Consider the following 72,089-nt stretch of genomic DNA (forward strand, 5'->3'; position numbering starts at 1 on the left):
TTTTTTTTTTCCCCCTTTCCCCTCTCACACTCACTCATGACTTTGTATCTATCTGGAGCTCATTGCTTTTCCCATCTCTCTGGCTCTGAGCTCGCCCCCACTTTTACTCCACCACTACCACTACACACACAATTCTCTTATCCTCTGTGATAGTGCTGAGCTCTGGCTTATGTAGTGGAACTTGCAGCAGGATTTTGGATGTAATGGAGAGGATAGTCCAGATGAAAGGTGGGGAAATGTAGCACTATATAGGCCTTTGCAATTTCTCATTAACCAGACGTTTATATGAAAAGCTGTTTTCATGGTATTCCAAACACTCAAAGGTTTGACGTGGGCAATGCACCCACAAGTCCAAAAATGGTATAATGGATAATGTTTTGATAAACTGTTGTCTTTAATGATTTTTCAGCATAACAGCTGTCATCCTTTAAAAAAACATTAAAATAACTTGTTAAACAAGTTATTTTTGTTAAACCTATCGCCGAATGGAAGCTTTAAACATCATTAAAGACTCCATTCACGTATAGGGATTTGATAAAATGGTGGGTTGATATTTTGTGGTTCAATAGAGAAGTTGAGAAGTTTCAGCAGATTACAGTGGAACAATCTAAAATCTTCAAAGAATAGAAGATTTATCAGGTAACTGCAGGGCTTAAAAGAAAGACATGCAGAAAAGCAATGTGGATATACTTGGATGTTGCAATAAAACAGAGGGGTATATCAGGCCAGTGACTGGCAGTGAAGCAGGGGTTGCGGCAATTTACATTTAGAATGCAGTAAGGACAAATGAACAGGAATGCGAATGAAGCACCCAGCTCAAGACAAATGATTGCCTCTGCTTGTAAATAGCAACAGCAGAGATGCAGATAGACATAAAATAGCACATAAACTTATAGCGTATTAGAGAGCAGTACACTACATGCAAAAGACGGAAATGAGGAAAAAGCATTGGGTTTTTGATGAGCATATACAGTAGAAATAAGGAAAAAGACAGTTTGTGTCTGTAACGCAAAGACAAATAAGGTGGAAGGAGATGAGCCAAGGTAGAGAGGTACGGCTACAATGACAATGGGGAGAAAAGATAAGACCGTGTGATTAATAGAGGTGTCTTGGTGGTCTGGCAGTTTTACCGTGTGACAATTAAATTCAGTCAAGAACTTATGTTGCACATCAACCTTATTTTTCTGTTGCTCTCAAACACCTCACCATCAAAGAGTGATCAATTAAATAAAACTAAATCATAATAGTATTTAGAAATGAGGTCAAATGCACATAATGGCAACGAAGGGGAAACAGTCCAGATTACAGCAAAGCCCTTTACCATATTATGGTAGAGGGAGAACACCAGCAAGCTGCAGTGTTCACCATCTTGACTAAGAAGACTTAAACCAAGAAATCATCTGTTTCAGGAGTCTTATCATTCAGGTCCCTTTTTGAGAAACAACCATTTTTTGGTGCTTGTAGAATTAGTAATGTGGCTCAAAATTTCATATTGCTGACCATGACTCCCTTCTTCAGCTGGCAAAAGAAAGTACATGCCTCAGTAAGAAGTTTTCTTTCTTTCTCCCAAAATTATCACTTTTTTTGGTCAAATTCATTAACACGACTTAAATAGATTTAAATGACCAAAGGATAATGAAACTAATCAAGAAAATTGTAGTTGTTCTTACTACAAGAGACTTTCATGTGGGCAACTAAGCCAGACATACTAGTGCTTCAATAAGCAATCAGATCAGGACAAACAAAACAGACCCCATGTCATATTTTGCTGAATTTTGGCAAACACAACTTTAATAGATTTGCTGAGTCGATCACTGATAATAATAAATAAAACAACATCTGGATTATCAAAATGAGCTTGGTTGGTAGAAGATATAACTATCTATGCAGGGAAGGAAATAATTCTATGGTTGCAAACTGCAGAGGGAAAAGAGCACAAGATTAAATATGATTGGGGCCAAAAAGGAGGAGGGGAAAAAAACAAAGGAAAAAAGAAAGAAGAAAACATAAATAGTCTTCAGAGAAGGATCAAAAATAGTAGAGAAAATAAAATTTGATGAAAAACATTCTTCCATCAGGGGTGAAACACAAAAAATATTGTGGGAAACAGTGGAAAAAAGAAAGCAGGAAATATAAAAGAAGAGAAGAAGGAGAAAAGCAAAACAAAATAAAACAACGACAGGCAAACAGATATGATGCACGTGGGAATAATGCATGACAAGATTTTTAAAAAAGAGATGAGGAGGTGGAAAGACGATAAAAGAGAGAAGACAGAATAAGAAAAGAAAGAATCAAGGGATGCTGGGGAAAGAGACAAGAAAAATCAGACCGAGATGAGAAGAGGAAGAGAAGATAAGAGGAGGGAAGAGAGGAGCATTTGTTGTTTTCGCTGTGCATGAGTCATCGTCAGATCCTATTATGACTGAAGCAGCATTACTGCTCTCACCCACTGCTAACCTACGGCTACATGCCTTCTACCCCCCACTCCCCCAACCCACCCTACACACACACACACAAACTCACACAAAGAGACACACACAGGTTGTCTCTGCTATTTATGTGAGGACATCGAAAAATGCCAAGGTAACAGCATATCTTCTGGGGTCCACAAAAATACATTAACAAGATTACAATTTACAGATACACTGACTGTAAATACGATTAGGACTCATAATACATTGTATTGTTTCACATTTGACACTAAAGTATTTCCCATTACTTGCAATTTGTTTTTGTCAGCCTTGAACCTTACAATTCTATCAGTGCCCTAACCTACACAGTAAAACAATAAAAAACACTATAATATCAAACAGAATTGAGTTGGTGAAAACTATTACCGGTGCAAAAATTTCAGCATTACAATGAATATAATGCCAGCTCAATGTCCTGTACAGTAGCATTAATTAGACTGTAATGTAATGTGCACAGAATTCCCAGAGAAGGAACCTATAGTCTGTATCTTTCTATAGCATTACTGTAAAGAAACAATGGAAAGCCAACGGAAGGTGACATGTTTTCAAAGCACGGTCCACACATGAAGGTGAGTGTACTCATCATAGGCAAACATTCTAAAGTATCTCAATGTAATCTGGCTGTTAGGGTTGCTTCAGCTTTGGCTTGGACACCACAATTTTAGAGAGACAAAGCCTGTCTTGGACCAGGAAGTGAAGTGCCTTTCCATAAAAGATGGAACAAAAGTAGCTTCTGTGGAAGCAAAGGATCCAAAGCTGCATCAAATCAAACTTTGTTTTTATTTTTTTGTTTTTTTTTTTGTTTGTTTTAGCTTCTGCAATATCTAACTTCAAATAACCTATGTTTATATTTTCCCAAAAAGAGTCGTCCTGTGGGTGTGAGTGGGGAAAAAAAGACAGTTTTTTTCTGATCATAAAAGAAGTAGGTAGTGTGACCTTGTTATAACTTAAAATTATTTTCTATCTTTTATAATTAACTAAATACTTTCTGTTTGTAAAACTTAACTGCATTATAACCATAATAGTGACAAATCAGATAACCATTTAAGAGTCACAATAGTCAAAAGAATATGTGCTACTCAAATATGTAAATAAATAAAAAGATGGACTTGGGTTAAAGGATTGATAATTTCAGTTTCAAATGACCATTTTGTCCTCAAAAAATTACAGAAGGTATATCAGCAAGACTTTCAAATTTTATATTTTATTCATCAAGATTTGATATGTGAGCCTTTTTCTGAAGGAGATTTTTTCCTGTTAAAAGAAAATTTTACCTTCGCACTATAGCCAGGTGCTTACTCATCGGGGGTCATCTTATTCTAGGGGGTTATGTAGTGTCTTTACCTTACAATATAAAGCACACTGAGGTAAATGTTGTTGTGACTTGGCACTATATGAATCAAACTGAACTGAAAAATTGCACTGAACTGATTTAAGTGTTCCTTTTTTATCAGTATAATTATTCCCATCTGCACACATTTAGAATTAGAAGCATGACTCCATTCAAGGACCTCCGCGGACCTTTGCATGCAAGACACGGGTTTGGAAAGCACCGTAAACCCCCCCAGAACAAAGCAGACATCAGTGTCAACACACATTATACTTGTTTGCTCTGACAATGCATGAAAAGCATGATCTGGAGCAGATGTGGGTTGCAAAGTGGCCTGCAGATGACCTGCAACTATTGACAGGCTAAATAGTTTAAATACTGTGTCATATATTAACAGTAGGTCATTTATTTCTGAGCCATTAGTTGATGTGGTTTGGCACTAACATCAGTTGTTTCATGCGGATTAAATGATTTAGTTTCACTTTGTGACATGACCAAACTAACACTAAGTTTGATTTCTAATTGTGCTTAAGCAGTCATTTTAAAGGGAGTTTAAAAAACAGCCTATTTAAAGATTATTTCAAGTGGTGGAACTTTGGCACTGAAAGGGTAAATTGATTTACCATCCATCCATCCATCCATCCCAAACTAACAAAACATTCTAACCTTCTGCTATTTTACCATGAATGAAATGTACCATCTTTCAAGGACTGATAGCTAACTAAACATATGAACACGACGCACCAGAAAATGCTGCCTCATCAAGGAAACACTACAGGGCAAGGATAAACATAATGAAATCGTGTTCCTGAGGCCACTGCCACAAGACAAACATTGTGTACTATACTCTCTCTACTCTCTGGGGCAGAGTCAGTGCAGAACTCAGCTCAGAGCCATTATATCATAGTATAACTTGATCAAAAAAACAAAAATTATATGCCTACTGATGAAAGCCAATAGTATAAATGGGGAAAAAAAAAATAAATAAATAAATATATATATATATATATATATATATATATATATATATATATATATATATATTTCATAGAATACATACTATCACTATCAGTCAAACATGGTTTGCACTTTTCTGTATACCCAACACACACTTCAAAGAATAACCAGCATATTTTTCAAAGAATTCTTTGTTTAAAAGGCATTCCTCTAACAAGAGCAACACTTGTCCCCACAGCAGTAGATCTTAATAGATTTTATTGTTGCAAGAGTGTGATTAGTATTGATTATTGGTGAAAGAGTTAATACAGTTTAATTCTATACATTCTTCAAATGTATAGAACAGGGGTGGGGAACTCCAGGCCTCAAGGGCCAGTGTCCTGCAGGTTTTAGATGTGTCCTTGATCCAACACAGCTGATTTAAATGGCTAAACGACCTCCTCAACATGTCTTGAAGTTCTGCAGAGGCTGGTAATGAACTAATCATTTGATTCAGGTGTGTTGACCCACGGTGATATCTAAAACCTGCAGGGCACCGGCCCTTGAGGCCTGGAGTTCCCCCATCCCTGGTATAGAAGAATGCCAGTCTGTAATCTTTAACAACCATGATAAACAAACAACTCCAACATATCTTCCTTTTTATTCTCAAATGCACTTTTCTGTTGTCTTGTGTTGTATTTTGTGTCAGTTATAGTACGTGATTTTAAAGAACAAGCACAATCATTTTTTGAAATTTTCATCTATATCTTTGACATAATGTACAGATGAAACAGGTTCCTTCCTTTGTCTGCATGCTATCCTGTCACTGAGCACTTGTTACAATGAGTGAATACTTATAAGGTCTTAATAAGGTTAAGGTTCAGTGATGGACATATAGCATGTATGTATGTCAATTACTGAAGGTACCACAGCTGCGCAAATGCAGAATTACGGTTTCTATTCAGTTCAAACCTACAAAGGTGAATTTATATAGGCCTGGATGAGAATCAATGTCTCCATTTAACACAATGGAAAACAGGCAAAATGAAAATGTGGAATAATAAAAGGTAAAAGAAAGAGTCAAATTGCATATCACAAGTAAAGATTCAGTAACAAGCATGTGACCAATAAAGCACCATGTTGACCATGACCTCAGGAACTCAGTAGCTGTTAGTGATTGCAAAAACACACCATGACTTATGACATACACTGTATCTCAGAACATGAAATTCAGTGTAGTATTTTGCCCATAGTGCTAGTAAGCGACACATAGGAACACTTTCCTATTTACTTTGGCTAGCAGTTCAGCAACAAGTAGCTACTGATGTTGATAATTAAATTTCTATCAGCAAACAGATGAATTCTCTTATGAAGCAAAACAGTCGAATCACAAATCATGTGACATTAGCCATCTACAATTTCCAGTTAGCAATTAAGTAGTTACCCTATTATCAAATGTTCAGCTGTTTGAAGCTTCATGCAGTATTAAGTGCCGTTACATCTGTCAAAACTAACTAACTAAATAAATAAAGGTTAAAATTAAATGCAAAAAATAAAGCAAAAAAACTTAAGCCTTACTCTGAACCATTAGATTTGTGGTGGGTACTACTTTTTTTCCAATCTATAGTTTCATTTGGTAATTTCTACCAATACCTATAAATAAACATGCATGTCCATAATGCTAAGTGTTACTAGCACTTTCAGTGTCCATGGTGTACCGTCTGACACATGCCAGTCTTTTTTTCCCTTATCTATCTCCTCCTCTTACATCCTGAGCTTCTTCTTTGCATGCCCCCTCAACTCCCCACCCATCAGTGATAACACAACTTAGCCTTATTAAAAGGCTTTTTTGGGGGTTGGAGCTCAATCACCAGCTCACAGTTTATTACACATTCACACACACAGTGGCAGGCTTGCTCTCCACTAACCAGCACATTATTTGATCTTTTAGTCTCCTGATGAATGGGATCTCTTCCTTCAAACGATAAGCACTAGAAACCAGCCCTCTATCTTTCTCCTTGATGCTCTCCTCTGTTTTTATCCATTTCTTTCTTACGACTTTCTCTGTCAGGTCTCTCTCTCTCTCTCTCTCTCCTTCTCTCTCTCTCTCTGACTCTCCTTTCATTTGGCTCTTTGTACCTTTCATTCTCTTTGAGTCCTTCCCTCCATCTTTCATGCAGATCACAATCGCCATTATTATTTGAACCCTTAAATTTCTCCCCATCTCTAGCATGATGGATGGGTGTTGCATGCACAAACACTGCCCCCCTCTTTTCTCTCTCCGGCACACACAAAAACTCATACATGCTGACAGGCTTGCTTATCCATAATCTGTCCTTCTGCAGGGGAATGAGATGTTTTGATCAAACAGTTGTTACATGGTGGTGGCGAAGCTACTTATAAATGCATTACACAGCGGTCATTTCCTTTTAACTGCACAAAACACATGCACTCACACTCTTAAACCCACACAATGCAACACAATGGTTTATCCGAAAAAAGAAGTTACTGACTCCTTTCTATTTTTCCAACAACGCTTCTTGAATGTGAGGGGACTTATTTTAGTATAAATAAGTATAAATGCCTGTGAGAGTTGTAATAGTTTTTATGCAGCCTGCTGATTTGAAATGATCATTAGTGAAACTGAAATATACATAAAACCATAAATGTGGCTGACAGCGGAAAATGACCTGACTGCTGAACCCTTTTGGATATGCCAGTTAATGTGAGCAAATGGTGATTTCTATGCATTCTAGCCCATGTTATTGATTCAGAAATTGCATACAGATTGTTCATGTACTGGAAAATACTACCATAGCAACATTTTCTGTCATCAGTCTCAGTAATGTTGCTACTTTGAGACTGTTTTTTATTTTAAAGAACACATACAAAAACAATTGTTTATGAATATTTTTTGCAGTATATTTGATACATGGGATATTAATGGGACAACACTGGTCACAACAGTGTTGTCCCATTAAGGACATTAAGAGTTTTTCCCTTCCAGTCACCTTTCTCACTCACTATGTGTTAATAGACCTCCCTGCATCGAATCATATCTGTTATTAATCTCTGTCTCTCTTCCACAGCATGTCTTTCATCCTGTTTTCCTTCTCTCACCCCAACCGGTCACAGCAGATGGCCCCGCCCCTCCCTGAGCCTGGTTCTGCCGGAGGTTTCTTCCTGTTAAAAGGGAGTTTTTCCTTCCCACTGTCGCCAAAGTGCTTGCTCATAGGGGTCATATGATTGTTGGGTTTTCTCTGTATTTATTATTGTGCTATCTACTGTACAATATAAAGCACCTTGAGGCGACTTTTGTTGTGATTTGGCGCTATATAAATAAAATTGAATTGAAAATTGAATTGAACAGTGTTTACTGCAGAAACAAAAACATTTTTTTTGTTGCTTTGGAACATGTGGAAAATATCAAATGACTTAGGTTATCATTTTCTGAATCACTAATATAAGCGTATTTGGTAAACCTTTCTAGTACTGGGTTGGACTCCTTATTTGTCCTTACTGAAGTAAAAGCATCACACATTTGATGATTTGTTAGCTCTAAGTCCACGATGCATATCTCCTATTTCACCACATCCCAATGATGCTCTATTGGACTGAGATTTGTAGACTATGGAGGCTATTTGAGCAAAGTAAACTCTCTCTCATGTTCAAAAACCAGCTTCAGATGATGTGAGCTTTGCACTATGGCACATTGTTCTTCTGGAAACATTCATCGGAAAATGGGTATACTGTAGTCATAAAAGGGTGGAGATGGTCATCAACAATGTTCAGGTAGGCTGTATGGGTTAAACAATGCTAAGGGGTCCAAAGTGTGCAAAAAAAAAAAAATCCCCTACACCATTAGACCACCTCCACCAGCCTGTACCATTGATACATGAAAAGGTGGATTCATACTTTTATGTTTATGTTTTATGTTTATGTCAAATTCTGACCCAACCAGTCACAATGTCACACCAGAAATTAAACCCATGCAAGTTGTAATCTCAGTTTCCTGTTCAGGAGTGGCACCTGGTGTGGTCTTCTACTATTGCAGCCCTTCTGCTTTAAGGTTCAACAAGTCATTCATTCAGAGATGCTCTTCTGCATACCTTGATCGTAACAAGGTGGGGATTTTTTTTTTTTCTTGGTTAGCGTTACCTTCTTTTCTTTGCTCAAAGTTGTCTGGCCATTCTCCTCTGACCTCTCTCATCAACAAAGCATTTTTGTCTAGAGAACCGCAGCTCAAAAATACTTTCTCTTTTTCAGATGATTCTCTGTAAACCCTAGAGATGGTTGTGTGGGAAAATCCCAACAGATCAGCAGTTTCTGAAATACTCAGACCAGCTCCGTCCGACACCCTCAATGTCACTTAAATTCCCTTTCTTCCCCCATTCTGTTTGAACTTCAGCACATCTTCTTGTCTGTTCAGGCCTACAGCTTTGTATGCACGTCTGCAAGACGACCTGATTGTGCCATATTTTACTTATGTCCTGTTTGGACTATATCTTTGAAAGTGTTAATGTTATTTTGACTTTTTGATACCTGCCCTTTATCAAGTAGATTTTTACCTGGCACATTTTGTCAACCCCCATATCTCATTCCCTCCCTTTAATATAACAAAATAAAATAAAACATTGGAGCCTGGTGCAATAAGGGGCCTCAAACAGCCATTCATAGATCCATAAGGCACTTATCAATGAACAACAGTGTCACCAGCATACTAATGTAAAAGCTGCATCCTGCCCACTAAACACTAAGAGCACACAGCATTCTTCCACTATCTCCCTCCATCCCTTGCACTTCTCTTTCACACACATCATAAACAAACACCGTCTTGCTCTGTGTTGCCCCATATTTCTCTTTCATCACACTCACACTGATCTTGAAAAATCCCCACCTTTTTTCACTTGGTCTCTGTCTCACACCCATACAGTAAATAAAACCTTACACCCAACACAAACATATGCACATACACACAAACTCTGGCATCTGTCCTGCCCATAAATTCTCACTTTGCTGTCCACTACCGCTCTTTCTAGCACTCACAAGCATGGATTAAGTAAACAAGTAGAGGAGTCTCAAAAAAGCAAAAACAAAAAACATGTGTGCGAGGTTAGATGATACATGGTCTGCCAGCACTGCAACGGTGATAGAATACATTAACTTCACTATTCCATTAAGGGGATCAGACACAAACATGTCTTCTGTGATCACTAAACATGTAATCCTGAAAAAACAAGAGCTAAGTACTGTAGACCACTACAAGAGCCTTAACTTTTTGTAAACTGGTTTTCAAAAAGACCCTATTAATGAAGTTGGCTTACAGTTTTTGAATTCACCCCAAAGGTGTTGGATGTTTTCCATTTGTTTATGAACCTGGCTTCAGGCAAGGGGGGATTTCTCATGATGACACAAGAAACAGCCTGTTGAAAGTTGGTAGCTCCCTGGTGCTTAAAATTGCATTTTATGGTGTAGATTACTTTTCACTGGGAAAGATAAGGTCACACACATACAACTGACCATCCTGTTATGCACACACACCAGCATACGTGCACACACACACACACACACACACACACACACACAGGGTAATATTGTGCCAATTAATTATTTTAAATAACACACATATTTGACTTGGATTTAAATTCAGTGTTACATACCATTATATTGTGTGTGTGTGTGTGTGTGTGTGTGTGTGTGTGTGTGTGTGTGTGTGTGTGTGTGTGTGTGTGTGTGTGTGTAAACACAAAAATGCCCAGAAAAGGGATCCAGAACATCTTTCTCTCTCATTCCACTGTCAGCACCATTCTGTCTCTATGTCACATGCAACATAGACTTTCTCATCTGCGCGCATTCACTTCTTAGCTACATCACGCACGCACGTGCACATTCTAGCTGACCAACATCATCACTGTCTGCCTTCTCCTGTGTTCATGCTGCAGGACCAGCACGCTGCCTCTGTGTGTGTGTGCGTGTCTGTGGGTCTCTCTCACTCGATTTCCCTCTATCTCTCTCTCACACACACACATAAATGCGCACTAACACGCGCCCTGACCTGCCAGCATCAGTAGCCTCGCGCAATGTCTGCTGAAACGGCGGAACAAACCCGTGGTGACACGTGTGCGCACAGCGCGCAGCTCCAGCAGCCCGAGCGTATCCATGCACACACACACGCGCACACACGCGCACACACAGTTAGTGAAGCTGCAGGTGCTTCTCAATCAACCCACAAAACGCAAACAACGCAACACACACAAACACACACACACACTTCCAGTGATCCAGAAAACTCAGAGCACATGAAGCAGAAATCATAAAGATTCAAAGTGTCTCCAGAACCCAACTGCTCATATTTCAGCCCCAATTTAAACAGCAGGAAATCGTGCTGCCTGTGCGCAAACACACACACACGCGCGCGCACTTGCTAGTGCAAACACACGCACACAGCAATTTGTTTTGTCTTCCTACCTTCCTCGTGCATCCGCTGCAGACAGAAAGTAAGGTTCCGCCGCCAACCCGGCATGGTGATGAGGAAGAGAGGTCTGGATAATGAAGAGGATGATGGTGATAATAATGAAGAGGAATGATGATGAGGGGCAGTAGATCCTGTCCGGTGGAGGTGAGGGCAAGCAGTTAAGAGCAGCCACTGGCAATATAGCGCTTTCCTCTTCCTTCTTGTTCTCTTCCCCCTTTCCTCTTCTCCTACTTTCTCCTCTTATGTTTTCCCTCTTGTCTGACTGCCTGTAAACGGCGAGCAGCTGCAGCTCTCCCCGCAACGACCCCTCTGACAGTCCGTGTGACAGTCGGTCCCGCTGCGGCACCAGTGGTCTTTCTCTCTCTCTTTCTCTCATTCACTCTCACTCGGTTAATAGACTCCATTCACTCCTCTGGCTTTAGTTCTTTCCTTATCTACTCCAAATGTGTCCTTGCTGTCTCTCCCTTTCTTTAATTTCACTGCCATCCTCTTTCTCTTTCTTGTTTCTTTCTTACTTGTTACTTTTCATATCAAAGGTTTGTTTTTTCCCTCTTTGTTCACAAAGGAAAGGAAAAAAAAACATTTCCCCCTAGCAATTTACATAAAATAAATAAATGAAATAACAAAATAGAAAAGTGGCTTTGATCACCATTTACCAAGTACTTTTTCAATTTACATATACCAAAGCTGTACACTTTTATCTATATTGAGACTTTATGTACGTAAATACACATCTAAGCTCACACTGACCCTTAAAAGGAGCAGATGCCTGTAGTTCAATCATTAACTCATTCTGTGACTCCAAATTTTAAACGTTATACCCATGTAAATGAAGAAATTCAGGAATAAGGAACATCATATAAGTGAATATAAAAGGCAGAGTTGAATTTCACACTGTATGCTGACGCAGTTGGTTTAAGTTGTTGTAAATAGACTTATAGCTGAAATGGGGTGGAGCTACAGTATGCTGATAATTATGTGGATCTTCTGAGTTATTGTAAGGTTTTTTGGCAACCATGGAGAGAAGTTGTGCTTCTCCTCTGCATCTGAATTTAAATCCCCTTCTCTACATGAAACAAGTATGTTCCATTTGCAAGACCATATGAATAAAACAAATCAGCAGCAGTCTGACTCAGCAACTGCATTAATGTGGAAAAACAGTAACAGAACACAAATGCCTTTTCCACATTACTGCACTTAATTCGCTTCTCCTTTTAGTGACAACGTCAAACTGCTGTTTACCGACTCCTGCCATTTATGAAGTTCAAAAACATATAAATTGTAGAGAAAAACATTTTTGAAAACAAAATGAATTTGGTAGTGATGAAATATGAAAACCATACATAGAAGAACAAATGCCTGATAAAAATCAAACTAAGACCAAACTGTATGAGTTACAAATTAGCATGACATTAATTCCAACATAACACATAACTACAGCTGATATTGTCTGCAAGTCATTGTGTAAAAGTGCCATCACGAGAAATAGCCAGGACAGTGGGTTATTATGTTAAATGGCTGTGAACTCTGGGGTGTGGATTACATAAAGGGAACACTAAGTAAAGAAAAAACTGTCATCTGCATTAAATGGGTTCAGTTTAAATGGGCTGTACTCATCATTCCCAAATGAGCTAAACAGCAAATGTTTGACAATACTGTTTCAAAAGTTTTGCACTTTCAAAGTTATAATACATTAGCTTAATAACCCAAGTTAACACCACCACGTTGGTAGGAAAGATAGTATAATTTCTAAAACCAGGAAAGCATCAGTTTTGTTTTTCTAATAAAACAAATTAGGACTATTTAGAGCTTTATTGGATTAGGTCATGTTTTCTAATTTTGCTTTTGTTTTTTTCGGTTTTCATGTTTTCTTCCTTTTGTTTTTATGTAATGTCGATGTGTTTATCACATATTCTACTTTAGGAGATGCTGGTAGCCTTTGAGCAATGTAGCACAGCTTCTAAAACTTCCACAAAATCCCAACTCAAAAGCACGAGAGTTGTACTTCAGAATTTTATGAAATCTACAAACTGGCAAGCATCACTACTCAGCTACATCCCATTGTGACTGACCAGGCATGATGAGGTCAAAAAGTAAGCTCCATTTGATCTTCTTACTCAAGCTCTGTCACACGTCTATGTCTGTCAACTTTCACATATACAAGCTAATGCGAATGCCTTTGATAGCTGTACTCTATTGGGAATTCTACGGTGGCCCTGAGAGGCCAAACGGACTGCAACTTAAGAAAACACCAGCAATAAGAAAACGTTGCAAAAGCACATGAAACACAACGGAAATAGGGAAAAACGACAACGGAAATAGGAAAAAAACGATCTCCAAAAGCACAAGGGAAGTGTTTCTGGGGAGGCAATAACCCGACGGACCAGTTGCAGGAAGCAAAAACATGGTAGGCGTGTTTTATCATGATTCATATAACACTTAAAAGAAGTGGAGGATCTATCGGTTTTGTGAGGAAAGAAAAGATGAGAGGTAAGTGTGTTAGCCTAACTATTAGCCTAAAAATCCGTATTATATGAATCATGATAAAACACGCCTACCATGTTTTGGGTTCCTGCAAGTGGTCCGTCGGGTTATTGTCTCCCCAGAAACACTTCCCTTGTGTTTTTTCCTGTTTCTGTTTTCGGTTTTCCTATTTCCATTGTCGTTTTCCTTATTTCCATTGTGTTTTGTGTGCTTTTGCAGCGTTTTTCTTATTGCGGGTGTTTTCTTAAGTTGCAGTCCATTTGGCCTCTCAGGGCCACCTTAGAATTCACGTATTTTGCATCTTATACTAAGTGATTCTGAGAGACAAAGATATTGGTCACAAATTCAGGCTGACTCTACAAAAGTGCACACCACGCTTTTAGAGCAGCATTTGAAGGAGCATTTAGCATCAGCTGTTTGTTAATTGTCTTGAGATATTACCACTTGGTGGCACTGTAACCACACAACGAGCCAACAAATACAGAAATCAATATAAGTAACACAACAAAGCAACATCTGGTGAACTCCATGCAAGCAGACATTCCTTTGAGGTTTCTATTTAACCTGCTGCAAAGTCAGTGACTTATTTTTCACAGTATTTGCTAAATTATGATGTTAGTCATGTTGTCCCAGTGGGACTTCAGTGTACATCAGTTTGACCATACACAAAAAGGGTAGAACATTCATTTCTCACTTTTTTTGATGAAGGTGTTCACCATTACAAACTGAACAACGAGCAAAACTGAATATGTGCTTTCCTTTCAGTAGTTAAAATTGTGGTTTTATGGAATTTATTCTAAAATGTTAAATGACACACATTGTCAAGCACAATATCAACCCCATACATTGCATTTGTCCTTGAATGTATCACAGTGTCTCAAAGAAAAAGACATCACAACTCACTTCTGATATGACATCATGTACTTAATAATTACAAAGAGCTGCAAGGTTGAGCTGGCAGTTTTGTTCCTGACTCTTTTTTTAATTTAATAAAAAAAACATTTACTTGCAAGAAGGACTTAGATATACAAACAGAATAACTTACCTTTCACCCTACGACACCTGGGATAGGCTCCATTGAAAATGATGTTACTTCTCTGCTTCTGTAAGGCAAGGATGAACAGGATTATCAATCCACAAAATCTGACAGATGAAAGATAAAAAGATCAAACTCAAATTGGCAAGAATTTACAAACCATGAGAGATTATGGGTCAAAAGTCAATTAATAGAGTTTTATTCACATTCAAGTTCATGTAAGTAAGTAAGTAAGAAAGACTGACCAGATTTGATGGACTTTTGCCAGCAATGTCTATAGATGCTGCCTCAGAACTTTGGTTTGGTTTTCCTATGGATCACTTACATGTAGGCCTATGTATGAAACTATTTTTAATTACCACTCTAGCAGAAGTAATGTTAAACAAATGTCATATTTCGACCTGTCACTCTTGCTAAACCTTCGTTATCTCTTTCTTCATCTTTTTTCACCTATTCTGACAGCAAGGCTTGCTTTCTTTCAGCAAGGAGAGTTTCCACAGTTTCACAGTCCAGCAGCGTGTAACTCAGACTACACTTGTTACGGCCTGAAGAGGCCACTACTTACTGACTGGGATAAATTGTTGTACAATCAATGTGTCTGAAGAATGAGGTGATTTTTGAGTGCGCCTGAAACACAACGCTCAAAGTGAAAAGGACACTGTGGATTAAGCTGAGGGTTGTTTGGTAGAAGAGTGCGACCTCTTGTGGTTAGTCAGTAGTGATGCAGTGCAATTTGTCTATCTGCAATACTGTGTAATGTAAGTGAAGTCACTGATCCATGTATTACCTGCTACACAAAGTGCTGACTTAATCAAATTAACAGAATGCACATGCGCACTCTCTAAAACAACTTCTCCTTGCCGCAGTGTTGACTCTTAACACATTTCCTATACATTCTCACCTACAGCTCAATCTCTCTCTGTTTCTCTAACTCTTAGATAACAATAGCCCAGCAGAGGATATGCCTTCACTTCCCTAATGACAGACTTTACAGAAAGGGCAGTTTTAAAGTGGGCACCTTTGCTGAGCAGTGCTTAAATGCCAACACACTCCCTGCTTTCACTAACATACATAGATGATGTTATCTATATTTAAAAGGAAAATTGAATAGGTAGGAATGTAAAACCAATAAGAACAGCAATTTGTCTAATAATCCAATGTGTACAAAGAAATAACCTGCTGACATAATATAGAAAATAAGGCATATAACAACAGTGAAGTTGATAATGTGCAGGTCAGCAGAACTTTTGACATTAACACAACTGCAGCAGATATGCAGTGTGGGCAAAATGTACAAAGCAGGATTAGGTTGGTTTGGTTGGTTTGTGCAAATCACAGCTGCCATACTGTGATAAGATGGAATAGTCCCGAAATGAAAACAATAAAAATATTCTTTATTTTGGCAAAGCCTATCTACATGGATTGCAGGTTCTGAAAGTACTTTAAATCAGATTCTCAAACTCTATCTATCATTATGGAAATCTAAAATAAATTGATTTACACATAAGCAGGTTTTCTTTCCAGGGTTTTAATTTGCCTTTGCAAAGGGATCAAACTACAATTTAGAGTGCCGCAGCAGTCTGCGTGGGTTTAGACAAAGAATAATAACATGCACAGAATAATTTATTGACACAAGTTATCTACCTGGCGTGGTCACAGAGCAGAGTCAGAACATTCTGTGCTAACGATAACTTGTACAGTTGAGCATATATTGTATTAAAAGATTATATGGAGACAAAACATGATACTATGGAAGTTTCTTTTCAGTTAGGTCACCTTGGCACAGAGAAGAGCATAATCTTACCATTTTCCATTACACTTTTTTGATCATTCATTGATCACACAAGTGCATTTACACATATGGCACAAACAACAGGCATAAAAATCTAGACAGGTTCATTCTAGTTCATTGCTGTGTGTCATACAGAAAGCATGTTGCTGTTTTTATGTGGAATAGGCACCGTAAGAATGTAACAATGGTTATGAGAAACAAAGTAGAGACAAAACATCATAGGAGTACTCTACTCCTTACTGGATTATAAGTAGGGACCCAGTCAGGAGTAGAGTACAATTCAGGCTATCACTCGGAATCAGGTGTGACTCACTGGAACCAACCGAGCTAAGAGAGAACCATCAATCAAGCTCAGATGAGATCCTCATTCTGCATCTTGTCTTTCATAGTTAGTGGTGTCTGCTTTTTGCCAGACTTAGGTATGCATATATAAGACATATCAGGACATTAATCATTTAGTTCATCCATAATGCACACAGGTAAATCAGTCTATCACACCTTGCTGCTCTGCCGCGATAAAGTCGTACCTAAACACAGGTCACTTCTCACACACAACGACCAGATTTTGATACATCAAAAATGTTAAAGTGTGTGTGTGTTAGCTGCACATTTATGTTCTCGTTCAAACAAACTTGTTATAGTAAAGCAAAGAGTTTGTAGTACTGTTTCTCAAAGGCCCCATCTTCTCCCATAGAGATATAAGAATAAGGGTACAATTGCTCTCAATGTGTGTGTGTGCATTTTGTAATTAGTTTGTCTAGCTATTTCTGCTTTAACTTTGTTTTCAGTTAGTCTGTAAATGCTTCGTTTTTGCGGTTTTTTTTAATGATTATGCTAGGGAGGGCACACACAGGCAAAATTTAAAGAAACTCAGTATAGGTATGTGGCACAGGTGTGGTCTCTGGCCCGCTGCAGAGGAGGGGTGGCACGGTGAGCTCCCGGGGCGGTGCGGAGGCGGGGTGACTGATTGTGACTCTTCTTATGTTTCAGTGTTGAGACAGTCGAGGAAGGAGAGCGGAGTGACCACTGAGCGGGAGTGTCTGTGTCCCGTGCGTTTAGGCTGAAAGCACAGCTATAATAAAATAAGTGTGTGTCACCATACCCACGGTGTGTGTGTGTGTGTGCGTGTGTTGGGGTCCGACGTCACAAGGTATTACAATTAAAATACAGAACCTTTGGAAAGCAGCTGTCTCATAGTCTTGTAGACATCCAAACTCTCAGTAAACATGTGCATCAAACTCTGATCATGTAAGCTGTGATAACAGATTTTTTTTTTTTTACCAAACAAACATATATTAAAACTATGAATATATCCTCTTTAAATTATTTAGTTTAGTTCTAGTAAAATCTAACTACCCTAGTGTGTGTGGTGGACCTTTTTTTTGCCTCCAAAATAGGTCACTTATCTTTTCAGCTGTGAGTCTACATTGATAAGGTAATAATAGCTGACTGAGAGAGAGAGAGAGGCTCAAACCCTTCAGGTTTAACTACATTGAGGTCCTCAGGGGTCAAAATAATCTGATACCCCAGCACAATAAATCATAGCTTATTAAAAATGCCTGACAGCAGGTAAAAGGCAAAGTGCATATTTAAATTTAGATTTCCTCTAATTCATTATTACATGCAAGAGATAAAGTAAAATTTTCTCATACTGTGTGTCCTGACGGCCGGACAGAGTGAAAACTGACCTGTGGAGGAGTTAGAGAGACCGAATTTGTCTTTCAGGTAGGGAATAGCTTATGTTGCAGGTGTGAACATAGGCTGTATGCTATCATCTGTGTGTGCCCTGGGTGTGGTGCTATCAACTTCTAGAGTCACCTGAGGCAGAGTAGGTTTGCGTTTGTCCTGTGCGTCCCCCCAGCTTTGCCATCCTTGTAATCAGCAGTGTTGTCTGTGTTGGAGCAGTCTTTAGCTCAGATGTTTGGGTCAAATCTTTCTGTTTTCTAGCCGCCTCTTCCCCAGTCAGGAGCTTGATGCTTGGTTAGGGCTGCCATGTGGAGTTCTTTTTTTGTTTTGTTTTCATTTTCTCCTTTTCCTTCTGCTAGACTTTGAGGTTAATCTTAACATGAACGACATGATGCCTGACCTCCTCTAGTTGGCCTCTTTCCAAGAAATACAACTAATCTTTGTGGCCATCTCCCCTCAGAGATTATGAAAAACTGTTTCTCACGTGGGTTTCTGAGGTAGTAATCTCATTGCTCAGGTCTACAGGGTGGTCAGTCATAATGTCTGTAGTGAACACTGCACTCAGTTGAGTATAACATTTTTGAAGAGACTCATCATCCATTTTTTGCATGGAGTCAATTGGAGTCCTCCACTTCAACCATATGAGGGACAGCTGAAGGGTCTCCACATCGCTGTTGGGTGTGGTGGGCTATGGTACAAAAGGCGAAGGTAGGTCAGGGAGGTTTCTGATAAATCAGCTTGTTGATGTAAAACTCCCTGCGGTGGATTATCAGTCAGTAGAAGAATCTACCAGTGTGGCCTTGCTATCTCTGCTGGTAGTGGTGGAGGTCAAGCAGGTGTAGCCACTGGAAGGGTTTGACACACTGAGGCTCTAAGGATAAAAACAAGAATTGTTGTGAGTGGATTTATCTGTTTTATCATTTTCCTTTTATTATTATTATTATTTATTTTTATTATCATGTTATTATTATTATTTTTCACCTCGTCAGGCCAGGACTCCACAGTATATTTAAACCTACAGGCCAGTGGACACTCTTTCAAGGATGAGGATGTACACATTCTGAACAGGAAGGAATGGTGGTTTGAGCGCAGAGTCAAGGAGGCCATTTACGCGAAAAGGGAAAGACTATCTTTGAATCGAGGAGGGGGCCTAAGGGTACATCTTTCGCCATCTTACAATGCTGTGATTGCAGCCATTCCCCAACTCTCTGTGAATGGTACTCATGAGCTTTGATCAGTGGTTGTTGATCAATGGTCATGCGAATTTGCATATTAATGATCAAGGAACTGACCTCACAGCCCATTGTTCCTTCTGTGGGCTGGTTTCAGTCATTATGCAAATGTACTGTTTATAAGATTGGGGAAACCTGCAGTCAGCTGAGACTGAAGAAGTCACTTGGATGAGTGACGAAACGTTTCTCCCACTGAAAACGCTACGTCCAGATTAACAGAATCGAACTTTGGGGATATTCATGGGTGACTTTGCATTTAATTATAATCATCTCTGTTATTCTGCAATCTATTTGGTCTTAGCTGACTCATGCATGCTCAGCGTTTCTCCTTGTTAAAACCCCCACGCCCAGTATTTAACTGTACCTGTGTAGAGGAGGAGTCTGACGGTACCGTCTGATCGCGCTATCTCTGTCTTTTTAATGGGAAGGCGTCAGAAAGGAGGAGGCTACTCGGGATGACGTTGCTCTTTGCAGGCGAGTGCCACACGTGACTGACTTGATAGTCGGAACACCTCAGAATACAGACCAAGGAAAGTGGGAGGACTGCGAGGACGACCTCCTGGAGCACAGCATCAGCACCCGGAGGAAAGCATCATTTCTGGGATTGCTTCTTTGTAATTTTGCTCATTTTAATGAACGCTTTAGCCTTTTTGTCAGCTGTTTGTTATTTTAACAGGCAAAACAGCAACAAACTTTTGTAATCTTTCATTTCCAGCTTGCAATCCAGCTGAGATCCATTGCCCCCTCCAGCGGTTTTGTGTTAGGAATTGTGCGCGGTGTTTTGAATGCCTCGAACAGCTGCAGCAGTGTTCGCGGTGCTGATCGCCTGCCTCTGGTGCTCACCCGCTCTGTGTGCTGTAGGAAGAACCCGCCAGCAGCTCAATTACCGACCAATTATCGGTAAGATTTGGTCACATGAACGGTAGTATTTAGTATGTACTGATCCCCGTAGAAGTCGGCTATACACGTGGATAGTTGAAGGCTCTTATGTAATTCTCGTCTGGAACGTTCGAGAAAAGGTGTGTTACACGGATTGGGGGGTGAGTGAGGAATGTCTTCCCTGTGGATTGGTTTACGCGCTGTTATATTGAGATATTATTATGTTTTCGATCATAGACTTTTGGTTGTCTTCTCAAGATGTCTGCTTTGTGTTTATTGCCATGGTACAATATTTGGGCAAAAATCAGTCCAAGTCACATTTTCATTATATGTTGCTCATTCTTAAGTTTAATGGTGTTGATGCTATCAATAACCATAAGAAAATTGATTATATTTAACCAATTGCTTTTAACCCCACTTGGGACGTATTTTTGACCTGTCCTTTAATTGAGGCTATGTTTCGGATCAACAAGTTTTAATATTGCACTTTGCCAGACAACCTAATTTTGTTGTAATGCACCCAACCTGTTTCATTGCTAAATTCAATTCAACTCAGATTTCAATTTGAGGAAGTAGCTGGTTAGACACAAGATTTTTAGTCTAACAATAACTTCAGCTTTGGCTACATTTGAAAGAATAAAATCATATCACGATTCACAGATAAATTTGAGCGATGTTCAGATAAAGAAGATAAACAACAACTGGCGTTCACAGGGGCATTTGAATATCTGTGCCCTTAGAAACAAAAATAAATGAATTTGAGGTCTCAACGAAATGTCGACTGCTGCTTCCACTGCTTTCACTTCCACCCCTTAGCTTCTCTCTTTTCTTCTTTTAATTTATAGTTTAATAGTATTGTTGTGCTTACTCATTAGATTATCTCACTTCATTAGTAATTGAAGTGAATGTTTTTGATGAAGGCCTTATTAATCTAATTTTACAATACTCGGTGTGTTCTTTTAAAAAGGATAGCCCAAAATAAAACATCATATTATACAAAATTTGTTACTTTGTTCACTTTCAACTATGTACACAGAAAAGAAATTAGGATAAGTGACTCCTTGGTGGGTTGTATTATTTTAATTTTTTAGGCATTTTTAGTATGACAGTCCTGTCTAAATCCATCCTTTTAGTGAACTTTTTAACTTTAACCATGGTTAAACAACATTTTCACTTTTGTTTCTGCTTAACTGTTTGTGTTCTGCTTCCTCATTATATCTGCTATATCATGTGTCTTATGTTCTTGCTAGGCGTGTTGGCACAGGAAAACCTTCCATGGGACCAGTTTGCTCGTGGGTCTTCTTACATAGCTGCCTCCTATGTCAAATACCTAGAGGCTGCTGGGGCCAGGGTTGTACCTATTCGGTAAGAAAGTTAGATGAGTTCAAGGAAATTATCCTTAATAATACTTGTTTGCACCAAGACCAACCTGTGGTCATCAGGTCCCTCCATGACCTCTCTGTGTTTGCTGTGTATTTCTTATATGCATTTACTGTGTCTCTTTCAGCACCCCTTGAAGCACTCTTACAATTCACATATGATTTGCATACAAAACGAAAATTCATTACTTGACCACACAGCTTCTTGTTTTACACAGTAGTCATTTAATTGTATATGTTTTCTAATAAGTGCTTTTTTTTGACTAATTGTCTGTACAAAACAAATGTTTTGGGTATTTAAGAAATTGGCTCTGACTCAATTCATTGCAATAATCTCAGTACTGTTTGAGCCACATGCCACCTAGTGCACATTATATGCTTAGTAATTCATCATACTTCTTTTCTTTTTACTGATTTACTGATAATGATATTCCACCTTGTTTGGATTATAACACATCATGAAAGTTCATGATTTAGCTGTTAATCAAAATTTAAATGGTGGTATCTTTGGAATGCAAATGACATTATGCCAAAAGACAAGATTCCTTTAAATGGCCTGGTAGAAGTAATACAAAATAGTAATTCTTGTGTCTATGGTATTAAGTCGCACGTGTGCTAGCAGGCAATGCAAAATACACACACACACACACACACACACACACACACACACACACACACACACACACACACACACACACACACACACATATATATATATATGATATAAATATTTTATTTATTTTTAACTAAATATTGGCAGTTACGCTTTCATTTCTTTCTCTTTGTAGCATTTAAGGTTTTAGGCACATTGTTATAATAAAACAATAGTATCAGTATGCTCCATCCTGACGTCATCTAATTGTAGCTGCTTTCAGTTGTTGCTTGTTTGTGGCTCTCTCTGCCTTGAGTTTGTCTGCAGTAACTTAAAGGTATGCTCTGTTGGGCTGACAGGTGACTGGCCAGGTCATTGAAGAGTATCCCAGTTTTTTTGCCTCATGATACATCTGGGTTGCTTTCGCAGTATCTTGCATATCTGTTTAAAGAATTGTATTGCAGAACATGGCCAAACTTCTTTAGATGTTTTCTCACCTGGCCTTTTTGTTCTTCAGTGTAACCAGTGGTTTGCACCATGTTTTAAACACTCTGTACTTACATTTATGAAAGCATCTCTTGGTTGTAGACTATACACCAATCAGACATAACATTATGACCACTAACATAAGTAAATAACACTGATTATCTCTTCATTATGGCACCTGCTAGGGCAGTGATTCCCGAAGTGGGGGGGGCGTGGTATGGATTAAAAAAAAAAGAAAAAAGAATGCTTGGACACTGCTAGCGTAATGCACAGGTGAAGCACCGCCAAATATGCTTCCAAACCAACAACAAGCCAAAGACTAGAAAATATGATGAAGCATATCTTGCCTTTGGCTTCACCTGCACAACGGTGGTGCCAAGGTAGGTATCCCCAACAGAATTTGTTTCACGGACAAACAGTATCCCACATTCTTGATTTTTAGTTCACAAACACATCTTATAATGACTAACTACTCCTGAAATATTGGAGATGTTAGCTCTTTATACAGTAAAGTTACAGTGGGATACAAATAATATCAGGCTGATCCTGCAACAAATTGTTCCCCATGTACAAATCACGGACAAACAGTCTCCCACAGTTGTTTATGTTTTTAAACCCATTTTGCACAGAGAGGCACGTTGAATATTCTTACACAGTTAAAAAAAAACAAAAAAAACAAATACATGTAAAATAATTACACCATAAAGACGGTTTTGTTTTCTGTTATTTAAGGGTGCGTCCACACGTACATGGGTATTTTTGAAGACAGAGATTTTCCATTTTAGTAAAAAAAAAATAAAAAAATCCCGTCCACACGTGCAGTTTCGAAAAAATATTTCCGTCCACATGTAAATGCAAAAAACGAAGTCAAATGCTGTCAAGAACATGCCAAATCCTAACCATGAAGAAATGTTGGCCAATCGGAAGTCTAGAAGCCTGGGAGAGAAAGCGTAAACAGGGTTTTGTACTTCTGAAAAGTTTTTGTGTTTTTTCTGGAAAGGCAGCTAATTTTGTGTTACTTTTCAAGTGCCTTTATCATTTCAAATGTCAATAACTAAAGACAGTATTTTGGATTTTGTCTCACTGGCTCTCTTGGCCAGAGTTTATTCAATAAAGAAATAAACTGAAAACTTTACATTAGTCTGATTCGTAATCATAACTCTCAGCGCTCTGAGATATGGCTTGTGTAGACTCACAACTTAGGAATAGAAAAAATGCATACATCATACATAAATTTATTTTTAAAATTTTTTATTCAAAACCGACGATGACATCGGGATTTGGGTTGTGAGAGCGTCTGTGTTGAATGTAGAAGCCATGTCCGAAGTTCACTCTGACAGCTCTGTCTTTCTGAATGGAGGGACAGTAACTGCGTGCGTATATGCAAGCGTGTAAAAACTACAGATAGTAACAGCAACAGTATTTTTGTCTTTATCTGCCATTGTAGAAATTCATCTCACGTAAACAATAATGTGGTGCGCAGCGTGACGTCAAAAAAAGGCGCACACCTTTGACGTTGCGTGACTAAATCTCTGTTTTCCTCGTCCACAGATAAATGCAAAAACTGACTTTTTGAAAACTGCACCCTGGCAGGAGTTTTTAAGAATCTCAGTTTTCAGTGATCCAAAATGCCGTTTACGTGTCGCTGAAAGGCCCAAAAGCATATAAAACAAGCTGGCAGAGGCAGTGTGATGCTTTGGGTGATATTCTTGGGTCCATGTGGATGCTACTTGGGCACATACCAACTACCTAAGCATTGTTAACATTGCATTGTTTAAGTTATTTACTGTACAGCACTTTGGTCCTGTGCTGGGTATTTTAAAGTGCTTTATAAATAAATTTGGATTGTTACAGACCATGTAGACCCTTTGATGGAAACTGTATTCCCTGGTAGCTAGTAACTTTTTCACCAAGACAATGCGCACTGTCACGAAACAAAAATGGTTCAGGAATGGTTTGAGGAGCACAACAATGACTTTGAGATACTGACCAGGTCTTCAAATTCCCCGCATCTAAATTCAATAAAGCAGCTGTGGGACAAACTAGACAAATCCAATCCAGGGAGCCCCAACCTCCAACTTACAGGACTTAACAGGACTTGTTACTAACATCTTGGTGCCAGATATCATAACACACCTTCAGGAGTTGAGTCCATGCTTTGTTGAGTCTTGGCTCTTTTGACAGCAAAAGGGGGGAAGGGGGGGGGCGTTAACACAACTACACAGGTGGTCTTAACTTTATGCCTGATCAGGATATATAAATATAGCTGTAATTCCTAAGCAATTAATGCCTTACTTTTTGTTAACATCTTAAATAAAAGCCAAAAGTCTGTGCTGTGTTTTTATCTTGAGTATTTAATTTAAAATCTATCATCATGGTATGTACAGGCAAAATTCTAGAAAACAAAATATGTAATTCTTCTAATGTTTATGGAGTGAATTGGGATTGGAGATTCTTCTGTAAGGTTTCTTTATTTTTCAGGTTTGCTTTTTATTTGTATTTATTTGTTTTGTTTTTTTTATCTATAATTTTAAACCTGACTAAATGAATTGTCTGATAAGAGTAGTGTTCCTCAAATGTGATTAATAACTAATTTGATTTTCCTTCATAGGCAAGGAGTTTACTTCTTACATTTGCTTGTTTTTTTTGTTTTTTAACAGAATCAATCGCACAGAAGAAGAGTACGCCAAGATATTTAACTCAATAAATGGGTAAGTTGACTGTTGTCTTTCATACTGAATGCATTTTGTTGTAGTTCGAATAAGGTGTAATCGTAGGTCTTAAACAGATATTATCTTTATTTACACTTAATTTGTACTGCAAGCTTTCTTTATGTTATATTGCAGCAACATAGGTTATTGGATTGGCTCATAAGCGTCAGAGGGTGGTCAAGGCTTAGGTTGTAGACTGGTTGATTACCTTGTAACCAAGGTTCTCTGAGTGGAGAGAATATCTTTCTGACTCCAGGCCATTTAGAAAGATATTCCACTCAAGGTTAACCAAAGAAGCTACAGGCACATAGTGCTTTAATAGCTACAGTGTCAATTCATGTTATTAGACCACTACCTGTGCTGTGCCTTAACAAGTAGCCACATCAGCTGCGCTGTGGGGATCATTCCCTTGTTACACACATCATATGTAGGGTGGAGAGTCTAAGCATGATAGAGAACAGGTTGTTGGCAAACCTGACAGTCACTGAACCTCATGTTAGTTTTCATGATAATGACTCATTTCCTATTGGCATGTGATTTGGTGAATGAAAGGTATATTCTAATGAAACAGACAGAAATATGAAGCTTAGCTGTATGTTCAAAAGGCATGATTTAACTGCACACAATTTAAGTGTTAAAAAATTTTCCTCACTGCTGCACATCAGTTGCATCCATCCAGTTTTGTTAGAAGTTATTCAGACCTTTGTTCTAGTATCTATGATGTCTGGCTTTAACATTTCTATATGCTCACTGGTATTTGGTTGTAATTTTACACATGAGATATTAAGAGTTACATTTGAAGGCATTGTACTTATTGCTTTTACACAAATTTGAAAAGGTAGTCACAATTCCATTGAAGGACCTCCTAGCTTATTTGTCTAAATTGTGGCTCCTCAGGTTGTTGTTGCCAGGTGGAGATGTAGATCTTCAGACGTCACAGTTCAGTCGAGCTGCCAAGATCTTTTACAACTTGGCTCTGAAGGTATGGGTTTTGATTTGTTTAACTGTCTATCGGGACTGACTACCCTGATATTTTTTTTATATGCCTAAATCTTTAGAGCTATCTAAAGATTTAGGCTTAAAAATAATGGCCATTGCCTTCATTTATTGGTACCTTGTCTTTATTCACACCTTGGTCCTGCAGGCCAATGATGCTGGAGACTACTTTCCTATTTGGGGAACCTGCCAGGGCTTCCAGCAGCTCACTGTCCTGACTGCCAACAAAAACCTCCTCACGCTTACTGATACCAAGGCTGTGGCTCTACCTCTGACACTCACATCAGGTTTTTCTGTTACTTTCTGTTATTCCATTTGGTTATTTTGTCAGATTAGATACAAGTTGGCTTACATTCTTTCAGAGTCATTCAAATTAGCACATTTTTATATATTTATTCCATGAAAATATACTCCATGTCATTCTCTGTGACACAAATCTGTATCCATCCGCTAGTGGCCCCATCTAGCCGATTATTCCGGAATTTTCCCAAAGATTTGCTGCGGTCTTTGGCTAATGAAAACATCACTGCAAACTTCCACAGTTGGAGTCTCTCCATGCAGGTATTTTCTGCTTCTTTTTTTTTTTTTTTTTTCTTCCCGTCATAGGTGAAGTTTTTTGTTTTATTGTTTTTTTTCTGAAACTTTTAAAATGTTTATTATATACTAATCTGTTAATGGAAGTAGAACAGGTTGCAAGGGATCTGTTTTTGTTTTTTTGTTTGTTTGTTTTTTAAATACAGTCTCATAAGTACCATCGTACTTAAACCAAGAAACACCTGAAACACCTTTGAAAACTGTTCAAACTGTCCAAAAGCATACCATCTTACATGAATTAACCGGGGAAATTGGATATTACTACAAGTTTCTGGTCAAGTACTTATGGGTGGAAAATAAACATAAGCATAAACTATGTTGAGTTTTCTACTTTAGCATACTAACATGACAGTGCACCTCAGCAACAAAGGAGCTGAAATTTAAGCTTTTTTTCCATGAATGTGTGGCGATAAGAAATCATCATCTTCCGCATAGTACATATAATTTATATAAATGGAGACTGAACATGTGCTCTAATTGCTCTTCTTTTGACCAAATAAATTATTGGCTTGAATCTCAAATTTTGGTGATGTTAGAAATAAATTGCAAACACGCACATGAAACGTCTGCAGAAGGTCCAGAATGAGGCTCCACATTTGTCTTTCAACAAGTCTAAAAGTGGACAGATATTGTTGCTCCCATCAGCCACCACACGGACAAGTTCTTGTTTACAGATGATTTATTCAGCGTTCAGTGACAGGATCACTCAGCGTCGTCATCATCGTGAGAACTAACCAAACAAAAGCAATTACATTCAGCAACATCACCGTTTCTTAAACATAAAAGATAATACTACTTAGATTTTAACACATATTTAGTGCTATTAAATAACTTAACTCTATTATTGTAAACATGTTGCATGATGGTTATCACAGTAAACCCAAACAAAACAAAGGTGCAGAAACAAATGCCTGTTTATGGCAGTTTCATCGAAAGACAAATTGACAAAGACACCCTGAACACACCTCATTGCCTGCTGTAGCCAAACTGGAGAAAGTAAGTTCCTCCTCTCAAAGGTAAGTAAACAAACTGGGTCTAACTTAACCCCATAACTTAGATGAGTTCCTTAAACCTTAAGTCCAGCTTGAAGGCAGTACGTGCTACAGCTGCAGAACCTGCTCTTGTGTCACCACAACTCAGTCCATGCTGTGCATTACTTCCGCTACTCTGAATTTCAAAACAAAATCCCACGATTAAAGGAAAATTACAAATATATCTAATAAACACAAGGAAGAACATTAAAATACTTCACTGTCAGTTACAGATATAAATGTAGACTTTAGTAAGACCACACTGGTGGAAATTCACATGTTACATCAGCACAAGGGTCAGGAAGAAAATTGATTTAGAGATTTATAAGAAAGATAAGTAAGAAAGAAGTGAGCCAATTTAAAATAAAAAAAAAAAAATACTATACAAGAGGAATTTGTACTACGGACAAATGGTTGCTGTATACAGTAAAATACACTAGAAGACAAATCAGTTTTTTTACATGTTCAAACAGTAGATTGCAAATAATAAAATACAAAAAAAAATATTTTATTTTATTATGAAATGCATCTATTATATCTAATTAAATATATAATTGGTGTTTTTGAACCACTTAGGGTGGCTGTACCTCAGGTGGTAGAGCAGGTCACCTACTACTAACCTCCACGTATGCTCCAGTTTGCATGCCAAATATCCTTGGGCAAGATACTAACCCCAAGTTGCTCTCTGATGCATTCACTTAAGTGTGAATGCATGTGAATGTTAGATAGAAAGCACTTGCATACAAAGAGTATTTTAAAAAAATGCTTGTGTGAATGGGTGAATGAGGCAAGTTGCGTACAGCGCCTTGAGTGCTCAGAGTAGAAAAGCACTATATAAGAACCAGTCCATTTATCATTTACCATTCCATTTACAGAATTACAGTCGAAATGCCAAACTCAGGAGGTTTTACAAGATCCTGTCCACTAACAGTGATGGAAAGAAAGAATTCATCTCTACCATGGAAGGTAACATTTATTAACTACCCTGTAGTTTCCATGCCATACATTACATAATGGATTCTATTCTGCTGTTTTAAACACACATACACACACAAAAAATTATCTGAGGTCAGCATGAAATTTGGCATAACTATCCACCAGATGGCAGCACCACTGTACAACTAGAGACCTTGGATCAGTCCAACAGGAAAAACTCTCTGATGACAGTCACTCATATTTTTCTTGTTTTTAATATAATTGATCACTCCATAATTCAGTGGTTTCCAAAGTGGGGGGCGCAGAGCTGCGGGGTGGGGGTGGGGGGGGGCAAGACATTCTTGTAAAACAAAGGGGGGCCTAGCTAGCAAAAAAAAGTTGGGGAACCACTGCCGTAATTGTTTTTAGGGAAGCAACACTGGAATTAGATTTGCTGTGACATATTTTTGTACTGATGAACCTATTTTTTAAAAGTTTGTGCTGATGACAATGATTTGAAATAACAATATTAATAATGTCTCTTGTTTTCAGCCAACCATTACCCATTTTATGCTGTGCAATGGCATCCAGAGAAAAGTCCTTTTGAGTGGGTCGATAAGCCAGGAATGGTTCATTCTGTCTCTGCTGTAAGGGCCAGCTTCTACACTGCCAGCTTCTTTGTTTCTGAAGGTAACACAAAGTCTGTCCAATCCAAGTCAAGTCTATAGATATTAAGACAATCACGTATTTTGTTTTTAATCATTTGGCCTCTACACATCACTATAGTAGAATTTAAATGAAATAATCAGGATTTGATTCAATTCAATTTTATTTAAAGTATACAGCACAAAATTACAACAAGAGTTTCCTCAAGGAACTTGCTGTAATATTGTAAGGTAAAGACAATAATGGAGAGAAACCCAACAATCAGACAACTCCCCTATGAGCAAGCACTTTGGCAACAGCGGGAAGGAAAAACTCCCCTTTTAACAGGAAGAAACCACTGGCAGAAATAGGCTCAGTCATCTGCCACAACAATGGGGGTGAGGGGAGGGAGACAAGACAAAAAAACATGCTTTGGAAGAAAGCCAGAGAATAATAATAATAACTAATAAATAAATGCAGAGTGGTGTATAAACACGTGGTGAATGAAAAGGGGGTGAGAGAAGGAGAAATGCTCAGTGCATCATGGGAAGCCTAGGTCTTATTGCAGCACAACTAAGGGTAGCTTCAGGGTCACCTCATCCAGCGCTAACTATAAGCTTTGTCAAAAAATAAAGTTTTAACCCTAATCTTAAAAGTAAAAATTCAAGCTGGGAGCTGGTTGAGACAGAAGAGGGGCCTGAAAGCTGAAGGCTGTACCTCCCATTCTGCTTTTAAATATCCTAGGAACCATAAGTAAACCTGCAGACTGAGAGGGACGTGCTTTACTGGGGGGATATTGTACTTTAAGGTCTTTACGATAAGAAGGGGCATGATTATACAAGACCTTGTATGTGAGAAGAAGGATTTTAAATGCAATTCTTGGTTTAACAGGGAGCCAGTGAAGAGAAGCCAATATAAGAGAAATATGTTCTCTTTCTAGTCCCTGTCAGTACTCTCGCTGCAGCATTTTGATTAACTGAAGGCTTTTCAGGGAGTTTCCAGGACATCCTGATAATAAAGAATTACAGTAGTATTGCGCAAATGGAAGAAAGCAGTCCTACATATTTTATAATGTTTGCATTGAAGGACGTATCCTGTTTAAAAATGACTCCAAAATTCCTCACAGTGTTACTGGAGGCCAAGGTAATCCCAAGATAACACTGAAGCACAGACGTTTGGCTTTAATTTGAGAGGATCCCCAAACATGTTTACGATTTACGGCCACTTTTATGCACTGCTCAAAAAAAATTAAAGAAACTTTGAAAACATGTCAGATCTCAATAGGGAAAAAAATATGTTTGATATCTATACTGATATGGATTGGGTAGTGTATTAGGAATTAAAGGATCTCACATTGTTTGATGGAAATTAAAATTATCAACTTATAAACTGCTGAATTCAAATACAGAAAATCAAAGTGAAAAATAAGGGTATGCTAGTCCGAAATTTCATTGCAGCAACTCAAAATGGTAGTCGGTAGTTTGATGCTGATTTTAAAAAGTGTTCCTTTAAAAAAATTTTGAGCAGTATATTTTGTTTTATACCTCTCAAAATTAGAACTTTTAATCATTTGTTTTTCTAGATTCCTTCACTGAAATTGGATTTGATCATATTGTATGTATAAAAATATATTTTTAAGAAAGTACATTCAACAAACACCGTTATTGCCTAGAAACAGAAGTAGTTCTGATGCAGAGCAAAACACTGAAATTTTAAACTTGGTGATTAAATTTGAGGTGTTTGTTGTGGTAAGACATTTTGGAATTGGTGAATTAATGCAGCAAATGGTTAATTTATGTTTAAGTCATTGCTGATGCATAACAGTCATTCAGCACTTCTTTTAAAGAGAGTAACCTTGTTGCTGTATTATTAAACTACTCCACTACTTTGTGTTGTCTTTTCTTTCCTCCTTTTTCTCCTCCAGCTATGAAAAACCACCATCATTACCCCAGTCCTGATGAGGAGGACAAAGCTCTCATTTACAACTTTTCTCCTGTTTACAGAGGCTTTGATGCTGTCTTTGTGCAGAATTATTACTTTGATTGATGACCAGTGCTGAAGATGACCCATACCTGGTCACAGCCTAGTCCAAGTTTGTCAAATCTTGGTTCATTTTCTGGTTTAAACTTGATAGAGTTTCAACGTACAGTGGCCTAAGAAATCAAGTCACAGATAAAACGCAGAAATAGTGATTAACATGTAGTGATAAATGTTAGCAGAAAATATGTCAGAATGCAAATAAAGTCCCAAATAATTAATTTAATATGGAAAATTGCTAAGAGAAAACAGAAAAACAGAAAAATAAAAAGGAAAGGCTCAACAAGTGTATTTTTTTTTTTTTCTCCTGCAGTATTTTCAAGACATGTTGTTAGCACTGGTTTTAATCCAAATAAACCTTGCAGTTTTTTGGCAGAGGGATGAGTTACTAGTCGGATCATTTTTATTCCAGAATGTGTTTAAGCCACCCGTAGGATCCTTAACGTATACTGTTAACCTTTTTTTTGTTTGATTTTCATTTATTTACTACTTTTACCTTATTTTTTGACAGCATTGCTTGGGGGTTAGGGTATATTAAAATTACTTCTGCAGTTTAAGAGACCATTTTTGGTATATAGGTAATTGTCTTATCTGAATCATTTGCATAAACCAAGTCTGGGACCAGTAAATTCCTAACGTCCAATGTATTTTTCTTTCTTTCCAATGTATTTCTTTGAGCTTAAAGCACTTAAAAACAAGTAGATACCTTAACAGAGCAAGTGATGCAAATTTCTTTACTCAAGAGATTTTGGACCAACTTTAAGTATATATTTAAGTATATATTTTATAACCAAAGACTAAAGAGATGAAATGGGCATGATCAATAAACACTGACTCACCAATTTGTCATGTTGATGTTTATTATTAGCACAGTATTATTGACAGTTATGAACAAACTGTTGTTACAATAATACTTTTGACTTTTTTTTTTGTAGAAATGAGAACATTTATTACCTGTACTCGCTTATATTTTAGCGGCTTTAATTTACAGCAACCCAATGTGTAGTTCATATTTTTATTCATGTCATCCAGCATTAAATATGTCATCAAAATTATATTTTAATTACCATCTCATTTTGAAGTACAGTGGTCCCTCGTTTATCGCGGGAGTTATGTTCTAAAAATAACCCGCAATAGGTGAAATCCACGAAGTAGCTAACTTTATTTTTTACAATTATTATAGATGTTTTAAGGCTGTGAAACCCCTGACTACACACTTTATACACTTTTCTCAGACAGGCATGAACATTTTCACACTTTTCTCAAAGTTCAAACCTTCGTAGAAAAATGAGTCCAGTATTATAGAATGAAACCAAAGGCACCCGCGGTTGACTTTGACGGTACCAAACGTTTCGTCAACAGTGTTGTGTTTGTTGGGGAGAAAACTTACAAACATACTGTACAGCACTTCAGAGTCACACTGCTAGCGATCGAAGATTTGTGTACATTTGACAAGCTGAACGCATTCTGTACTGTACAGGAAACACGGGACCAGATTGATTGACAATGGTCTACAGCCAGGATGCAGTACACAATGTGCTGTAAAAAAAAAAAAAGAAGCATGCACCGCGAAAGGTGAACCGCGTTATAGCGAGGGACCACTGTATTCAGTTTTTTTAAGAGCGTCTTTATTCTTAAAAAAAAAACAAAAAAACATGGTATCAGTATCTGTTGTACGTTCACCTCTACTTGATTGTATTCTTTTGGACACAGGTGTGCATCCAAGTGTTTTATTTTTTTACTAAGAAATGGTATATTTTGTAAAACATATTGACTGAGAATGATGCTTCTCTGATGATTTGCAGGTTGTTTTTGTCAGGTTTAATATTTCTATTGACATTAACTGGGGTTAAATTATGCTAGTAGGATACACAATCAAAGTATAATCAAAGAGATGGTACATGAATTTTGGATTTTAAAATTGATGAACTCTTAAAAGTTATAGTATGATTTCATAACTTTCCCATCAAATTTCCTAAAACTAGTATATGAAATTAAAAAGGCTCATTCTTGTCCAAATTTTGTTTACTATTTAGCTAGTCATCTCAGTTCCTTTTGATACATGTATTGAATGTATGATTGGTGGAGGTTGCTGTCTTGTTTGTATGTTGTACCATGTGTCAGATGATTAGACAATAAAGGGAGTTAAATAAACTTCAGTCTATCCAAGAGTCATTGTTTCTCACCCCTTTCTTTCATGAGAAAACAATGTTTAAAAACCAGTACTGTAATGTGATTTTTTTTTTTTTTTTTTTTCCACCCATATGCATTCACAGAACACTGTATCAGGTAGGTGGGTCAACAAAGAAGCCTGTCGCTGGAAACCTTCCTCAGAAATTTTGATTCATGTCGAGCAGTTGCTCTAGATTTGTTGTCTGGATATTCATGATGCCAGTCTTCCATCCCACTGTCAGAAAAGGGGTATACCATTGTCATAAAGGGAAGGATGTGGCCAACAACAATGCTCACGTAGGTTGTGACATTTAAACAATTCTCAAATAGTACTAAGGGGCTGAAGTCTTGTAAGAAAATATTCCCCACATTCAGACCACCATAACAGCAAAATGTACACAATACAAGGCAGAATGAATCTATGCTAATATGTTGTGCACACCAAAATTGGACCTTACGTTTCAAATTTCACAGTTCAAACCCAGACTTATTAGACCAGGTAATGATTTCTAATCTTACTCCAGCTTTGGATGAACCAGTTCAAATTGTTTCTGTTCTTTGCTGACAGGAGTGGAACCTGATGTAGTCTGCTGCTCCTGTAGCTCATCCACTTCAATGTACTTTTTCGTGTTTGTGGGGCAGTATTTCCTCACTGGATCAAGATATTCACATTGTGTTGTTGCAGAGAATCCACCTGGCCACTGTCACACTCAATGAACACATTTCCTAAATATGATGTTTGCTGAAGAGATTATGTCTTTATTTTAATCGAAAACCCTTCATAAATCCTGTTGGCAACAGCCAGTATAAACAAAAATATTAGACATGTTTAAAAAAAAAAAAGCATAAAACCATGGGCAATCACTTTTTGGCAGACAATCTTTTTTTTGGACTCATAACTGAGCTGTGTAAAGGAATGAGATTTAAAAAGAGGAGGCTACCTTAATACCTTAATAATTTCAATTAAAACACTTTATGTGGTGCTTAATTTAAAGGCAATACAAGGCTGTTCATTCTCAATCTAAAAACAAATTCCTAGCATTTCTGTTTATATAATTCTATTCAGTGTTTTGAATTTGTTGATGGACCATTGCAGTGTTTATGGTGCGTATCGGTCTCTGGTGCATTGCAGACAACATCATTTATTGGATATTGGATGTGTGTATATACCTCTTACTGTAGAAATGAGTAATACATCTTATTGTTTTTATAATGTAATATAACCAAGTAATATAATGTTCAAGAAAAGGTGCAATGGGTTCAAGGTGGGGACAGAATTACATCAGGGATCTGCTCTGATACATTTTTTTTCTGTCTTATGTATAGTTATCTCTTATGTATATTTCCCTCATGTAAAAACCCTTCACAATTTCATTGTTAAAGCATTGCACAGTTTTGCACATTATTAATGTTGCCTGATGAAGTCATAGTATTGGTTTGAGGCATACTGCGTTCCTAAATGCATGGCGTAACAAAAAAGCAATCTTGACAGGACAAGATTCAGCTGTACATCTCCACCTAAAGGATAAAGGTCAGTCTTTCAGTGATGCCAACCTTCCCATTCTGGACCGAAGAGACTGATCGTTTGAAAAAGGAGTAAACAAGACCATCTATGCCCACTGTGAACAACCAACTTTGAACAGAGGGCATGGCCTACAACAACAACTGTCTGCCACATGCAATGCAGACCCCTTCCCAGCTGCCTCAACCTCCTCTCACATCTTGTATCAGGTGACCTCAATAATTTGTCAATCGCTAGCCAGTGAGCATCTGTGATTCATTCCCCCCTTTGACTCTAATGTTCCTCTTGTCCTCCTGTACCAACCTACTGTTTTCTATCTATTTGTCTTCTGCAGGAGGCCCCGCCCTCCTGACTTACACACTTGGAAGCTGTTAGCAGTTGACTCATCTATGTGCAATTGGCATTTCCTGTCTGTTGTTTAACACTGAAGGAATATCTCATATAATGCCAGACGACTGAACTGTGATAGTGTGGTTAGCCTCTTCTTGCTCTGTGGTTTTGCCTTGTTGTTTGGATCAGTATTAGAACTTGTACCCACCTTTTTCCCCTCTGTGCAGATGCTTCTAGTCTAGTGAAGAAAAATGTCTGGAAAAAAGATCTGTAGATTTCTCATCCTGCCCCTCATTCCCAAACACTCCACACCCGTTTAATCAACATGTTTTCCTTCATTTCCTACAGTAAACCTGTTGAACTTTTAATGTGTGTCCAGCATTTGAGCCCAGCCTTGAGTCTTTGCCTTGGCATAATGGGAAACATAGTTTTAAAAAATTACAGTCATGTTATTTTCAATAAAACTTAAAATTAGTGACAGTAGATTATTGTTTTTTGAAGTAAGGAGGATTTCAATATATGCAGCAGTGGACTTCAAGAAATCTCTAAGCAAGGGCAAGCCTAAATTAAATATAGATTAAATGTCATTGGTGAATGGTGATTGTCCTAGTGCAAATTTCCTAAGATTGCAGCCAAAAATGCTACTTTAAACTCTGTCATGAAAGAAACAAACAAATAAAATATTGATATAGGTTGTGGATGTGTGCATAAAGTTTAGGTTCTTTAAATACAATATGTTTCTAATTAATTAAAGTTGAATTTTGTTTTCAGATCTACATGCTTTTTTTTTTTAAATATTTGCCATCTTCATTTATTCTCTGGTGTTATCAGTGTTGTTTCTGTTTGGCATCCTGTATGACTAAGTCTCCACTAGATGGCATTACAAGACCATTAAATACAGGCTTCTTTTCATGCATGAACAGTGGAGAAGCAACAATCTATGAGTGCAGAGTTGATATTCAGTATGTTGAATATTCTGGTAAAAATTAGACCTACATTAAACTTTAGAATGTTTTAGGACAAGAGTAATACTGAAGGACGGATCAAAAACAACAGGTCACCAAACCTGGGTGAAAGGTTCAGAAAGTGTAATCTGGAATATAATCTAATACACTAGAAAAACAACTAAATAGACATTGTGTTACAATTTTTGGCATTTTTGTCCTACAATCCAACAGACAACAAACCAAAAGATGTTTCTATTATTAAATGTAGCTTAATTACATGAACAGATATGAACATGGACACCACATGAAAGACAGGTGTAATAATCTCTATATCTTCTCACAAGGTAATGATCATGATCTCCATGACTGCAGAGCAACTCTCTTCTATATTCTGTTGGGTTGCCTGAAATTGTCCTTTGTTAACTGCTGTTTTATATATTATACATACAGTAGCCTTGGCCATTGATCCTTTGATACAGTCTGTGCATTTGTGAGTGTCTGCACATCTAGAGATCTGTCTGGGCATAAAAACTGCCTACTGTCTAGGCCAAGTCTATATACTTACATATCTGAATAGTAAGCAATCACTCTCAGAAATATACACACACGCACACACATACACACAGATTGTTTGTTAGATTTTCATGGGATCATTTTCTTTAATCTTATGCACTGAAACTTTCAAGGCCTTCTGAGAAATAAGCAGATATTTTTTTCTAAGATGTCTTGTGCAGAGAGTGGAGTTAGTGGAAAGTAGGATGGATTAGAGAGGCAAGGAAACAAAGAGGAGCAAAATAGAATTCAAAGAGAGGGTTAGCAAGGGGAAAGGGAAAAGAGGTGCAGGAAAGGAAAGTTGGAAGAGGTAATAAAAGAAGAATTAGGCACCCAGCTAACTGGTCGATGTCAGATACACATGAGGGTTTTTTTTTTTTTTGGCTGTATTTGTGTATTACTATTGCCTTCAAATGTATACTGTACTCTTGTGTGTTAAATATTTAAGTCATTTAAATCATTTTGATGAATATTCCACATTTCTAAACGCACTTAAGGCAAAAGATGGATTGGGTCATTTGCACTGAATGTTTCATTCATTATGGTTTTGGACTCAGAAATGATCTTTGAGAATTAATTATTCTGTTAACTAAATAACAAGACATTACATCAGCATAGAGCATAAAACCTAAAGGTTGTCTCACCAAAAGTTTTCTCCTCTGGAAAGTCATGTGCCAGGTTGTGTGCGTAATGTAAATAATAGCACCCCAGTGGTTCCATATTTCATTTTACTATAATGATTGGGTGGGGCAATTTGAAGGAAAGTTACATGGCACCATCACACATACTTTATTATTATTAACATCCATCCATCCATTCATTCGTGGAGCCTATCCCAGCTGTCTTAGGGTGAGAGGCAGGGTACATCCATAGACACAGACAGACAACAGCACTCACATTCACTCCCACATTTACACCTATGGGCAATTTAGAGTTTCCAATTAGGAAACAGTGCTAATCACTGTGCCTCTGTATTAAAAAAAAATATTATAAATCCAAGTTATCTTTGCTTTTCCTATATATTATGTTCATTTCATCATCACCCAGGAAATGTGATGCTATGAATGTGTGATGTTCAATGAATGTACCCATATGTAACTTAAGGGTCCCCAACATTTATATCTAGGATGGAATTTTGTTTGAATCATCACTAAATATCCAATAAAGCATTTGAAAAAGTGCCCCAAGCCTGGGGTGAGATAACAACAACAACAACAACAACAATAATAATAATAATAATAATAACAATAATAATAATACATCATCTTTTTCTGCTTATCCGGGGCTGGGTCGCAGGGGCAGCAGCCTAAGCAGAGTAGCCCAGACCTCTCTCTCCCTGCCCACCTCCTCCAGCTTGTCTGGGGGAACACCAAGGCGTTCCCAGGCCAGCCAAGAGATATAATCTCTCGGCATGTCCTGGGTATGCCCTGGGGCCTCCTCCTGGTGGGACTTGTCCGGAACACCTCGCCCAGGAGGCATCCTTGTCAGATGGCCGAACCACCTCAACTGACTCCTTTCGATGTGGAGGAGCAGCAGCTCTACTCTGAGCCCCTCCCGGATGGCTGAACTTCCCACCCTCTCTCTAAGAGAGAGGACATCCACCCTTTTAAGGAAGCTCATTTCTGCCGCTTGTATCCGCGATCTTGTTTTTTCGGTCATTACCCACAGCTCATGACCATTGGTGAGGGTAGGGACGTAGATCGATGGGTAAATTGAGAGCTTCGCCTTTACACTCAGCTCTCTCTTCACCACGACAGAGCGGTACAGTGTCCGTATCACTGCAGCCGCAGCACCAATCCGTCTCTCAATCTCCCTTCTCCCGTCACTTGTGAACAAGACCCCGAGATACTTAAACTCCTCCACTTGGGGCAGGAACTTGTCCTGACCCTGGGTGGGCACTCCACCCTTAATAATAATTATAATAATTATAATTATAATAGTGAACATAAAGATGCCACTCTTATACTGGTATGTTTTAACTTAGTTCATATGTTGTGTTTCTGTAGCTGCTCACCAGGTAAACTTCTTGCTGCATTTCAGCCACAGTGACGACCAGATTACCTTTGTAATATACCATCTGTGTTCATGCGTTTTCAAGTAGCTCTTAGTGCTTTAACACACAAAGATGGCACTTTTTGTGTCATTTTTACTTTAACATATTTAAAAAACCTGGCTTTGTTTTGGGAGTGAGCACCCTTCTTTGTGCATATGTAAAGACTGAAGCTATGAGAGAAATAGCAAGGCGATAAATGAAAGGATGTACTGGGTAAAAGGTTAGTTGTAACGCATCTTGTGGATGCATAGCAAATGTTGGCAGGCTAAAAATGTGCCCTATACGAGATTTACCAGTTGGATGTGCATCAGCTGAGTCATCATCTCATGCTTCCTAGCATTTAGATCACCTAATCTCTGAGGATTGCGAACTGATCTTGAATTGGCCTGAACTAATGTTTAACTTTGTCTCTGTGCTGAGAAGAAGAAAAAAAACAACATATTTTGTGATTGCCTATGAACTTGGGAAATCATTTTCAGTGCTGAATATAAATGAATGCGTAAACAGAAGCTTCTATTTTTTATGCATTGATTTGTTTACACTGGAATATGTGATGTTACTCCTAAAAAGGTTGGGTTCTTATTCTTTTTTCCAGTCATCCACACTCTGACTGATAACAAACAAAGACAAGTACAATATATACTACTTCCAGATAGGAAAGTTCAAAATGTAAATGCACATAGAATTTTGATTATAATTTAGATGTGTGATCATGATATTTGGATGTCTGGCTTACATTGTATTTGGATCTCAGCTAGGTGAAAGAAACAGACACAAAGAGGAGAGTTTTCACCTTGCATTCACCTTTTCATGAAGAAATTCACTTTACTCACATCCAAACAGATTACATACATACTTAACAATGCAGAAAGTCTATCACTGGCTTATCTGATATTAGCTTGTGTTATCTTATCTTGTTAACCCTTCTGTCATATTTAGTCTTTGCATGTTTTGTCTAAGGTCACTGATCTGTTTGGCTTCTAGGAACTGCTATGGAATGTTTAGATTCAGTTTCCTGCATTAGCTCATTCATCCCCAGTGAAATTTCATGATTAAATTTGTATATATAATCACATTGCCTCTAGAGCTTTGTTCATACTCATTTCTCACCAAACCAATCAATGCCTTTTTTTTCCTGTCTGCAGTTGGATGTTATAGAGGTATTTACAAGGTAATAAATATTTAAATGATCTGGGGGAGGGGGGCACATGGCAAAAGAGTTAATCCTCAAAGGCTAATGATGCAAAGTCTAATTTGAGGATGAGTGTTTTCTACCTCCCTTCCTCTGCTATTTCATCAAATACACACGCTTTCCACACAAACGCAATACTATTGTGTCAGATGAATGATGCTGAGGGCTTTTAATTAAATAGTGGATTGGAGTAAGGACTGCAACCATTTTCACATGTTGTTCAATGGGACTAATTAATTACGCAAATCTTTTCTCTAATCAGTTCCTAAAATTACTGAGTTGCTCTCTGCATTGCTATAGAACAAGGGCACACTCAGAGGTTGGGGAGTTTATAAAATGTTTCAGAGAGTGTGTTGTGATGCTACTACTGAAGATAAGCAGGGGAATATTCTTTAGATGTGCTTTATGATTTGCTATGTATCTTCACTTAGCCCCAAACTTAACTCTTAAATCAACAACATAAACAGTGCATACATAAAAAGAGTAATGCCTATCATCATCAATCATGGCAGCATTTCAAGATCAACAACATTCATTCATTTTCAACCTTCATTTAGCAGGAGACAAGAATGTCAGATTTGTCTGAATGCACACAAGCTTGCACACACACACACACACACACACACACACACACACACACACACACACACACACACCCCAGATCCTTCACAAAGACACCTGCAGTGAAAAGCTGCAATAGTTTGGATTCCTACCTTGTAATTATCTATGCAACATGTCATCTTTTCAAGTTGGCCTTTATTATACACCCTCCGCATCCCATCAGTTATCTTCGTACATTTATGGAATGCTTACTTTGCACCTTAAAATTATATTAATAGGTATATTAAAAGTATTTCTTTTATTGTTATATGATCTGAATGTACACCATTTAGACATGCCGCACACTAAAATGAATTAGAATATCCATTTAGTGATGTAAAACTATTGTGCTAACTTTTGGGGTGGTGTTATAGTTTGTTCTTGCCCTCTTCAGTTAACTCTATATTTCGTAGAGTTTTAGGCAATCTACTTCAGGCAGTGAACTTCCTTACAGACACTTTTGCATTACACATAAATTATACACAAGAGGGTTCCCATAACTAACTAGCAGGAGTGAGGCAGATTGAACAACTGCTGTACTTTAAGTTACTTGATGTAGCTCTTATTAAGGTTGCAAAAGACCAATATACATCTTGTGCAAATTCTTGAACCAACCCTTATTTCTTTATTTTTTGGTAGGTAAATGGGAAATTAAATTGTGGTCAGAACGTGACATACACTCATCACGGGCATGAATGTTAAGGTAATTAATGGCTTTTAATTTGAACTCTAAATACATCACTGTGGAATGTACTGGTATCACTGACCAGCCTCACAGCATGATGCTACTACTACCACAATGCTTGACAGTTGGCACAGTGCTCCTAGGTTTGAAAGCCTCACCTTTACTCTTCCAAACATGCCTTTTGTCATTGTGGCTAGTCTCAGTTTGAAGGTGTCAGAAACTTCTGTAGGACATGGTAATGTGAAACTCCCTTCGCTGTTGACAGTGACACTGGTGTTCCAGCAGTTTCCCTTAGTCTTTGTGGGTCCTGGGTTGTTCCTCAAAATCCTAACCAATTTCCTCTCATGTGAGGGTGAGTTTGGGTCTTCTTCTAGATATTGTAAAAGTTATGATACAGCAAAATAACTTTAAGTTAGAAAGAAATAAGTTTTCTTGTGAGTTCTTTAAGAAGTCTGCAGTAATACTTCTTTAGATGTCTTTAAGATATTCCAAAGTTTTTCTTTAAATGTTGGCTTTTTTTCCCAAAGTACCTCAATAATGTTAAGGTCTGAGCTCTGGGTAGACCAATCCATGACTGATAGCGTTTCATTGTGTATTTTTCTATCCACATATGCTTTGATTTTATCGGTAGTGTGTTTGAGATAACTGGCATGGTGAAACATGAATCAATTGCTAATTAGATGCTTTCCAAGCATTAGCCTTTTATTGTGCATCAAAATCTAACTTCACCTTTTAGCATTCGTTATTCCATCAATTTTGTTCCTTAACACCACCTGTTCCCAATGAATTTCAATATCCTTAGGTTTAGGCAATATTGCTCTGTTTCCATTCCTTAAGAATGACTTCTTGACACCCCTCTACACTGAAATCATTTGTCATGATTTTTTGGTGAATGCACTGTTCTGGACGGGCTTGACCTGGGAGATGTGGAACGTGTGCATGGATGCTGGAAGCTTGATTCTGACTGCTGAATGGCTGATGACAGCCTCAACCTTGTAAGGGCAGATGAAATGGGGAGCTAGCTTACAAGAGAGGGCCTTTCAGAGGAATGTCCTTAGCTGCTAGCCATGCATTTTGTCCAGGTTCAAAGTTGGGAGCAGCTGTTCAGAAGGCAATCTGCATAGTGGCGCTGCTAATCAATGGTCCAGAGGAGGATGTTGCGGTTCTCCTCATTCCAGGGTGGCAGATGAACTTGGCGGTGTGAGCCCAGTGAATGACGGCAGAGTGAGCAGAGATAGGAACGTATTTAGTGGGTCGGTATCTGGGTCTGGCACGTTCTATAATTAATTAAGCCTCTTGGTGGTTCTCAGGTAGGTTAAATTTTTGTGATGTGTCCAAATGACAAAAGGATGCTCAGCTCCTTCTAACCAGTGATGCCACTCTTCTAAGGCTAGTTTTACTGCTAATAGTTCTTGATTTCCAATATCATAATTTTGTTCAGCAGGAGTGAGGCAGCAAAAGAAGAAAGCAGTCCTACCAAGTAGAAGAGTTTGGTGACATTGTCGGGGAAAGAGCAAGGTGAGCAACTGAACTCAAGAGACAGAAACATACCAGACACTCACTTGGATCATAACAGTATGTTTGTTGTGTGGTACACTACAAGAAAAAAGTCTGTCTGTAAGTCAGTTTAATCTAAAAAAGATGCAGACAGTTGAAGATAAAAGATATCAGCTGGAGAAACCAGAGGCCTTTGGTGAGAGAGGGTTGGGAAAGGTAAGGAAATGAATAGTTCATTTGCAAAAAATGGAGAAGGTATGGCAGAATTAAAAAATATAAAGTGATATGGATACGGAAAGACTTTGAAAGACAAACGAAAAGAGGAAGGCACGGTGAGAGAAAACAAAAGGACGTTTATTAAATTGGATCGCTACGTGAAAGCACCCAAAGGTTTACTGACCACACAATGTGCTCTTATCCCAGGGCATAGCACAGTTCAGTTTTGTCAGATGCCACCTGTGTCTCCCCATTACACAAAATAGTGCTTTCATGCATCAGCCATGGCAGTATGGAAATTTTACTCAGCATAAACGCTTCTGAAGGTCTCTAAGGTCTTATTGTATTTTTACCATCAAGCTGTTTATGGTCTTTACAAATCATTCATCATTAGGGCAAATATCATCAATATTATTGATGATATTTTCATCAGTATTTTGTGTCAATATGAAAATACAGAAATATCAGAAATTATACATAACCAAAGACAAAACTCACTTTAAACTTTCCCGCTCACAGAATAATATTAGTCATCTGACAGAGACTTTACTGCTGAAAACAAAAAGGTTAAGCATTTAAAAGTTGTATCAACAGACTTTTACATTTTTAGTCTAATAAATCTTGAAAATTGCTTCACCACTTATAGTAGCACCACATGAATTTGTGGTTTACTTGAGAGAAATAAATAATGAATCTGTCCACTGAATGGAAAACGATGTTCCCCCTGTTTGGCTTTGCTTTGATTGTATGCTTTCAAAGTTTATTTTGTAAAACTGCAGGAATAAACATCCCAATGATTATATTTTTAGAATAACTCTAAGTAATGGTCTAGTGTGGAGTCTGAAGTTATTTTTTAATGGTTGCTTGTCATATTTCCAAAAGCAGTACAAAAAGAGAGAAAAAAAATTCAGGTGCATAATGTTTATGTGGTAGATCATTATCCATTCAATGTAAAACAGATTAACAGCTAAAGTATGAAGTAAGCCATGAGTTATAAAATAGCTTGGTCACGTACAAGTACTTAGTCTTATCAAGTACAAGATCAAAGAACAGTGTGAAACACTGAAGAACTGGATTTGAACAGAGAAATTAACCCCACAAAAAGCAGCTTTAGAGTCACTGAAACACAGGGAGGTTGAAACTTTAAAACTGATTGAAAATGAACTAGTAAATGACTCAAAGAGGGGAGAGAAGTTGGTGTTTAAAATTACAAAAGCAAATAAGCAAGAGGTAGAACACTGCAGATTTCTTATGAGGTGTTATTGAGGCGAATCACGTATACACTACACAGACTGGCACGTCCAATCAGTACAACAGGCAATGAATTTGTTTGCAGTATCTTCTTGATTCTTTGGAAAAGTGTCACTTAACTTCTCATATTTCAATACTGACTGGAGAACCAAACAAACAAACAAACAAAAATGGGAAGGGTAAGTGACGAGAGGGATCACTGGTAATTGAAAGATAAAATGTAGTCATGCATAAGGCGAAGAACATAGAAGCTCTCCTTTTTCGTTTAGGTGATCAGCACATGGGAGCAATAGAGATGGTGAAAAAGACTAAGAAAAGAGAGCTTAGTAGAAGAGAGAAATAAAGAAAGAGAAGGAAGAGGAAATGGAGAAAAGTGTGAGAGACAAGTGGATAGGAAAAGAAAAGAGTGATTTGCTCAAATTCCACTTTTCTACTGCTCATCTTTCTTCATAATAGAACTGTCAAATCAAAGTAGCGCTTAACGACAACCTGCTTCCATGCCTCTTGCTTTTAACTCTTCTTTCTGCTACTCTCACTTCTCTCTCATATTCTGATTCTGCTTTTTCTGTTCTTTTTAAAATCAAAACATTTATTTGTTCAACTAAGTCTCTGAGCACTTTATTTTAAAGAAAATATCGCTAAAAAAATCTGTCTTACACTTCACATTATCTCATCTTGTTGCCTTTTCATCTACAGCTCTTCTTTTTTGCTGAATCCCTACTCTCGTTCTGGCTTCCTGTTTTGCTCTCTGTATATTATTGTTGAATTCCTTTCTTCCTCCTCTGCTCATTTATTTTTATCTGTTCCACCTCCCCTTACTCTGTAATCCCGCTTAATTTACACCCTCTTTAGTGCATGGAAATTTTTCTTAAAGCGTTTGTACTTAAACAGCAGTGGCTGCCTGGACTATGAATATTTGATATAGGCTATATCCTACTTTCATGCTGAAAATGAACTTAAACAGACTTCAACCTGCATATAAAATAAACATTTTAGTAAAGTAATGTTTAGAAAGTAATAACATTACAATAGTCAACTGTCATAAACAAGATGTGACAAGTGATAATAATAACAACTGTACTGCATTAAAACATTCACAGCAGGTGGGATATCCGGTCTTTAAGTGATGACGTATGAATCCTGCTTCCGGGTTAAAACTACTCTGCGTTTATCAAGGCTGTTGTGTTTTTAACATGTTTTAATGCTTTGTATCTTGTTCTATTTAACATGAACAAGCCCCTAAAAAAGGCAGTGATCACTGTCGGCCTCTCTCGGTTTGTATTACCACCGTTTATTTTAAAGCTCAGTTTTTAAAACCTTACGATGTAACTACAGACCATCCCATGCAGCAGTATATTAATTACTAACCTCATATTGTTCATGGATTATCTCAATAGTTCTCCTGATTGAAGTTTGGTCTGTTTACATCATCCCAACATGCGATTGCATTTGTCCCTAACCATCGGGAACCCTTGCGTTAACTTTTGAGTAGAAAAAAGTTTTAATCGTACAGCTTCACTGTGCTATTGTGTTTATATTATGCTAACCTTAGTTGTGTAGTTAGCTACAGCTAGCCACCACGTAGCACATCATTATATACCAGCTAGCCCAACTAACCCTACAAACTAGTGGTGGGCGGATCGATCCAAATATCGATAGTATCAATCCCAAGTCGGCATCGGTATCGGATCGATACTAGCCTGGTGAGATCGATTCTTTACTTTGCATTCTGTTTGTTCGCTATGCTGTGCTTTCGGCAAAAACAAAACAACCAGGTCGCTGGACTCACCGCTCCTGTGTCAGCGGAGAGCAGGCACACTTTGCTCCCTCTCCCCCCCTCTTGTGTTTCGGTGTTGCACTGACACATCACGTGACTTAGACACTTTGGGGGTTGTTAAGTTGTTTACATATTAATTATATTTTTTTGTTTTTGTTGTTGAGAATTTTAATTGTAATTTTTGTATTATAGTATATCAACAGTATTTGTTTTTTTATTTGTTTACTGGTTTGCGTGCACTTAAGATTTAAAAAAAAAAAAAAAAAAAAAAAAAAAAAAAGATCGCCACCACGGCAGACCCGATGGCATTTTCATGCTTCACACGGTTGCTGTAACGGTACATTCAACAGCTTCAGCTCTCCCGCTGGCAGCCGTATGTCATATACTGGGTTGCCTGTGTTGAGCGGGTGGGCGTTGCGGCTTTACGCCACCATGACATGCTTTGCGGCAGGGCTGTCTATGTGCAGTTCTACTCCTAGCTGCCGCACCCGTAGTTGTGCTGTTATAACCCATGCTGGATATATGTCCAATAAAGCAGCGTCATAAGAAAGCTACCGAGTGGTCATTCTACATGGTGTCAGAAGCGACCCGGACCATCGCCGGAATAACGCCATAAGGGAGGAAACAACAAAATGGCTAAGTTTAATCCCCCGACAAGCTTCCCCTTCGATAAGCCGACGGAATGGCCCGACTGGAAACAGCGTTTCGAGCGCTACAGGATCGCAACGAAACTCCACAAAGACGAAGGACAAGTACAGGTGAGCTGCCTAATCTACGCGATGGGCAATGAAGCAGAGAACATTTACAAGTCACTCACCTTTGCCGCCGATGAAAGTCGTGACGACTTCGCCGTCGTAATGAGGAAGTTCGACGAGTATTTTTTCCCGCAGAGGAACATTATACATGAGAGAGCATGTTTTCACCAGCGTGTCCAGCGGCCAGGCGAAACGGCGGAGAGTTTTATCCGAGCCCTGTATGACCTCTCAGAGCACTGTGAGTTTGGTGCATGTAAAGAGGAAAATATCCGCGACCGTATTGTGGTCGGGATACGAGACAAGGACCTCTCCCGCAGGCTACAGCTGATGAAGGACCTCACGTTGGCGCAAACGACTCAGATCGTCAGACAGTCAGAGGAGGTCGCAGCGCAGGTCTGCTTGCAGGGAGATGTGGGAGGCTCAGTACAGGAGGTACGGGATAAACGGAAAAGCATGGACTGGAAATCACAACAACAACAGCGAGGCAGGCCGCCCGCGGAAAAAAATGGGCGGGGCGTGACAAGAAATGCGGTAAATGTGGGAAGACACCGCATGCCCGGGATGAAAGGTGCCCGGCAGCAAAATCTGTTTGCCATGGCTGCCGAAAAATGGGACACTGGGCCAGGGTGTGTCGTAACACCAGATCAGTGAATGAGGTGACTGAGACAGAGAAAAGCGAGCAGACCTCATACTTTCTAGGCTCAGTGTGTAATGCAAAAGGAAATAGTGAAGCATGGACTGTGCAGTTACTGCTAGACTCTGCCCCAATAGAATTTAAGATTGACACAGGAGCAGATGTCACTATCATAAACGAAGACACGTTCCACACACTTGCTCATAAGAGAACACTAGAGCCTTCTAATCTCCCTCTAGATAGCCCCGGAGGGGAGCTGTTATGTCTCGGCTACTTAAAGGCCACAATAAGTTATAAAGGCAAAGACTACCTATCCAAGGTGTATGTGGTTCGTGGACGCAGGGTTAACAACCTTCTCAGCCGCTCCTTGTCAGTGCAGATGAACCTGGTGGGAAGAATTGATGAAGCAACGTTCACTGCCACCAGGAACCAACCACTTTACGGTGAACACGGAACACTAAAAACTGAGCCAGTCAAAATTCAGTTAAGGGACGATGTTGTGCCATACGCGGTGCATACGGCACGCCGTGTGCCTTTCCCCATGCTGCAGAAAGTGAAGGAGGAACTACAAAGAATGGAGAACCATGGTGTCATTGAGAGGGTGACCCAACCTACCGAATGGTGCGCCCCAATGGTGCCTGTCTTGAAGAAGAACACAGCAAGGGCCAGGATCTGCGTCGATCTGACAAAACTGAATAAGTCTGTCAAAAGAGAGCGCTATATCTTGCCTACCCCTGAGGAAACCATGTCCAGGTTGAGTGGGGCCACAGTCTTCTCCTCACTGGATGCAGCCAGTGGATTTTGGCAGATCCCATTGCATCACGAGAGTTGCAAACTAACGACATTCATCACGCCATTTGGCAGGTATTGCTTTAAGAGGCTGCCCTTTGGGATAACAAGTGCACCAGAGATCTTTCAGCGAAAGATGCTGGAGACCTTAGAGGGGCTCGAAGGTGTGGAGGTCTTTATGGATGACATCTTGGTCTATGGGGCCACCGTGGAACAACACGACACCCGACTTGAGAAGGTGCTGCAGCGCATTGAGTTAGCCGGATTGAAGCTCAACTGAGAGAAGTGCTCCTTCAGACAGAGCCAGCTTCGCTTCCTAGGGCACCTGATCGACTGTTCTGGGGTCAGGCCAGACCCTGAGAAAGTGAACGCCATTCTTCAGCTGCCGTCACCAGAAAACGTGCAAGAGCTTAAACGGTTCGTAAGAATGGTTAATTACCTAGGCAGATATATTCCGGCTCTTGCCACAGTATGCCAGCCGTTGTACGAGTTGCTTAAAAGCAAAAACAGTTGGATCTGGGGCCACCCACAGCAGGCAGCCTTCGAGAACATTAAGAGAGCGCTTACATCAGCACCTGTTCTCGCCTTCTATGACGTCAACAGACTCACAGCCGTATCTGCTGACGCCAGTAGCTACGGGCTTGGGGCTGTGCTGCTTCAGCTTCATGGCGCAGAATGGAAACCTGTTGCCTACTGCTCTAGACGCCTCACGGAGGCTGAAACACACTATGCACAAATCGAAAAGGAGTGTTTGGCGAGTGTTTGGGCCTGCGAGAAGTTTGATAAGTATCTATGTGGCTTAGATCGCTTCAGGCTTGAGACCAACCATAGACCTTTGGTGCCCCTGGTCAACAGCCGGGATCTTGACAATGTTCCATTGAGGTGTCAACGCCTCCTGATGTGGCTCATGAGGTACAAGCCGGAGGCCGTCTATGTCCCTGGCAAAACGCTTGTCATCGCCGATACGTTGTCACGGAGTCCACAGACTCGGGCTGAGGATGACACTAGCACTCACAGTGAAGTGGACTGCTACATAGCCACCGTGTTACAGGGCATCCCAGCGTCCCCAAGCCGAATGGAAAGCATTAAAGCAGCCACTGCAACTGATGTTGAACTACAGACTGTCATCACGTACATACACAGGGGTTGGCCTGCATATGGAGCTAGTGTGCCACTGAACATCAAAGCGTACATGAAAGTGAAGAACGAGCTATCAGAGGCTGAAGGCTTGGTCATACGAGGCTGCAGGATTGTCATTCCAAAGTCACAGAGAACAACCATTCTACACAAACTACATGAAGGGCACCAAGGCCTCACCAAGTGCAGGGATAGGGCTAATTCATCTGTGTAGTGGCCGGGGCTCTCCACTGAGCTAAAGAATGCAGTGCTGCAGTGCCACACCTGTCTGGCACAGAGGCCAACGCAGACAAGGGAGCCGCTCATCTCCACACCCTTGCCGGATCGTCCATGGCAAAGGATAGCCCTGGATCTCTGTGAACACAACCGGAATAATTACCTTGTTGTGTCGGACTACTACTCACGTTTTCTGGAAATACTGCACCTACCATCCACAACCAGTGGCCAGGTTGTTCAGAAACTGAAGTCGACCTTTGCTAGGTTTGGAATCCCTGACGAGGTGGTGAGTGACAATGGCCGTCAGTTCTCCAGCTCTGAGTTCCAGGCCTTCGCGAGGGAGATGGATTTCGCCCACATAACGTCTAGTCCCCACCACCCACAGGGAAATGGTCACGCGGAGAGGGCAGTACAGACTGCAAAGAAAATCCTCCGGCATGATGACCCACTAATAGCACTAATGTGCTATAGGTCTACTCCCTGTGCCACTACAGGCTTCAGCCCAGCGGAACTTATTATGGGGAGGAAGATCAAGACAACCCTGCCCACCTTGGAGAAGAATCTTCAACCTAAATGGCCCACCAAAAGAGAGGTTAAACGAAGGTACGCTAGTCAGAAGGCCAAGCAGGCGTTCTACTACGACCACCGCCATGGTACTAAGCCCCTACCTCCACTCCATCCAGGGGATGCTGTCCTAACTAAGCTGGTCCAAGAGAAGGCCTGGGCAACAGCGGCCATTGTCTCCAAGGAGAGCGTCACCCCAAGGTCCTACCTCATCGCCACACCCCAAGGTGCGGTACTGCGACGGAACCGCCGCCATCTCCGCCTCGAACCATCTTCATGGGCTACGACACGACCCCTTCCACCGCCCACTGTGGACACTGAGGAGCTGCCATCTCTGTGCGCTGGTGTCTCCACTCCAGAGACCCCACCTTTGGCCCCTAGTCTGACCCCAACGCTTGCACCCACTCACGCCGACGTACCGGATCAGGTACGCACGAGGTGCGGCCGGATACGCAAGCCAGTCAAGAGGCTGGATCTGTAGACACTGGGGTAATGGGAGGGAAAGAAGGACTGGGGAGTGGGAATGTTGTATTGTTGCTGTTTTGCACTTGTGTTTTGAGCTGTTACCTGGTTGAGTTAATTACCTTAAAGGTTTAACATGTTTAATAAGTGCTGTTTGTGGACACTGCCCTTCAGGCCGACAGTAAGCCAACTGTGCCCGGTCCTTAAGAGAACCGCCCAGAGGCTATTATAGTGTCACATGTTATCATTGTGTCGTTGCTGCTCTATTTGGGGTTTGTTATTGGAAATAACATGAAAAGGGGGGGAGATGTCATATACTGGGTTGCCTGTGTTGAGCGGGTGGGCGTTGCGGCTTTACGCCACCATGACATGCTTTGCGGCAGGGCTGTCTATGTGCAGTTCTACTCCTAACTGCCGCACCCGTAGTTGTGCTGTTATAACCCATGCTGGATATATATCCAATAAAGCAGCGTCATAAGAAAGCTACCGAGTGGTCATTCTACACCGTACACATCACCACCACCAAACCTGCAGCGACATCACAGAACACGCCACATACTCCCCTCGCCCGCTTCACCCCACCCTGCAAGCAGGCGAGGGAATCGGCCCGGACCATCGGCGCCCCATGCCCCAGCCCAGCGATGGGGAAGGTCCACTCTGGCGGTTGTCCGCACCTCCAGCGGAAGCCCCAGAGCTGGCCTGATAGCCACCCATATGGCAAGCAGCGGCGGCGCAGCAGGCGTGGAAGTGAGCTGGGGCTCACAGGCAGCTGGGCAGACGGCCAGCACGCAGGACCATGCAGCCAGCATGCCGAAGTGGACAGCATGCCGCCCTCAAGCGTGGCAGGACCCCCGCGCACCTCGCCATCCGTCTCTAGCTTGGCAGGTCCCGCTGGCGCGCCAGCCTCCGGCTCACCCCGAGCCGCGCGCTGTCCACCCTTACAGTGATCACATGGTTGCTGTAACAGTAGTCTACATTCAACGGTTGCAGCCCTCCTGCTGCCAGCTGTACACATCAACACCAAAAACAACAACAGCACAAGCAGCGCACAGGTAAGCCGGTGAATCATCATTGTAGATGCCATGAAGGTGAGTCCATCTCACCTGCAGCGGCATCGCAGACCGCGACCCGCCACAATAATGAAACATTTTTTTATTTAATTGTAAATAAATTATTTATCCTAATTATGTCCTGGGTTTTAACTAATTGATAATACCAAAGTAAACATCACAAAAAACACGTAAGGTCATGAAAATTAATAGCAATTTAGCAATTCAATGAGGCATCCACCTTATTTATTGAAAAGTATCGTATCGGTATTGGTATCGGCGGTACTGGCCCGTATTTACTTGGTATCGGATCGATACCCAAATATGCAGTATCGCACACCACTACTACAAACGTCACTGTTGTTTAGTTTCCTGTCTTCATTTATGTTGGAAGTGATAACAGAGCTGTACGTTTTAATTTTTCAGAAATCCCTCAATCAGAACATGGTATAGTTTATCTTAAAAAAAAATTTGGAGACTTCCCGCGTACCACTAGAGGGAGCCCATGTACCGCAGTTTGAGAACCACTGGTCTAGAACACACTACAGTTTGAAATTAAAGGTCAGTTTGAAGTTTGATTTCAACTTTTGAGGTCAGCAAAACCTAAACATATATCCTGTACTTAAACCATGAACAGATCATAGTGCCATGTTTTTCCAAAACTGACAACACACCCAGCACTAACATGTTAGGTGTTCAGTTTTTGTACACTTGTACACTCTCACACTGGTTGTTCAAAGGATTTAAACTATGACTTGTCAGTTTTTTTCTTTTTTAACTGCCCTAATGGTCCTGCCAAGATAATGAGAGTAGGAGGAATTGCATCTTCCTATCAACGTTCCCCGCTCCTGGTTTTCTATTCCTCCCTTTGAGAGTGTATGGATAAAAACATTATGAATAATAGTCTCTCTGAATCATTCTTTCGGTTGCTTGCTCTCTCCAATACACTTTGCTGCAGGTTCTTGCAGGGAGAATGATTCGTTTCAGTTTCTTTCTCCATTTGTCTTCACTGTGGGCTGGCAAAAGAAAAATGTTGTAAAGGAATGTTCTCAATTTTTCTCCTCTTGCTGTCTTCCATGCTTGTCCTTTATTTCTTTTTTTCATTCATACATGTCTCGAGGAATCCTTAAGAAGACAAATAGTATTTGTTTGTTTGGTCAAATTTCCATCCTCCACATTTTGTAAGGTCTTTGGTAAAAGTCATTACCATAAAGACTTGAAGATACCACCCGTGCATTTTTTGCTGCTTATCCAGGTTTGTGTCATGGTTCTTGAACACTGAAACCGCTTGAAGATGATACACTAAAATCCTAAAAGGCATCCCATAAAATTTCATATCTCAAATGTAATACAATCCACACTATTTTGCCTCATTAGCAAGTAGCCGATATATAATAATTCAGCCCTAAATCAACCTGCCAGAAGTTAGCCTACGTGTTTGGTTCCACTGGTCCTATAACCTTTTAAACTTCTATTTCAGTCCCCTCGTTTGCAGGGCTAGTGACTCACTTGAGTGCTTACTGTCTCAGTTTCTTTCCACAATAATAATGCACAAAAAAAATGAGGAAAAGGAATATTTTTTTCTGCATTCGGGGCACCTCTCTGTGCATGATATTGTGTTGGAACTGCAAAATCAAAAGCTGCGGTGTGCATACTCAGCTGCTGTATTTATGTGTGTGCTCCAGTTTTGACATATAAATACCATCCCAGAGAGTAGCCTGAGGATGAGAACTGAATCCAGGTTACTCATTCATATTGGAGGATTGTGAAATTGTGGGGAAGAAAAAAAAAAGAGCAGAGAGAGGAATGTGCTGAAAACAGGAAGAAGGTGAACAGGAGGAAAAGCAGTCAACAAGGTGGTTTAGAGGAAAAGAAGGCCAAGAAGAAAGAAAATTTGATATGGGGATACAGAATGAAAAATCAAAGGGAAGTGGAAAGCTGGAGAGAAATTTTTAGATGCAGAGATGAGGTTATGGAAAATTTTCAAGGAAGGAGCAGGACTAATGTGTGATAATGTGAGGAATCAGTTTTGCATTTATTCACAATGTCTAAAACACTTCCATTATGTTAAGTCTCCCCCCCCCCCCCTTGTTATAATTTGAACAGGATTCAGACGCATGATTCATACTTTATATTTGCTGACTGTCGGAGACAGATTGTCTTTTCATTAGAATTACATGGTTATGCATAATGGAGAATATGCAAATATCATGATGAAGTAAAAATTGCATTTTAATCTGGACAGGTGTTTGTACTAATGAAGCAGAAAGGGCAAAATAAGCTTTTTTGAAGTGTTTTTTTCATACAAGTGATGCATTCATTACATGTCTTTTATGCAAAACATTAAGAGTTCCTTTCACTGAAACTAAGAGGGCGAGTCCAACTCCTGAAAAACACTCCCTTACGATAATCCCCCCTCCACCAAACTCTGCACTTGTTACAATGTAATCAGACAAGTACCATAGTACCATTCCACTGGCAACTGCCAACCCAAACCCTTCCCCCCAAACCCCCCTAACCCTTCCATCAGATTGCCAGACTGAAAAGCGTGATTCGTCAAGCCAGAGATCACATCTCCACTGCTCCAGTGGCGGCTTGCATCCAACACGTTACATTGTGCTTGGGAAGCAGTCATAGAAATCCATTCCATGACGCTCCCTACACACTGTTATTGAGCTAATCTGAAGGCCACATGAAGTTTAGAGTTCTTTAGTGATTGACTCTGCAGTTGGCTACCTCTGCACATAATGCACCTCAGCATCCAGTGACTCCTCTCTGTGTAGTACCCAATTGCTTCTGCTTTGTTGTAATGCCACTAACAGTTGAATGCTGAATATTTTGCAATGAGAAAATTTCATGACTGAACTTGGTGCACAGGTGGGATCATATCACAGACCATGCTGGACCATACTGAGCATGCTTAGGTGTTGGCATTTATACACCTGTAGCCATGGAAATGACTGGAACACCTGAATTCAATGATTTCTATGGTGAGTGAATACATTTTTTATTTGAAGAGTCTACATGTTGTCTATGGATGGCAAAGTAATCCTATCCACAGTAACTATCTACTTAGACAGCATGTTTAAGTAGATGTTTCTAAGGTGTTTACACACACACACACACACACACACACACACACACACACACACACACACACACACACACACACACACACACACACATATATATGCACAGAGAGAGAGAGAGAGACAGCGAGAGAGAGAGAGAGAGAGAGAATTAAATATCAGTTGTTATCAAAGTTGCTGTAATGGTAGGTCTGTCTTGTAAATATTTTTCTCACCAGCTAATTACATTAAGCAATGTAATTACTAAATGTAGTTGCATTAGGTAATTACATTAATTAATGTAATGTTAATAACTAACCTTAATGTACTCAAATTACATTAAGTGATTACTAGTCTCTAATCTAATCTGGGCAGCACGGTGGCACGGTGGTTAGCACTGTTGCCGCACAGCAAGAAGGTCCTGAGTTCAATTCCAACATCAGGCCGGGGTCTTTCTGTGTGGAGTTTGCATGTTCTCCCCGTGTTTGCGTGGGTTCTCTCCGGGTACTCCAGCTTCCTCCCACCGTCCAAAGACATGCAACTTGTGGGGATAGGTTAATTGGAAAATCCAAATTGCCACTAGGTGTGAATGTGCGAGTGAATGATTGTTTGTCCCTGTGTGTTGGCCCTGCGACAGACTGGCGGCCTGTCCAGGGTGTACCCCGCCTCTCGCCCTATGACAGCTGGGATAGGCTCCAGCGCCCCCCGCGACCCTGAAAAGGATAAGCGGAAGCGAATGGATGGATGGATGGATAGTCTCTAATCTAATGGAATGCAGGGGTCAACAGAGCTCTGACTCTTTGTTAGCCTGGCTGCAGTGCTTAAAAGAGTGGTTTTTTATTTTACCACATCAATAACAAATTGTAAGGTGTGAGATGGCTTTTGAAGGCCTATATTAGGAAAAATATCATTATGTCACCAGTCTCCTAGTTGTAAATTAGCTGCACCAGGGTATCAAACTTCTCTGAAGTTGTCGCTGTCTTTTTCAGAGGAAAGGTATCAAGCATCATACACAGTGAGACTGCAGTACTGTTTATTAGGTAGCTGCTCTGCATTCTCCTGGCACACGGCATTGAAAAAAGTAACACATGAAGAATCCATCCATTTTCTTTTTCTTATTGGAGGGGCTAGAGCCTACACCAGCTATTCCAGGCAGGGTACACTTGAACAGATCACCTGGACAGGTCTTGGAGCACACACAGTCTCTCTGGGGTTGAAGCTGCAGGGAAGGTACAGAGAGACATGTAAGAAAAGAAGACTGCAACCCTGCTACATTTAACTTTGGTTGCTGAAGCCTTAATATCACATTTTAATGCAATGCTGGAGTTTTTTTTCTCCTTTGTAGGTGTGTTGTTGAATGGGGAAGACTGATTTGAAACGTGAACAGGTTGATGGCCTACAAATAGCATCTCTCTGTCCCTGCTTTAATTTCATTAATTTCATTTCATGCAATTTGTGCTTTATTGGGCTTCTGTCTTGTTGTAAGTTTATTTGTCCTGCAGTATTTTCATACTGATTCCTTCTTCTGGCACCTGTGTCTTTTAGCACATTTCCCTGTCTGCGTTTTTCATGTTAACGTGACATCTTGTTTTTGTGGGGTTTTTTTTCATGTTTTATTTTAAGGTTAGTTTCTTTCATCCCCTGTGTTTGTTGTACTTCCTGTCTGCATTCCCCTGATTACCCAATTGTTTTCACCTGTTCTTAATTAATTAAATCCACATTTTGTTCCACACCTACTTGTCTTCTGTAGTCAGTTCCAAAAGCTTTTATAGTCTTGTCTCCCATGTCTCAAGCTATCTGTTGATGTTCCCTGATGTGTGGCCCTGATTTCATTTTGTGTTCTTCTTGTTTGGTTTCTTTGTTTTATTTTGGAACAAATTATCCTTTTGATTTGATTCCACTGTTTCTGCATCATGCATTTAGTCCTCTCAACTCCGTACCAAGTGACAGTAGTTTACTGTACATTTACCTCTGCATGTACCAATTTAACCGCATTGCATAGCAGGTTGATTTTGGTAGCATCTTATCCAACCTTGTTCATCTTCTTTGGAGTGAAAGCTTTAGTGTGGCTAAAAGTGAGCCATAGCATCTATCCCCTCCTCAGCAGGCCATAAGTGCTATAGATTTGGATGTTGCCTGCATGTGCTTCTTCCGAATATAAAGTGCAGCTCCTTAGTAGCAGACAGACAGTTTTTAACAATCGCCCTAGTACAAAGTAAGGGTTAGAGTATAAATCTTCTTATCTGAAAAGTAACTAAATAACATTATCTGTTACAACAACAACAACAAAAAAACGGAGTACTCAAATGCATTAATTGGGTTTAATATAAAAACAAACAACAAAAACACACAAACTGTCACAATCAGCAGGGATGACTGTGTGTAGAGTGAAAAGTGGACCCAAATGCAGACGAAACAAAACGTGAAACGTGACTTGAATAACCAAAAACGAGCCGTTTATTGAGGCTGGCAAAATAACTGCAAATAAAAGGCAAAAGGCAAGACTAACAATAAACTAAACTGGGTGAGCTAAATTAAATAAAAACCTACAACAGAAACATGGACCTGACATGAGAAAACTTGACACAAACTCTTGGCCTGGAAACAAAGCAGACGATCTGACAATGACACACTGAAAACAGTGGACTTAAATACACAGGAGGTGATTAGGGAAAGTGGGAACACATGGGGGAACAGCTGACTGACATGAGCCTAATGACAGGACAGGGGAAGTGAAACTAAATACAATGAACAAAGAACACACAACTCCTTCAAAATAAAACAGGAAACACTGAAACTAGACATGACAACACAAGCTTAACAGACCTAACACGTGATGAACGATACAAGAACCCAAACACAGAAACAATAAATAATGACTGCCTTTAACCTCAACTAAAAGCTAAATAGGAATGACACATGAACTAATCACAAATCTAAAATGAGACAAATACAAAATGTACCCAGAGCGCTGGGTCAGAGACCCAGCCTGTGATACAAACTGTTAGAAATTTTTTTAGATTAGAATTTTGTAGTCTGTAAGGTTTGATGTCTTCACTATAACTAAATCTGCAACAACAACAGGACATTAGTAACTGGACAGCATATAGAATAAAGTGTACCATGCACATATGTTCCATCCATCCTCATCCGCTTTATCCGAAGTCGGGTCGCGGGGGCAGCAGCCTAAGCAGAGAAGCCCAGACCTCCCTCTCCCCAGCCACCTCCTCCAGCTCATCCGGGGGAACACCAAGGCGTTCCCAGGCCAGCCGAGAGATATAATCTCTCCAGCGTCCTGGGTCTGCCCCTGGGCCTCTCCCGGTGGGACATGCCCGAACACCTCACCCAGGAGGCGCCCAGGGGCATCCTTGTCAGATGCCCGAACCACCTCAACTGGCTCCTTTCGATGTGGAGGAGCAGCGGCTCTACTCTGAGCCCCTCCCGGATGGCCGAACTTCTCACCCTATCTCTAAGGGAGAGGCCAGCCACCCTTCGGAGGAAGCTCATTTCTGCCGCTTGTACCCGCGATCTCGTTCTTTCGGTCACTACCCACAGCTCGTGGCCATAGGTGAGGGTCGGGACGTAGATCGACCGGTAAATTGAGAGCTTCGCTTTTACACTCAGCTCCCTCTTCACCACGACGGACCGGTGCAGCGTCCGCATCACTGCAGCCGCAGCACCTATGTTAGACAACAAAAAGGAAAGTGGGAAAGAAACCATAAAAATGAAAAAAAAAAACATAAATAGTGAGATAGTAACAGACAAGAATACAAAATAATACATTCACTGCACAATCTCAAACACAGCAGGAATCATTTTATCCAGCATTCCTTATTTACCCTGCTGTCTAAACTGATTCCACAGCTCTGTTATTTGTCAACTATTTAACAGTCCTGATACTCAGCATGTGTTTGTGCGAAATAAAGATGGATTGAAATGTAAATTATATCAGTGGCTTATTCAGCCAAACTGTCTGATGACACATGGCTAATGACTTGTAAACTTCTTAGTTTTGATAGCTTAAGAGTATGCATGTGTACTGCGCCGCCATTTTATGCATGCAAGCGCGCACACACACACACGCACGTGCGCACGCGCACACACACACACACACACACACACATGCCCAAACATTAAAATTAAGCTTAACGTATCTATGAATCAAATATTTAAATAAATTACATTAATAAAGAAGTTATACAAAGTCATAAAAAGTGGTATCACTGCATACAGCTACAGAGATCAACAGCACACTGTTAATGATGACATTAACCTTGTCACTAAACCTGCCTTTCCATAATGCAGCATTGCTGGTAATGACCTGTTAATTACCCTTTTCTGTGTATGTGTCATAGATCTATCTAGCTCTTTCATCTGTCAGCTTTTTAAGTTTGAGGTACCGCAAGAGAATAATTCCATTGTCGAAAAAGTTGATTCTACTGTATTTTGCCTAAATGTTTTATTTTATAGAGAATTTAGAGACAAACTGAAGACATTATTCTTCACCGCCTACACCAAGCCCATTTACACATTTTACAAGATACAGAGTGATTAAAATTGAGTTTAGTAAAAGCATCAATCCATATAAGAGATTTCTTTTAATACTGAAAGTGGAGTTTGAATTTATTTTTAAATTTTATTATTATTATTATTTTTTTAAAAAAGGTTATTTTGCGGGACTTTTAAGGAATGAGCCCCTTAATAGGGGTTATCATCTAAATCAACCTTCCTTTTTTTTCCTTTCTCTTCCCCTCCTCCTGACAATCCTTGTCTTCACAGATCATTAAAGGAATGGATGGGCTGTGTCCTGATTCGAGATATTGAGAACCAAACCAAAATACCAGAGGCCCAGAAGGATGCAATCAAACAGATGAGTTTATTGAACACACGCGTGGGAAGAAGCACACAGCATCACATCTGCGGGGTTCTTCTCCCAAAATACACAGAGAAAGGTTTTTATAACGTCGGGGTTTGACGCCCCCTCTTGCGTTCTATAACATATTTTTGTATTTCTAAGAACATCATTTGCATCTTGTACAGACAATAATCAATTTTTAGAGCTAAAGTCAGACACAGAAGTTCCTCTTTCTAGCATCTTCTTTCCAAATATGGTGGTGATCTCAGACCCTGGAGATCCCCGTAGACTTGTCCTCCTGTTGACCCATCTCCTATCATCTGTTGCTAAGCAAACTCGAATGCAACAGGTTGCACAAGAAGCTGAATATGTTCGGGCCTTCACTCAAGCCTATTTCTAGATTATATGTACTATATGTGTTTTGTAAGTGTGTATGCAGTTTTAACCGCATGCAATGTGTGTATACAATTATTATGGCTGCTCCTGTAATAAAAGGTTAATGTGAGGCCAACGGGTTTTAATGAACATCTTAATGCAGTATCAGTGCTGTAGATTATATAACATAGACTGGGCTATGTATTTGACTTTCCAGTAGAATGATAGGTCGATTGACCAAACAATGTAATAATAGTGGAAGACTGGAGTTGGATTTCAAGTCCTAAATTGACTGAAAAAAGTCGCTTTCCAGATGCAGAACTTTCATGTCATCAGATTAATATCTATGTAGATAGTAAATTACAGACGATAAGTTTCAGTAAAAGGACTAGACGTTACAATCCCTGATAATGCATTGCTTTAAATGGAGAAAATCTTGAGGGATGGCTGTTATGAGGAAAGGCAGCCCACAAACTTTACCAGCAGCACGCATCGTTGTGTGCCTCAACTTTCGGTCTTTTACCCAAGCTAATCTGCCATTATTTCTTCCTTGATTAGGTTTAGGAATTAGAGATCTGATCTCATATTAAAATTTGGGACACATCGTCAGTAGTGGACCTTGGATTCATTGGGTGTTTTGGCCATTATCACTAGACACCCTCATCCAAGGAGGCCCTGCCAGGGTTGATCAGGCCAAGGAGTGTGTCACTGGTTTATGGTAAATTGTTATTTCCCTTCTTTTTTCTTCTGTTTAGTTTTCTACAGTTTATTTTCTTCTATCTATTCACTGCAACTGAGAAATAATATTTAACTCTTTAACATTTATGGAGCCTCACTTCTTCAAAGGGATAGAAAAGATGATAGAGAGAAGTAAGACAAAAGGGACAAGATAGGAGAGAGCAGAGAAGGGGGGCGCCCGATCTGGCTTCCTACACCTCCCCACCGGATCGGGCTGTATGCTCTACCTCCCCACTACCTCCCAGAAAAGGGAAGAAGAGCAGAGGGGAGAAGAGCTGAACATTTTTCTTTTCTTTTCTTTCATTCCTCCTTTTGGTTTCACTACCATGAGGTTAACTGCACAGTCCCCAGGAGGCCCTGAGACAGCTGTATCAGTCAACCAGCAAAATTTCTAATGTTATGTTTTACCATTTTGACGCCCCCTGCTGAGGCAGGCCCACAGCGGGTTGATCAATCCTGGGCGTGTGTCTCGCGGTTAGCTGACTGCCTTAGCTGCCCAAGTGATGTCAGCCCTTTTTAGCCATAGCCAGTGACTGGTCCTCTCAGCAGTGTTACCTAATTCTCTTATAGCCTGCCGTTGTGCCCGTCCTCTGATCCCAATCTCTCTAATCAGTTTTACTGTTGTACTGGCAACAAAGCCCCTGCACCCCACTTCCACCAGGCGCACCTTGATCTTCCAGCCTCTGTCCTCTGCCTCAGCTGCCAAATTGGCATACCGCAGCTTCTTACGCTCAAATGCTTCCTCCATTGCTTCCTCCCATGGTACCGTCAGCTCAATGACATACGCAAGTTTTTGGGAGTTAGACCAAAGGACGAGGTCTGGTCGCAGAGTAGTTGTTACGATCTCTGTGGGGAAAATTTGCCCTTGATTCAAGTCCACTTGCATCTGCCAATCCCTGGCAACCTTCAGTGGGCCCAGGTCCTAGGTTGAGGGGCTTGTCCTTGGCTTGGGCCCAATATTGGGTGTGGCTGGCTAAATTCTAGACTGGGAACTGCTACCGGCTGGAACTGACTGAGTTCCAATCTGGAGACTATGCGAGGGTCTGTACAACAATGACCTTCAATCGGGGTGCTGATACCCCGAGGACTCAGGGGATTCTCCTGCCTCTGGGCTTCAATTGACTGATTTGACGTACGTCTTAAAAAGTCATTATATAAGACATTATATAAGGAAAATATGATTCTTCAGGCTATGCCAACCTCTTCCACTGCTCCGTGGTCTAGTTCTAATACTCACAGGCCCATTGTTGGTGCTTTTGGCGGTAGATAGGGGTCAGCATGGGCACCCTGACGATGACTATGCAGATAATCAGTATTATTCACATCACCTGGAATTATGCCTGATCAGTACCCCCTCCCTTAAACCTCCCTTAATTCTGTGTCTGCCCCCAATTAGTGCAGTTCCAATTCTTTTTGCAAAGCGAGCTAGGGCGTTGGTTTGGCTCAGTGGGATGAGCAGGTGAACATATGCCATATGGCCGGTGTACTGCCTGTCTTTCTCTCTCCCTCCACTTTTCTGTCTCTACACTGTCACTCTTGAAAAAAGGCCCCCCAAAAAGCAAGATATAGTGTCAATACCCCATCTATTTACAACGCACCAATATACTTCGACATTTGCCTAACGTGTGTATGCACTGTAGTATAGTACTAACAACGCAGGACACACCCCATCCAGTAGCGCAGTATGAAAGCTTTTGACATGTGGGTTCAAAACATGTTGGCTTCAAGCTGGGCATTTACATGACCTCACATATCCATTGTAACGCACACACATCCACACACACAATAAAAAGTTATTTTCTGTCTGACACAGCATGTTCTATTTACACAGATGCATGTATTCCCACACAGAGCTTTCATATAAAACATAAACACACAATTACTGACAGGCCTCCTGTTGTTGCTTAAATTTGTTATGTTTCCTCTCTGAACTGCAGGTCTAGAATGAACACACAAGCACACAGCAGTAGAGACAGCTTTTCATATTTGTCAGCAGTTAATACTTTGTAATTAGCTCAAGCAAAAACTGAGTTTAATTGTGTTATAATATAATAGAATGATGTTTGTGCTAGGTTTTTCATTTTGGGCATAGAGTGTGATCTCACATAAAACTGAAGCTGATATCAAGTACCCAAACATTATTGAGATATTTTAAAATGAAGTTTTTTAGTATTGTTTACATGGACAGAATCACTGAGTCACAGGTCAAACAATGATAGGTAAAGTTTATTAGGTTTGAAGCTTAATAGTTTTAAACAAGATAAGATGTATATATATCAGGAAGATGGCCACAACCGATCATGTGCTCAGCGAATAGCTCAGGCACCAGAAACCTGAGAAGGAAGAGGAGTAAGGATGGGAACCATCAGAGCCAGGAGCCAAATTCTACTAGTGGCTGAGGCTGGACAAAGCTGGATTGCAAGACAGCACAGAGACACTAATCGTGGCAGCACAGGAATAAGCTCGATTGTTACTGTAGACTGCACTGCATAGCAATAAGCTTATGGTCTTTTCCCTAGGAGTAACTACAACTAACAAATAACAGTAAGTACATTTGTAATGTTTTACAACTGTAATTACAATTAAAATCGTAAAATATATTAAAAACATGTTTGTTCTTGCAACATGCCTCAACAGTCTCGCTATGGATGAACACCTACCTCAGTTTCTTTGAAACAGCATGTGCTATAAAACTTCAAGGTAAATGACTGACTCAGCCTTGTGACCATGTCTGAAGGGAAATGTGTGTATCTCCATTAGTGTATATGTGTGTACCTTTTTGATGGACCTGAATGTAGTATGGCAGGTGTTCCTGCCAGAGGTGCTGGAAAAGAAGGGCAGATCAGAACAGCTTTCACAGAAACACCCTGAAACCTGCTTGGATATTGCAAGGCTTTGTAAGGTTTCGGGCACTTGTGTGTCTGTTGTGTCTGTTGTGTCATTCATGTGCATTATCTATGCTTAGGTGTGACAAGGACAAATTCTCTTTTTCACATTCTTTCAGAGAATCTTAATTCTATTTAGACAAGAGAATAACAAAAGTTTTTTTTTCTATAAATACAATTTTGCTTCCCATCAGCTTTGTTTTTAAACATATAGTTAATGCAAATAATATTCGTATTTAATTTGTAGGCGTGCATAATATCTACTAAAGATCCTCTGTCAGATTGTTTAAGGTTTTAAAATATTTAAGAAGTTTTAAATATAATTTCCCTTTGTTTTTCAGAAAGTGATTCCATGTGAATCCCACTCTTTTAGTCTGATTGGTTTGCATTTTTTTTTTTTTTTCAGGTAAAGACTGCTGTGTTAGTTCATTTCTAAAGAATTGGAGTACATACACAACACTATTACTGTTCCAATACTATACATTCTACTGTGTATTCACCCACTGATCAAAACACATGCCTGCTGCCACATTATCTTAGTTCCCTTTTCTAATCCTTCAAAACCTTGTCAGTTCTGGGCACTGAACCCAAATGTGATATTGTATGACCCTTTAATAACCTCAAAGTGTGATGTAGGTGTACCAAAAGGAATTATGTTACACCAAATATGAATGAGTAGGAGGTTAATTGTATATATCCTCTTCTGTGTGTCACAGTGTTAGGAATGACAGAGTTAGAGAATGAAACACACAAGGAGGTCCAGATTATGCTGGCTCCTTTAAGAGTGTACTGAAAAGAAAATGCATCTAGCATTAAATATGTAAAGCAAAGGAGCTGAGCTGAAATCTTTCAAGAGCTTTAGGGAGCTTGTAGACAGCCACCTATTTAAATTAGAAGAGGAAATGTACTTAGCACAAAAAAGTAGGAAAGATAAGGAAATTTATGTTTGGTCAATTATCTATTTGTTGTAACGATGCATCTTGGCAATAAATCTTATACTGTGGGAGAGACTGTTTATTTCTTCTTAAGTGGTGCCACATTTGTAATGAAAATGTATTCGTTGGTTGAGTAGCAAAGTTGAGCATGTAGGTTGCACTAATCTTCTCTGCCAAGGCCAAACAGCTTCTGCTGTTGACTCTTATTTTCAGCTTCTGCAGCTGATTACCAGCACCTGCACTGACATGGACAGACAATCTGGAACAGACTGGACACAGCCAATCTCAGTCTCATAGGGCTGAAAGGATGCCCATCATATCTGCCCTTCACTGGCAGGCCCACTTGCACTGGTGTTGGCAACATGTGCACTGGAACTTGAACATGTGGAGGAATGTTATGTGTTATATTTGTGTACTGAAAAGCCATGCGACAGGCAGGATTAGGACCCAGAATTCAGGACTTGGGAAGCAAAGCTGACCTTAAAATGAAGCTTTTGTCGCCGGCAACTTACAGGGTTAAGGAAAATAAACATTCCATACCTCACCAGCGGGGGTGAGAGGGAGATTTTTTTTAGCAAGCTGTATGCCAGGAGTGAGCGAGACATTGACTCACTGATCCACCAGGATCTATATTGAGGACACTGAGACACTGTCATTCGGACTAGATATGTGTGGTCAAAGATTTAAGCCATCAATACATATGCTCAACCGGCTGAAATAATAAGCCGTTTGTTGTAAAACAAAACTTGTTTCTAGTGCTTGTGTAATGTGTGTCTGGTGGAGTGACCACTGGAGATTATAGATGTTAATTAAATAAATAGTCCACTAACACCATTATACCACTGCTCTCTGACAAAAAAGTTAATGCATTAATAATGCATGATGTTCGATAATGTATCAATAAGGCCAAACAGGCTCTTGCAGTTCACACATGTGACTGTGTTTGTTGTGCTGCCCATCTGCTGTTCCATTTGAAATTCTGCTTGTTCTGAACCAAAGTCTTTCCATTGTCATGCAGACTGGTGTCACAATACACAAATGCATTGATTTAGTCCAGGGACACACATGCTACCACATTTGCCATTCATTTTGATACAAATTCACTCACTTTGTCACTATTTTGAGCTCATCTCATCTCAGAACACAGAGAGACAGAAGTAAATGTTTTTACAGAACTTACACGACACACACGGTGATTGTGTTCACGAGTATTGTGTTTTATTGACAGTTCTCCATTCAAGAGAAACAGTCCGTTCCAGTCCAGCTCTCTCTCTGCCCGCTCGACTCTGCCTTCACTATATAAAGAAACGGAAAGAGACATCGTCATCAGTCAATCGCAACCACCTGTGGCTCACCTGCCTCCCGGTACCGCCCCATTGAGCTCAGTGCACCACTCCTCCCCTGCAGCTGAGCCAGGGACCACACCTCCACCACATTTACCTTTACATGTGTCCCCAAGTTCAATATAACAACAACAAACACAATGGAAGCCCATTTTACAGAAGCCACTTCAGCTGCAGCCCAGAGGCCCATGTACAAAGGCCAAGCCTGACACACAACCCATTTAAAATTTATTTTGTAGAATTAAAGTATTAGAGTGAGACTTTTTGAGAAGAGCATGTGTACTTTTAAACAACCTTAATGATAATACTTTGTATTAATCAAGAAAAGAAAAAAAAGCAAAAGCAAAGCACCGTCCTTAATCACATATTACGATGTCACCATATTGCTTGGTAACCACCTAATAACAGGCTAAAATCACCAAGTGGTGTATTTACACACCTATAACACCTTAGAAAAATCATTGTAACATTTTATTTTATGACAGTAACATTTAATTTATAGTCACAAAATTTCCAAATATTATTTGAATTAATATGCTAAATGCTAAATAAAACTGGCTTTCAACATTTATGTAACAATATCTTGTAATTCACCATATAAGAGGGCTTTCTCAGGTCTAAAAATACTCCTCCTACTACTTTAATATGATCTAGATATCCCTTAATAATTTCTGTAAGATAATATGTTGCCATTTATGTTTAGTGATATAAATAACCTAAACATTGCTTATTAAGCCAAATTGTTTTGGCATAATAAGCCTCTGTCTTTTCACTTTTAGACAAATGGACTGACCATGAGCTCTTAAATAACATTACAAAATACAGGAAGGACTGAAGTCAGTCAGTAAATACAAATTTGGTGAAACTGTGTAAATATATGTCGATTACAACACCTATTTATCAAAAACAAACAGTGCTGTGGTCTGCACAACCAAAAATTTGGTGTTGGGGTTTCTTTTAGCAAAATGGGAAAAGTGAATAACCAGTGCATGATAATTATGTAGTGCTGTTAGGTAGTTAAGTACTACCTAGAATGCTTTTGTTCTCCAGTGACTATATATGGATGTATATGAAAAATTGTATTGGTCGAGTGACTCAGCCATTATAATATACAAACACAGCATTTCTTTAATTTCCTTCTTCTGTCATCATCCACCCATTTTCCAACCCAGTATCACAGCAAAGCATGTATTCCACTATTCCACTGTGTGCATTTAAGTTCATTACCAGCAGGGGGAGATAATATATTTAAAGCTACGAAGTCGGCAGTGAATAAAAAATGTATGAAGTATATGCCAGGGTCCTTAATTTTCGGAATCTATTAAGCTAGGTGGCTAATATGTATATACATGTAAATGTGTCCATAATGTCTGTTTAAATGCTTTTCTGTGATTATTTTCCTGCTGGCTTAAAATAAAATGTCTCCCTCTCCTGTAACTGCAACTTCTGCATGGTTGGAGCGCCGTGTCTAATACACGCTTTGCTGTGATATCGGGTTGCCTCCTCAGCTACTATAAACTCTCTTCAGTTATGTAATCAATTACCCCATTATATATTGTTTAAACTACCCTGCTTCCCTTTATTGCTTGCCACATTGTCTGTTTTGTTTTCTCGGTTTTCCCTTGTTTCCTCATTACATTCCTCCTCTGTGGCTTTTTGCCTGTTTTGAGATTTTTGCCTCCAGCTTCATTTCATTTCTTTCTTTTTTTTCCACAAAGACAGACTTCCAGTAAATAACCTCTCATCTTATGCTATAGTTTAGGGATTTGAATTTTTTACTGTCTGTATCCCATGTTCTTCCACGTAAACCCCTGTACATGTTGGTAGAGATGCTGTTACTTATATCTCTGTAGATTGTAGTAATTGTTTGCCTTTATCCACACACACACACACACACACACACACACACACACACACACACACACACACACACACACACACACACACACACACACACACACACACACAGACATGCACGTAAACTTTCACCAATAACACCTGTTAGAGCAGTTTAAGCTTTCCATCTGTGCCTTTTTCCTTCTTTTCCTCTTGTGCCTGAGTCTTGCAGTGTAGACATCATCCAGGCAGTCTGGAGGCTGCAAAGGTTGGTGCCCACCTGGCTCGGTGCCTTGTGACTATTTAATACATACATTGTCTGACAGAACCTTGGCTGGCAATGTGCATGTGTTTTTATGTCCATGCCAGCCTGAAAGCCTAACAGGCAGGTTGGAGAAAGACCTCTGACAGTGACTGGACACTTCTCATCAATTTGTACAATACACACACACTCATATGGCCTTGTGGGTTTCATGTTTTTGTTCGAGATTATGTATCTGAATTTCAGGAGCGGGACCACGCCTCCAAACACGCTCCTTCCGGTTGTCATAGGTTCCCCCCAGTTCTGCAAACTGTTCATTCTCGTTTACATGCCCCACCCTCCCTGCCTCCTTGTTCTCAGTTCTTTAACTTCTTCACTCCTATTTAGTACATGGGGATCTGCCAGGCCCGGGAGCCGTCACCAGTCCCCTTCGAGGCCTTCCCCAAACCGCAGCTCAATTCATGTCCAAACATTCACCTTTACCTACTAAAACGCTGTCAAACCTAAAATGAGGACGTGGACCCAGCTAGTGAATTACTCCTGCAAACACTTGTAAATTGTGCCAAATGCTTATTTTCCCACAAAGTCTAAGCTTATGTGGGTATTTGCGTGGTAGAAAGACAAATTTATGTCTATTATATTTGTGAGGCCTATGACCAGTGTACATGTGTGCTGATGCACATCCATTAACAATGGTGGATACAGGGCATAAAGCTGTGTTTCTGTTGAGAACTCAGCAAAAATAATTAATTACCATTTAGGGTCTGAGGGCCCAGAAATTTCTAATTAAAAAAACAAACATAGAATAATCACACTTTACAATATCTAGTTTAATGGAAACTGTCATTTTACAAGCCCATTAACAATACAATGAATACCATCTAATTTTCTACTTGAGTCTTTTTTTAATTTTCCCTTTCCAACTTGCTTTTATCTCTCAGCCCCTTTCAGCCGAAGGCTACAACAGTATGTAAGCAACCCTGATTGAATAACCAAAGGGTGGAAACTTTTACAAAATGCTATTTTTCATGTAAATTTGTTGTGTGTATGACTGAACATTAATGACCTATATCTGTAGACTCAACATGTTTGTCACTCAAACCCTGTGATGAGTCAAGAAACAAGTAAAAAAAAAGTTTATAGTTGGTTAATTTCCTTAGAGTCTTGAATATAATAGCAAATAGATTCCAATGACAAACTCTTCTGTTTCATTGTTCAGCAACATGTTTAAATCCTAAAGCAATAATGGACAGTGGTGCTTGTCTGTATATCTGTGTGTTTTAACAGTGGTTGTCGTTATGCTTACCAGCTATAATGTGTATGCTCAGTATCTTATTTTAGCATGTTTAGAGGTACATACTTGCAATTTACTGATATGTTTTCATAAGGACAAAGTGCAGTTTTGGCCTGAAAGTTAGAGTATTTCTAAAGTGACAGTGCATCCTTAGAAGGGCACTGAAGCTCACATATATTCCATCTGATATAAACTAATATTGAATGTTTAACAAAGCATGGGAGTTCTATTTATGGTTATGATAGCATCACAAAAAATATATGGAGTTTAAACCAGGATCCAACAATAGGTTGTCCCATTCTTCATCCTGGAGTGTGCTTACATGCAAAACAAGAGAGAGACAGAACAGGAAGACAAAGAAAGTAGCTATCAGTGATAACAATTGCAATGTGACACTCATAAGGAACTGGGGTGGGCATGGATTGCAAAGCAGATTGCAAATGTGGAGCAATTTCAGTCAATCTGAACAAATTAAAGTGCATATCCTATGTTACATTTGCCATATGTTGGCAGTGATACCAGCTCAGGATTTCAGGATTAGAGACTGACGTCAATTTTTGCTCGGAAAACATGGAAATAGGTAAATTCCAAAAATTGGAATTATAATAACCTTGAATGTCTGTATTTAGTATGACTGCCTTTATTCGTCAACAGCCTGAACTCTCTTAGGGAAGCTTTCTTCTTTCAATTTATTTAAGTAATCTTTGAGAATAGTTCTTCAAGCTTTTGAAGAACATTTAAAAGGTCTTCTTTGGACACTGGCTGCTGTTTATTCCATTATCTGTCAAGATAACTATTCAATGATGTTGAGACTATGACTAATAGTGTTCCATTTTATGTTTTTCTATCCAGATATACACTGGAAGTTTGTATAATCTGACTGTACTTTTCTGTTTTCATTAATTAGTTCATCAATTTAGACATGATCCCCAACACTGGTAAAACTAGCCCCCAACCATGACAGAGTCTGCACTGTGTTTTAGAGATGGTACTGATAATGAAAAGATAGAATTTACGGGGAGGTGGAGCTTGAGCATGTGCGATAGGACCCGAAAGATGGTGAACTATGCCTGGGCAGGGCGAAGCCAGAGGAAACTCTGGTGGAGGCCCGTAGCGGTCCTGACGTGCAAATCGGTCGTCCGACCTGGATACCCAGGTCTTTCGCCCCTATACCCAGGTCGGACGACCGATTTGCACATCAGGACTTTCGCCCCTGGGTATAGGGGCGAAAGACCGATTAGTCTTTCGCCCTATACCCTATACCCAGGCGATTGTTGCTCAAGAGTTGGGAGTTCGCCTTGTAATCGGAAGGTTGCCGGTTCGAGCCCCGGCTTGGACAGTCTCGGTCGTTGTGTCCTTGGGCAAGACACTTCACCCGTTGCCTACTGGTGGTGGTCAGAGGGCCCGGTGGCGCCAGTGTCCCGCAGCCTCGCCTCTGTCAGTGCGCCCCAGGGTGGCTGTGGCTACAATGTAGCTTGCCATCACCAGTGTGTGAATGGGTGGATGACTGGTTGTGTAAAGCGCTTTGGGGTCCTTAGGGACTAGTAAAAGCGCTATACAAATACAGGCCAATTACCATTTTACTTTTCTTTTGCTAAATTGCTTTACTCAAATATCCTGCATTTAAAAGTTCTTTGTGGAGATTCCCCTTTTAACCCTTTATAAAACCATGTGCATTATTATAAGATCATAGGTTACTCACAGGTTACTCTCAAAAAGTAACAGATCCTTGTAGCCTAGACAGACAGATTCAGACAGGAATACAAACTTAAAACCTAAATTATGAGCATGCTTTGAAATGTTTTCCAGAGAAAACATCATGCAACCTGGGACACTGCCCCTCAAAAGAACATATATAATCAACTTGTCAATATAAACATAAACATACAGAAAATGCAAATATCAACATACTTGAATTTTACAGCAACACACAAACACAGGCACACACATTGTGAGTGGTAGGGTGCCTCATTATTCCTGGTTATTAAAGTGTAAAAGATTTTCATTAGTGCTGACAAGCCAGCTGGCTGAGGACATAGCTGACTGACAAGAGGTCAGACAGGAAGAGGAGAATGGATGATACAGGGAGAAGGGGAGTAGAGGGAGAAGAACAAACACAAAGAGGTACGTTTGTTTATGAAGTACTTATAGAAGAACAAACATAGTATGTAAATCAGGGGACAATGAGTATAAAAGCAAGAAATTAGGAGAAAAAAACTTGGAAAAAAGTACTATGTTGTTAAGCAGACAAGGTGGAGAGGGGGTGGGGTGGCTGAACTATGAAGACATTTAATTTAAAAAGAGAGAGAATGAGGAGAAAGAGATTGTATTGAAAGGCATGTAATTTTGAAAAGGATGGGGATGCAGAGAAGGATACATCCATAAAAACTC

The 72,089-nt window shown here is 39.7% G+C and overlaps 1 protein-coding gene and 1 long non-coding RNA gene across 3 annotated transcripts; both read left to right on the forward strand.

The window, feature by feature from the left end:
- The first annotated feature begins 19,898 nt into the window (after positions 1–19,898).
- zgc:171566 lies at positions 19,899–33,192 on the forward strand. Of its 2 annotated transcripts, none has more exons than XM_031730825.2 (10): positions 19,899–20,056; positions 20,158–20,342; positions 21,572–21,686; positions 25,439–25,489; positions 26,387–26,471; positions 26,634–26,772; positions 26,940–27,046; positions 28,986–29,076; positions 29,578–29,715; positions 31,595–33,192. In XM_031730825.2, the coding sequence occupies exons 2-10, from the start codon at positions 20,228–20,230 to the stop codon at positions 31,714–31,716; spliced, it is 963 nt and encodes a 320-aa protein (XP_031586685.1). In that variant the 5' UTR covers positions 19,899–20,056; positions 20,158–20,227; the 3' UTR covers positions 31,717–33,192. The 2 variants fall into 2 exon arrangements, with proteins under 2 accessions (XP_031586685.1, XP_039467835.1); XM_039611901.1 differs by having other exon boundaries at positions 19,918–20,027.
- Positions 33,193–43,198: 10,006 nt separating this feature from the next.
- Positions 43,199–56,399, forward strand: LOC120440119. The gene is made up of 3 exons (XR_005612982.1): positions 43,199–43,278; positions 54,985–55,097; positions 56,300–56,399. It is a non-coding gene; the product is annotated as an uncharacterized LOC120440119 (long non-coding RNA).
- The last annotated feature ends 15,690 nt before the right edge of the window (positions 56,400–72,089 follow it).

Source organism: Oreochromis aureus, linkage group 5, assembly GCF_013358895.1.
Source record: "Oreochromis aureus strain Israel breed Guangdong linkage group 5, ZZ_aureus, whole genome shotgun sequence".
In the NCBI taxonomy this organism is placed as follows: domain Eukaryota; kingdom Metazoa; phylum Chordata; class Actinopteri; order Cichliformes; family Cichlidae; genus Oreochromis; species Oreochromis aureus.

What these genes read in the sequence shown, in the direction of transcription:
- zgc:171566 (XM_031730825.2), top strand. Translation starts at nt 20,228, where the DNA reads ATGCCTCGAACAGCTGCAGCAGTGTTCGCGGTGCTGATCGCCTGCCTC. An exon ending in ATATTTAACTCAATAAATGG is followed by an intron (nt 25,490 to 26,386) that starts GTAAGTTGACTG and finishes GTGGCTCCTCAG; the next exon opens with GTTGTTGTTGCCAGGTGGAG. An exon ending in CAGCTTCTTTGTTTCTGAAG is followed by an intron (nt 29,716 to 31,594) that starts GTAACACAAAGT and finishes TTTCTCCTCCAG; the next exon opens with CTATGAAAAACCACCATCAT.